Here is a 72,089-nt window from a genome sequence, read left to right on the forward strand (position 1 = left end):
CCAGGCAGTCCAGCGCAAAATCAACCGCACGACAGGGAAGCATCTTAGACAACTTGGCTGAGGCAGGCTATGCATTTTCGAGCATGATTATGTCACGGTCTTGTTTTCGTGGTTCCTCCTAATCATTATTTTTCACAACTCGCCTACCTTGCCTTTGGCACAGAACACGGCTCACATCCCCTGTCCGGTTGTCATAACTTTGTTATTATTTTGTGAGCCGTTGTGTACGCACGGGACGGCAATGACATTCCTGTCCCGCTTTGATTCCGCGAAAGCTAAATTAACTACCAAACTTTGTTTCCTTATGGTTGTTAGTCGGCGGCTGTGCATGTCTCCATATCCGTTTGGTCATTTGTTCGCTGCGCGGTTGATTTCCTTTAAAAGCAAAATATACCAACCAGCCAAAATTGTTTCCATCTTTCAATATGTTCCGCCCTGAAAAGTATGTAGCACAGTTTCAGGTGTTCTATATAGAGAGTGGTTCTTTATATTCGAGTTCATTGCAAACCACCCTTTGGTCCAAAACGTGCTATAAATTGTTGCGCACTCGCAATTGGCTCATGTTGTGTCTCTGGTGGTCATTTAGGCACCAGAAAAATTTAATTGAAAGCCTGCTAACTTGGATTTCACGGGGCCATGAAAATGAATGAACTAACTGAACATTGAATTATAGGGGAAACCGAAAGAAACCTCGCATAACAAAGCGTCCCACATAAAAATTTTCCTTGAGAAAATTTGTAACTGGTGACCTATTCGTGCCAGAAATTTGCATGGCTAGAACTATTTTCCGCAGCGTCGCGACAAATGATACTGTGAGTGCACGCTGTCGGATGAATGCGCACGACGTAACGTACAACAATTGCAGGTTCCGCAATAACACGGAGAGTGCTACGCACGTACGTGCACGCAACAAAAACAAACACTCAAATGGTGAAGCAACGCACAATACGTAAAAACACCCCGTCAAACATTTTCGAATGTTGATTACAGCGGTCAGTACAGCGCCTTTTGAGTTGAACGCCAGCGCCACTCAAGCTATATATACTCTGCTTGTCCGAATTAACCGAAGCACGGCCCATTTCCTCCAAATTATGTTTCACGTCACAGATTATAGATAGGCGTCACGGTGACCGAACGACCTGGCTGAATTATTCAGTGTTCTGAATTACCCGGAGTCTAATTAAGTAGACTTTACTGTACGCCTCATTCATTTTATTTCTTCCTTTCTCTTTCACTGGGAACTATGGCGCCAAGCGGTGCAATAACTTTCCTTAGTGAGACGGCGGTCATGTAACAAACACCTCTCTTTCCCCTGACACCGCAGACCAAGAGAAACATCAAAAACGCGTCCGGGCACTTCTGTACACAATTTTTCGAGCCGGTACATTAAAATTGCGTGCTTTTGCGCTTATTAAATCGCAATTAACCAGGAATCCTCCAATACGTTGTACCTTTCAGCATTCGCAGCTTCGGGCTACGATTCCCACGTAACGTGCCGTACCGTGCCGTGCCGTATCGTACAGTGCCGTACCACAGCATTCCACATACAATTCGAACTCGTTATAACGAAGTTGAAGGGGCTCGGCGATTACTTCGTTACAGCCCGTGTTACAACCCGTGTCAACCAAGATTCCAAGGGAAATCGTCATTCCTTCGTTGCATTCATTATTTCGTTATAAACTATTCATTATTTCTGTCGTGTTCGTCGACCAAGCGACGCAAGGCCGTTCCAGCAGCCCTTGTCTCCTTCGCGCATACAAGCCAGCCTCTTCCAAGAAACTAGCAGGGACGACACCCGACCCCTACAGCCTCGTCGACCGACGCATTTCCAATTCCCTTTGAATAGGCACCTTACTGTGACCGTCTGCACTCCCACAGCACAGGAAGTGCTTTCTTTTACACTCTCCCTCTCTCTATCTCTCCCCCTCTACTGCAATAAACCTTCTAGTCTCCACCCAGCAACTGTGTTGAGAGGTTCCTTGCATGCGGGGCTCCCACACGAACCTTTAACAATTTCGTTTTAAACCATTTCGTTATAACGAGGTTCGACACAATTCCATATATATCATTCTATACTTTCGTAATGAAAGTGCGCATTGCTGGCGAGAAGACATCACAATCGACGCAATCACTCTTTGAATGCGCTGCCGCGAGCCCATCGGCTTTGAAGATAGTCTGTTTTTGTTGTTGGAACCCTCGAAAAAAAAAAAATAATGTCCTCAGAACGGAATAATTTTTGTGGCTCCTGGACCACGACGACGCGAGCCATTAGGTCGGGTCATCAGTGGCTAAATCGAGAGTGCCGGGAACGCCTAAGCCTCGACTCAAGGTCTGCACCTCGGCCTTCCATGGTGGCCGGGTAAGGGTAGTTCTGCACGCAGTGTACGCTATGGTTGATAGGCGCTTAATGAATGCGGATGGCGGCGTTTTTTGCTTGATCAAGAGTAACTACCGCGCTTTATCTCGTATGCCCGGTAGGCCGCTTTACGCGCACGCTCGATGCCTGCCATTTACAGGCACGCGTCGGTAAAGAGGACGCGCGCATTATCGGCGTCTTCCCCTCTTTCTCCCCTCGCTCTTAACTACGCCCGCTATTGATTGTGCCGCAGCCGCTCTCGGCGCGGCCATCTCGAACGGCGTGCTCCTTAATAAGGAAGCGTTACCGCTGCATACTGTTCACGGGATTTTTATGTCTGCCCTGAAGCACCGAAGTTGCCTGCGGATTTATGACGCAGGCCGAGAAAGACGTGAAAACAACAACAACTAAAAAAAAAAATGGATGGAGCGCTTACATCGTTCTTCAGAAAACAGGGAAAAAAAACAAGCATTTTTTTTTCTGCCATCGTATTCAAAGCTGCAAGATCTTTGATTCCGATATATCATCTCTTTATTTTTGTTCTTCATTCCTTAATAAAAATAGTCGTTTATTTACTCTCAGGGTATGGCGATCGGTCAGAGCTAGCTAGTTCGCTAAATAATTAGCACATTGACGGCGCCATGCCGGGTCACGTACGGCCATAAAAACACAATAACCGCAGTAGCCTACATGCATAGGGTCTGCTGAATTGGTGGATGTGGGGAAGTATAATTTGATTAATGGTCTGGGTTAGGACTCGTCTTGGATACGGTTGCCCCAGCTTCGGCGAAGGGTGGATACCAGGGTAGAGTAATCGTTTCACTACGCCAGAAGCTTTGTACATATGTATACAGTTGTGCAAACAACGACGACGACTCGACTGGGGAGAATCCTTTTTTTTTTTTTTATCAGAGTTTTCTATACGCGACGACTACAAAGCGGGTTCTGGGAAACAAGGCTGATGCGCAGCTGGCGGTGAAAAGAACTTCAGCTTTCCCTGCCAGTATTAAATAGCAGTCACCTTCATGGTTCAGATCGATCCAGGGGATTAAAAACCATGCGTAGTTCTGTTGGGGAGGCGCCATTTTTGAGCGAATGTATGCCGTGGGGTACGAATAAGGTTTGCGTAAGTCTACCTGATTTAAGACTGCGACGCTTGGAAGCAGCATTGTTTAAAGCATCTTGGCGCACAGGGTCAGAAATACTGCGTTGAGTAATAATCGCTGTGGTTCTTCAAACACCGGTCAAGGCTGAGGCACAGGTGTCTCCAACCTGAACGACGCTGTTCGTTCGCCATCGAGAAACGTATAGGAGGACGCTGGCCGGAATACGGCCGGAACACTGGCCGGATACTGGCCAAGATACTGGGCCGAAGGAGGATACTGGAAACGACGCTCTTCCACTTTCCACGCACGGTGGCTCAGAGGCTGCGCTCTTGGACAGCTCACCTCGAGGTAGCAGGATCGAATCCAAGCCGCTCAACACGCACTTCGAAGAAGGTGAAACGCAAAGTGTGCCCGTATGCTCTGCCAAGTCACTGAACATTAAATAACCCCAAATAGTTGGTATTAACCCAGAGCATTCCCCTACGGGGACTCATCCACTCCCCCTTTTTTTCATACCTTCCTTCGTCACTTCCTCCATGGCCTGGATTAGGTGTCCAGACTGCGTCATCCTTGTGCAGAGCGTTCGAGCAGTGCACGTAGGATAATAAAAAAATGGCTGTGGCTTAGCTTGGTTAAGCCCGGTAATTGCGAAAGCAGTATCCGTACCTACGCCATGGTTCAGCTGGTAGTGTAGCTGGTGGTGGTGCTTGTGGTTAGACTTGTGGTGATGCATCGGTTATACAATCCAATCCAATCCAATCTCATCGAATGCAATCCAATTCAGTGTAATGCAATCCAATCCAATGCAATCCTATCCAATATGATAATATGGTAGCTACCGGCCTCGCTACGCGACGGGCTGAAAGTGCAACTAATATTGCTTTCGCAACAAAAGTGAGATTAGCCAGCCGTCCATGGTTTTCGGGCAAAGTATTCGCTCACACCTGGCTTGTATATATGCCTATGTGGTTCTACTTCCCTTCAACGTGTTCCTTTTTTGCAGGCAAGTGCGCCGCTCCAGTGTTGTATACAAGGGTGTTGCAGACTCCACTCCGTGAGTGACGCAGGTACTGCGCCCTTTATATTTGCAACCTTTTCTCCCTTCCACTTCCAGCTTCTGGAACATGGGGATTATTGCCATCGCTGTTAAGTGCAGACGTAATTATAGGTCTATTAATAACCGAGAGTTTAGGCTCAGCGGAAACATAGTAGCATTGGGGCCTTGGGGCAGTGGATCTGCAACGGCTGTCAAGCTGCGTTGAAACTTTACAATAGTCTCGTTTAAAAAACGACACTTCCCATTGAGAACGTGGAGTAACGCTACTTCTTTCGCCGTACGCACGACGTCTGCGTCGGTGCCCGGGCGGCGCCAGGAAGTCTCGAGCGCCGCGGAGAGCGCGTCGCTAATGCTCCCTAATGAGCCCGCGTCTAGTCGCCGTCCCACGCTCTCACCGTCGCCCCGCGCTCGGCCCACGGCGGTTCGAGTTGCTCCCGATTTGGACGTGCGGGACGCGCTACGTGAGCTGACCTCTTCCGGCCTCTCCCCCTCGCTGACGCGTTCGTCCGCACACAACACGCCCGAAGGTTTTTCTCCCTACAAACGCCCGTCTACGTATGTACATACACATCGGTCTTCGGCTCGGACAACTAATGAACGGTTTCCGCCAGACGCGTCAGACAGGCAGGTCAACTCGACGCGACCTGTCACTTGCAGCGGCGCGAGACACATGCGGTGCCGGAAGCCACGAACCCGACGAAAAAGCAGTGGAGTACCACGCAGTGGTCGTGCATTGCGAAAGCGGAAAGAAAGAAAAAAAGTGGGTCAGGCAAAACATGTCGAAAAACCGCTTACTGGATCAGAGAAGCAGAAAATATAGATTTGCTGACGGAGTTCACGAGCGGTACACAAGCGCTTGTGTGTTTTTCGTGCCCTGCGTGTGGGCTGCTTCGAAAGAACACAAAACATTAAAATACAGTGTGTGAGCATGTTAGTACTAACAAGCGGCTGGGCGAATGTCTCGAGCAGCATCGCATACAGTTCACCGCCTATCCGCGGCCGGCTGCAGAACTGGAGAAGGTTAGCAAGAAATTGTAAAGTTTTGATTTTAGCTCCTGGTAGTGCTACATTTACTGCACACTTATTCTGAATTCTAATTTTTATGCTGCGAGACAAAAAAAGTGCTTCACTCTGTTGCTCTACGGCCCGGAAGACGTGCGCAGTTGCTCCACATTGCAAAAACACCAATGTGCTGTTTGTGTTCATTCCTAAAATCCTGCAGAATAGCCGTAAAATTGTAATGCGAACCCGCGGCTTACATATTCCACTGACTGAACAGGAGGAGCATAAAAAAAGAACTGTTCCTCAGCCAAGCATATAAAACAAGTCATAGAACCGCACCGAGAGTAAATCCTGCGGGACGGAGACCATTGTGGTAGAGTTTCTGATAACGCCTGTGTTGAGTAATAAAGTTACCTTTTTCTCGTAACGACGACGCTCCGGATCCGGCAAGTGCCATCGTAGCGTCCGTGCTTTCTCATCCTTTCTTTTTTTTTTTTTGCTTGCCGCTCTTTCTTTGTGCGTTATGTATCTAACAGTCAATCCCTAGCTCTCCTCTGCTTTTCTGCCTCCTTTCTTCACTTTTATTTTTTGAACATTTCTTTTCCCCTTACTTCGGGGCTCCCAGCCTCCGCGCATGCGCCGTGACTTGCCTCCTCCCTCCCCGTTCTTCGTCCGTAATCGCGTATCAAGTAACACCGGCAGCTGAAAGCCTTCGGCCGTGCGTCCCGACCCTGACTCCGTGGGTCTTCGCCGCCGTGCCCGCTGCAACGAGCGCGTCCACTCTCTCCCTCCTTCTTTCGTCGGCGATGATGACTTCCCCCGCAGAGAGGATCGGATTTCCTGCCGCCGCGAGGACGGCGGCGACGAACGCGCAGCATCGACGGGCCCGCCCTAATCCAGCCTCCCCGAGGAGAGCGATGTTCACGCCCCGAGATCCCGCCGCCGTCGTTGTTCCCGGAGGCGCCGCGCGTCTCGAAGGAGCCGGCCCCGTGGCCGACGCTCTTGACTTGTTATCCGGGGAGAACATACTAGGTGCTTGTGTTTTTGAAAACGCAGAAATCCCTTGTGGGGCTTGCGCGCTAGGTTGATCCAGTTTTTCGTCCTCAGTGCAGAACCCACCTGTCAGCTGCGCATTCACCCTGCCATGACTCAGACTCTGAAGCTCTCGACTCTCTAAACCTCGGCATCACGCGAGCAACGAACGAGAAGAACGCCGCAACGCGGCCGCATACATGCGCACTGCGAAAATACCATGCTTCGAGCAAAGACATTACCAGAGAGACGATATGTAGTGCTCATTATACTGACATCTTGTTCTGATTTCTTGAACTGGAGCATCATGAGCTAATTCATTTTTCTTGTCTTTGTGCTTGCTGACTCTGTAGCTCGACTCATGCTATTGGCTATTGTAGTATGCTATAAATAATGTATACCACCTCATCCCTCTAGTGCTTAAGGGCCTTTATAAGGGCCAATAAATGATGATGATGATGACGACGACAACGACAACGACGAACGTGAGACGTGGCCGAACGAAGACGCGACAGTATTTCCGCACACGCTACACACAAAGTCCCAGAACAATGCATCGTAAAGTCTTAATAAACGAGTTTGCTTTATACTTGCATGCAACCTTCTTGCTGACATGGCGCAGGTGACACACCTGATAACAATCAAGATCCTAGCTCGGCAGGATATCAATGAAGAACATCCGTATCTTTAAAAACGTACACTGAATATGTGGCCACGTAGGTAGGAGAATAAGTCAGCCAAGGTATCCGTTTGCGCAAGGAAGAAGAGGAAAACGAAGAAGGAAAAGAAACAGTACAGGAAGACAGTCGCAACGGGAAGCATCTGTGCAGCCCACTCGCCCTAGAACGCAGTAAAAAGTACCAGCGTCTACATATGTGTGCACTGTGCATATTGTCATGTGTAGAGTATTCTGTGCATATAACAGCTCAGGTAGAAAAGCCTGGTTTTCCAGGCTAGCCTGGGCGAACGGGGAGTAGATGGTCTCGATAGAGGCGGGTACAACAACAACGTGCGCTTCTACAGAAGCTGCCGTATACGGCAACTCCCGTGCGAAGAAGAGCAGAAAAATATGCACGCTATTATATCGGTCACCAATCGCAGAGACAGCGGCTCAGGTGTCCGCCGGGATATGTGAGACAGATAGTACGCCATTTCCTTTCCTCAAAAACCAATTTACCAATTTATTTACGTGGGGATTCATTTTTACAGCATAAGTTCATCTTTCTTGGACATTACTTTTAATTATTTTAATTGGGAGATAATTGTGGAATATTAATTGTAAGATACTTTTATGAACATATATATGAGAGTGGTCTAACATTCTGAAGTTGTGCAAGAAACTATGAGAATATTGTTCAATAGGCGGAGGTGGCAATAAGGACAGCATTTACACAATGCAGGCGCAGATTCTGAAATGGTTCTTTACTAAAGGAGACACCACTTTTATCATGTACTTATTAGGTATTCGATCTTCCTTCTATCCTCCAGAATCCCTCGTTCTTTTCATAACAGCCCATGGCTATTATTTTCTTTGTTTTAGTCTTCGACCTGACCGTAAGTGTTCTTGCAGATGTGCGTGCGATTCTGTTTCTTATCATGTTGGTGACTGAGCTTTAACGTCACATATTACTAGTAAAATCCATTGCATCCCATCCACGTACTCTGGCGCATAAGATTTGCAACTCCTCAGTAATTCATGTGCATGCGCCATGATTGCGCCCTGACTAAACAAGCGGTTGCTATAATGAGTACCGCATTGCCCGACTGTCGCCTCACTGTCACTCATCCAGGTGACGTGTAGTTTGTTTCTTTTTTCCTTTTCTCTCTTCTCTATCTTGACTTCTGCCCTTATCACACCACACGTGAGGCTACTGGTCCTATGCTGCAGGGCCCACAGACACAGGTGAGGGTGTTAAACACGCTTTTTCGCGTAGTCTGCTGCCGCAATGCCTCCCTCCTTCCGACTTTTCCCCCTCTCCTTCCTTTAGTCCTTGCCCCCTTGCCTTCCTTCATCTGCCCTCTTTTGTTATATTGTTCTTCGCGTGGTTTTTAGGTGTCATTCCAATTGACAACACAACCTCTCTTTTCATTCTTTTTGTAGGTTCATGACGCTTTGTTTCGCCGTTTTTTTTTCCTAATTTCTTTTTTTTTGCACTGCACTATAGTGGGATAGAATTGAAGAGTGAAGTAAGTGGTTTTAATGACATACTGAATGGAAGGACAAAGATTTTTGCTTGCCGCGGCCTCTGCCATTGCTGCTGGAAGCACCTGGGGCAGTGTGTAAAAGTGAAATGAAAGGAGTGAGGGGATAGTAGAAAGGACAGGGGATAAAGCGAAGCGGCAAATGCCCCTCAAAGGAGCCCCTATACAGCCAGTGGCGTCTACCGATTCTCCCACTTCACCGATCATCCCCCTCTCCCCCTTAATCCATCCTTTTGGACCTGCTAGAGAGAAATCGCAGGGGTTTGCAGATGAATGGGGAATAACAGCGTCTTAATCGGGTTAACCGCGGCGTCGTGGAAATCGGTCGATGCCATTGCCTGGAGGGTCTCCTTTGAAGGGCATCTGCCGCTTAGTTCTTGATTTGTATCCGACCACGTTCGCCTGGCTTTAATTTTTTTCGCATCAGTTAACATCTTGTGCACGTCTCCTAGCCCTCGCTTTGTCTTTTGATTTGAAATTGCAGTTGGAGTTTGCTTTCTTTAGTCCATGTTCATTTATTCTGGCTGTTTTACGCCTGCAAAAGAGGTCCCACTGCACTGTCAAACTTTGGGATATCTTTTTGTAACCCTCTGTATAAACATAGCATTTGTAATTACTTCTGAATAAACTTTCAAACAAAAGCTGCGCTATGGCAGGGATTCCCTTTGTTTATTTATTCTTTTCTTTGGCTTTTGCTTATCAGATAGGCTACAAAGTGAGGAAATGAGGTACGACATAGATTAAAGTGAGGAAATGAGGTACGACATAGATTAAAGAAATCTAGCACACAGTTGATCCGCCCCAAGATACAAGAATAGTTATCCCGAGACTCTTTGCCGCGAACTGCATATGGGCTTGGTAGCGGGGAGCTTGCCGTTTAGTTCGATACATGCAGCACTTTTTTAGGAGGTGGTGCGGCAAAATTGCAACATTTTCTTTAGTGGAGCTTCTAAAAAATCATGCGACATTTCTTCCATGCTTGAGCTGTAGCCGTAGTAGCAGTTGTTTGGAGTGGGTGACTTCTTTTTTTTTTTTTTTGACGGGAGAGATATTTAAAAAAAAACTATCTGCTGCAAACGTACTGCATGCCTTCGCTACGTCTCTCAATTTCAGCGGACATTAAAGGGGCGCGAGCAACCGTCGCAGTGATATTGGTAATGAACTGAAATGTGATAACTGATATTTTAATCACGAGTTTCAAAGTCAGCGTTGCAATCACAGTTTTTAAAATAGTCGGCGTGGCAAGAGGTGAACGCAATTTTGAGAATTTAAAGAGCTCATGCCCCATCTTCGGAGTTTCTCCCTTCAAATTACGAAATTGGTCGCCGGGAGTCCTGACCACGTGTTAAGCGCAAAAATTACACTGTCGCAGCTTGAAACTCGACGTCAGCTTGCCGCTGCTTCAGATAACAAGCCTGAACAAGGCTGCGGAGTGGCATGTCTCGCGGAGTGAATCGCCACGAAGAGGATAGCGGTGATACCAGATCAAGAACGGCTCATTTCCCTGGCATTCCTTGGGCGAGCTTCGTTAGATCAGTTCAGGAACCGAACTATAGGCGGCGAAAAGCAAGAGATTGTGGGCAAGTATTTCAAGAACGGCTGGCTTTCTTCTAGTTACACACTGCAAGGGCCACTTTCTTTACAAACTTACTACATTGCAACCTTAACCCCTAAATTCGGTGCATTTAAAAAGCGAACTAGCAGATTTTTGTTAATGATGATTGCTAGCCGGTCTGACGATCAAGCATTTCAGCGAAGAAAACACAACGGCCGTTGTGGTTAGATGGACACCCAATCATTGTTCATAAAAAACTGGTTACCGTACTGTTCTGGGAATGTTAACATTTGTTTGGCAAAAAAAAAAAAGACGATTGATTTGCGTAATTGGGCCAAATTCGAATTAGGTGCACTAGCATGCCGGTTTTCACCTCTGTTCCGGTGTTCCGATTGATTGTTTACAGATGAAAGTTGTTCGGACCGAGGTAATAGGTTTGTGCCCATATGTGCGGAGTTGGCCATTCTCTACTACATATTCACAGACCCCCGGGAGTCCTCGTGCCACTCCTGGCTCAGTGGGGCAACAGTTAAGCGATGTGCCACTGCCCTGCAATGGCAGGTGCTCCCAGCGGTGGGGCTTGTGAGACCCAGGTTGCCCTTCCCGAGCTTCAACAGGCTTCAGCAAGGCTGATGCGCAGTGCCAGGGTGGGTAGGTGGCAATGACATTTATTTATTTGAATTAATTTTATTGCCGCCTGCCACGTGTGCAGAATGCTCACAACACGGTGAGCAGGTTGGCACCTTCCCACCGTGTCAGGGGGTCTCATCTGTTTTTCTCGAGAGGCCAACACCGTCGACCCCGGATTTTCCGCTATCTCGGCTTGAACTATCTCGCTATCTCGGCTTTCCGCTATCTCGGTTTGAAGGCTATCTCGTATTGAACAGCCCTGCATACCAATTCTTCATACAGGCTACCTTAACCTCTAGAGACAATGTCAGATCAGGTGTACCTTCCTTTACGGGTGTCCCTTTTTAATCCATTGTGGGGGTTGTCCATGGGAAGGCTACTGCTGGACCTTGGCGACTGCTGGATAGGTTTTTTTTTTAACTGGTTTCTTCGATTGAGAGAATAGAAAGGTTTAGCGTACCGAAGACGTACTACCGGAGACTCATCCTGGTTTTACGTAATTGAGCTGCGCATGAGCAGTGGCGAATGTGTAGCAGGGTAGGGCTACTGGGCGTGCGCAACAGGCGTACGTAAAACCGATACACGTCTCCGGCATGCTAAACCTCTCTAAATATACAGGCATGCAATCAGGATTCGCTAGGTCGCCTCTCTTTTGCTATGCTACGTTAATTACGCCACATGAGGTGGACATTCGCAAAAGCCTCTTTTTTTTCTATGAACACACTTACCATTTTTTTTACCGTGGAGCTCCTAGCATTCCTAGTCGTCTCAGTACGTAATGTAGTACCTTTTTCAACAATAAAAATGTCAACTGTTTCGCTACTGCGCCACACAAGGGGGCGCTTGTGGCATCTATCGCGTTCCTAAGGGAGGAATATGCACTATAGTGCATAAAGCTCACCTAACGTGTGTTGCGTATGGAGCCCTGGCGAGGCAAATCACGTTACACTGGGCGCACAAGAAGCAAGTCTTCTGGTCCGTGTACCTATGACAAAGGCTGTACGTTCTTGGCCGTCAGCTTTCTTTCACGTACATTTTAGCGACTTATAGAAAGAGCCTTCGTGCAGCAGAAGCTGGCATCACTACAAGAACACAAGAACGTCCTGCTACACTAATTGCTGCCTTGATTATATCGTAGACAAGCGAGGTGCCTGTAATTTAACTAGTCACGAGGACCGTGTGTGATATGAGCTGGTGATTTTATACTATCTTAAAAATGGCTGAAATTTTTTTGATCTTAGAACACGCCTGGGGAAGAACTGAGAGTTTGATTGGTTTTGCAAACTGTCTTGACTTGCGGCCACCGACGCAAAAAAAAAAAAACCTTGAAAAAGGGCGAATAGATTTTAGGGGTGGGGGTATAATCGGACCATGTGCGACACATACGTCCCCATGGATATATACAAGGAAAATACTAGGGGTATATATGTATACAACTGACACAATGCAATGTGAAGGCGGTCAAGTATGTCATGCAATCATATTGGGCATGTTAGTTCGCATCCAATCCTTGAGCTAGCAAGGTGAACGCGGTTGTCGGCATTCAAATGAAATGACACGTACACCTGTAATTTTCATTTGCACGTATAAAAATAGTACACTTTTATTCAACTTTTCGCGATGACATGAAAGGAAAACACGGGTATTCACGAACATGATTGTATGTACACAGTAACGCGATATTTCCCAGTCAAAGGCAGCATGGATGAACAAGACAAATGAAATAAAAGCTTGTCAGAGCGAAATATTTTTGACGCACGCAGTTCCCGCGTAAAAATGAAAGAAAAAATCTGAAGCGAAAACAAAGCATGTGGTATGTACACAATCCGTTGAAGTAATTCAGTATTTATACATTTCAAAGGCGACTACAAAAACTGTCTAGTTCATTCGTTTCATGCTGGCAGCTTTCTCACAAGCAACGAAAGTGAGGCAACAAAGCACGGGGAAATTGTCTCTTGTTTCATTAAATAGAAACATCGAACACCGATTATTTTCATGCACCGAATAAGTTGTACGGTGTCAGTACAGAAAAATGTAACTGCATTGACAAAACGCTTATTGAGAGCTAAAGAGAAACGAAAAAAAAAGAGGTAAAAGCTGACTAATATTGCACATTAGGAGAATTTGCCTGAAGCGCAAGGCTCCTAAGCAACGGTAGAAAAAGTACCTATTGCACTTCAAACTAGGGCAGTATCACAACGTCTTTGGTGGTCAACACAACAGTTCTATCCTCTTTGGTGTTTCTTTGGTACTTTAGAAACTGGCACTCGCTACATAGTATACAATCATGTTTCGTGTGAACATTCGCTAAAGGGGCTGTCGCCTATTGCCGCATGTATTGTGCATTATTATAATTGACTAAATACCCTGTTTTTCTTCATATTGCACATGTTACCAAACGCCTTCTGTTTTGCGTGCGTATCATCAGTCGATAGATGTTACTGAGACCATTTCTTATACCTGTCTCTAGGGCTACCTGTTCAGATCGCTTAGGACAATGAGTGAGCTCCAATGCAGCAATAGGCATGAATGACATCTCTTGGGGCCTACAAAACGAACTCACTGAAGGCAGCTACAGTCGAAAACAACTCTAGAACGAAGCGACTTTTCCCTGCCAAAGGACCCCTTTCCGGACAGTGATGTCCGCCAATTCTCCTGACCCATGCTATTGACAATGCAGGGAGAGGCAGGACAATTTAAGGAGGGGACTATCCTTGACCATGGGGGGAAGGGACGATCTCATTATAGAATAGATGCCATTCGCTGGAAGGTGGCTCTTTGACAAGGAAAAGCCGCTTCGGTCTTGAGTTGTAGCCGGCTACAGTTACTTTTGTTTCTTTCAGTAGATAAGATTCGGTGGTCGATGTACATGAAGAAAATGTATTTTAGTTTGCACCTGGGGAATTTCAAAATGGAATGACTGCAGGATAACGGCATGTGCTGGTCTTGGTTACACATCTTAATTTAAATCAAGGCTGATCGAAGGGCAGTTCTTTTGTAAACGCAGGTAACACTTTTGTGACCCACTTGCATATCTGTCATGAGAGAGGACACTTGTTAAGGCACTATGTTCAGAACACCGAGAAAAAGTGAAAAAAAGTCATGCCGGGACCAGTAGAAAGCATTTCACGTTTCCACTTTCTGGAAGTCGCATAAGAGAAGGCCACACTAGGCGATGGAGAACAACAAACATGGGGCATCGATGGGCTCTCGAAGGAAGGACAGGGGTCATCATTGTAGGCACGTGCTCTTTGGTCCATTGTTGGCTTGCGCGCTGGATGAGTTTGGCTCGCCGACGCACTGGTCAGCAGTGTCCGCTCGCTGCTTGGAATTACGGAGTGTCAAAAGATGGGTTGTGCGGTCGGTGAAGCTCCTGCGCAGAAAAGCAAACGACACACAAGGTTTAGTACATTGAGGGAAGAATCTTGTGTAACGCGTCTAAAATAATTTATGATTTGTAATAAATTGCATTTTCTTCAATAATACGTTGATTACTTTTTGCAAGATGTTGCGTCCTTGGTAATGAACTTTTTTGTTTTAGTAATCATTTACTGGTAATTTGTTACATTTGTATCCCCCCCCCCCCCCCCCCCCTCAGAAAAAAAATAACCAGTGGTATAATTTGAAGAACCTCAAATCAGTGGCAAACGCTGTGTAGCCCCAGTGGTGGTCATAGGGAGGGGTGTGCTGAGGGGGGCAGTCGACGCCCTAAAAAGACGTAGTCGACGACCAAAAAAAAAAAAGACGTAGAACTCAAAAGATTTTCAGTCTGCGATGCGTCCAGTAGTCCCCTATTTTGTACGTTCAACCGTATTATCGGCTGTCTAATTTCAAACAATTCTCCATTCTACTGGTTGGTAGTTGTACGAGTGCAATTCGTAGGGATTGTCCAGGTATCGCGGTCCTGCCGTGCCCCCACCGTTGTCTTGCCTTGGCGCCGGCGCGGCGACGACGGCAGCGGCAGTGCTATTCACTTGAGGTTAGCTGTGACCAGCAACCTCGTCGGGGCGACAAGGAGCCACCCATTCATGACTTTATCCCACCGTGGGACACAGCGACGCCAGCGAGTGGATCATCCCTTCTGTTGGCTTGACAAGGAGCGTCGACCAGCTAGCTCCCTTTCGGAGCGGACCGAGGCCGGAACAAAGTTCCTTCCCCGAACTGAGTAATGAAGACTGCTAGCCCCACTCGCCAAATGCCCGGGCAGGTGCTTTGAACTTGCTGAACACGCCGCGTCGGGATATCTCAGCCATCGGCCTGTTTTTCCCTACTATCGAAATGTATATTGCTCACTTAACCGTTGACATTCGAACCATGAGTTATAGTATAGTGTCTATATCGTTCTCCATTTATTTTTCAACAATGAAGCACACAAAAATTTTTCGCTTTACTCGCTTTATCTCGTTGTAGATGGGGCAGTCCGGGAGAAGGGCGGAAAATTTACTTTTCACTTGTAATTTGCATTGTTACAAATTGAGTATGACCACAGTATGACCACAAATTGAGGAAGACCACAGGAAAGAAGCCCTCCAAGAAGAAGAGAGCGAATGGATCTCGTTAATCACGAAGTACCTCTAAACAAAGCCTTGAAAAGAAGTTCGAATTGGAGCAGGAATTGACTCCTGGATAGCAGCGGATCGCGCGCATATCGAAGCACCCGGAGGATCTCGAAGGCGACCCCAAAGGCAATTGGCGGCAGGTTTCTCATGGCATTGGAGTTACTAGAACTTTCGAAAGGCTGCAAACAGTCCGTTATAACTCATGGTAGTCCATAGAACCGGCAGTGGTTTCCATTTTTTTGTTTGTGCGGGCAACTTTTTTGTAGCCGCATGCCATAACTCGGTACCCTACGGTAGCATGTGACGGAGGAATTGCAGAGAAGCCCGCGGCAGTTACCCACGTTTCTTATTTGAACCCAAATCCAAACTATTCGTCTGTGTTGAAATGCGATGTAAGACAATAATAACAAATAATTAGAATGGAATGCCCCAAAATCGAAGCGAGCCATGCATGGCGACTAAGCATGCTCAATATTCCCTGTGCACCCTGCAGTGTGTTATAGGCACTTAACCGCGCACGCGCTACGGTTCATGAGCATAGGTGCGGCCTCTTTCCTACGCGTCAGACCAAACAATTTCGCCGCCGTCCACAAGTCCGCACCCCGGGAGTCGACAGCGCGAAAGCGATACATTCCCATTCGCGACAATAAAGCCTCCTCATCCCTGGACCTCTCTTCACGCGTCCGATGCGTCTGAGACTCGTACACGGACACGTACTGCGTACAAGCCCGCGGCTCACACACTCGCGCCACTGCTGCGGGGGGAGTAGCGGTGATTCGTATGTGGCGTTCTCGCTATCAACGCACTCCATCTTTCCGAGCGAACGGGATTGATGAGAAGGACGCGTATCACGCGCAGCCCGCTCCTGCGGCGGCCCTGCCCGAGCCGTGGACTAAGATGAATGGGCCCGTTTGCGGCTTGGCGGCCCACGGGGAGGGTGGCGCAGGCTTCTTGAGAAAGCACCGCTGAGCCAACCCCCCTCCCCGCAACACTCCCTAGCTGTTATTTTTTTCTGCTCCTTCTTGATGATGCCCCCGGGTGCGCTGGCGCCGACAGCGTCGGCGGTGACGATGCGGCATCCTCGCTCGCACGGTCGCACCCTCCGCTTTTACGCCGCTACTTTTGGTCGTTCCGCACTTGAAGCGAGATAGCAGGAACGTTGCTGACACTGCACCGTTGACTGTTGAGCTTGCGCCCCGATGAAATATAGCTTCCGGCTGACCTGCGCGGTGCTCGCAGCGTAAAGCACTTCACCTCAAGAGCGTTTTGGCTTTCCAGCCGTTTGAAACGCGTATAAAACATACGTGAGCTCAAGCATTGATCCCGAAATGCGGTCGTTGGACCACAGCCGCGTGGCATTCAGTTGGCTCAGTAACCTGACACAGAAAGATCGACGCGTAATGTTTGAGAAAAGACGGCCGTTGAAGTCACCCAGATAATAGTGAAATGAAAATGAATGGAAGTTTGGCTGGTTTAACGTGCTATGAAAAACTTGATGGAATAGGTCGTCCATTTCACCTACGCTCCTTGGAAGTTCACAGCGTGCATCGGGACGTCCGTATGCCTCTGCCAGAAGATGTATGGCGACTACGGCAAGTAAGTAGCCTATTCCGAAAGCGCTTAAGTAGGCCAGTCGAGAAACAGCGGCGGCTTTACACAGCCAGCTGTCGGAGGGGGATGGAGGAGATGATGTGGCTTCAAAGAGGCAGGTTATAATCTTATATCTTGACGATACTTCGCTGGAAAACATGGGGGACAATGTGGTTTTTACATAGAAATCTTCTTGCTCGGAGGAAGAGCATGGCCGTTTGCCCCCCTCACGTCTCCACCGTCTGCCCGCCCGTGAAACTGGAAACTGAATCTGGAGAGGTCGGCTGGTGGTAACATAGCCCTGGCCTGCTACTCACACAGAGGAAAGGGAAGGGGAGGAAAAGAAAAGTGCAAATGCAGGTTGATGATGGCATAATACATTGAGTTTCACAGGTGATGTCGACGCGCACACACGCACACGCACGCACGCACAGGCTGGCACGCACACGCACGCACGCACACACACACAGGCTGGCACTCGCATCGCGGTGAGTAGACGCACATAAAACTGGTGTCTGCAACACAAACACCGACACATGTCATTAACCATGTAGGTAGTGCACAGGCGGTCACAGACGGGCATCCAGGCCTGTTTCACACAAAAATTTGAGCACGGCCTTTGTCACACGCCACCAATCAGAACGTCTCGCCCTGGCGCCCAGAAGTGTTTCCTTAGAGAGAGGGCGAGAGTCCAGTTGTTTCACGGTCGCCTCTAATGTCCTTCCTTCAGCAGTATAGTTAAGGCCCTCGCAAAGAAGGTGTCCAATAGTCTCTGGAGTGTGGCACTGTACGCAATTTGGGTTACTTTCGATGCCGATCTTGTGAAGATAGTGTCTGGTGTAGGCAACGCCAAGCCGTAACCGGTGGAATAAAGTCCCATGACGTCGCACCACCATAGATGGCAGATGAAATCGTGAGCCAGCGTCAAGCTTAGAGACGCGGTCCTGAGATTAATGAAACATGCAGCGCCTAGCCAGTTGCATGTGCACTTCTCGCAAAAAAGCCTGAGCAGCCTTGCCAACCACAACTGCAGACTAAACGTGCCTACTGCGACCTTCTGAAATATGTGCTCAGAGACTCAGCACGTTCACAGAATCAAATTGGACACAGGTCATTCGCAGGCAGCTTCGCAGGCAGGTATCCCGCCGCGGCGTGTCCAGGAAGGTCAAAGCACTTGTCCGGGTATTTCACGAGCGGGATTAGCGGCCTTCATTGCTCAGTTCGGGGAAGGGGCTTTGTTCCGCCCTTGGTCCCCCTCCGACAAGGCGGCTGCTCGGCGCTCTTTGTCAAGTCAACAAAAGGGATGATCCCCTCGCCGGCGTCGCTGTGTCCCATGGTGGGATAAAGACATGAATGGGTGGCTCCTTGTCGCCCCGACGAGGTTGCTGGCCACCGCCAACCACAGGTGAATGGCACTGCCTCCGCCGTCGTCGCGCGTCGGCGCCAAGGGAAGACAACGGTAGGGGTACAATCGCTACGATTTGTAATCGTACAACTACCAACCTGTAGAGCGTAGAATAGTATGAAATAAGACAGCGGCTAACACGGTGAACGTACAAGGTACTACTCGACGCATCAGAGACGAAAAAGTTTTTCCAGTTCTACGTCAAAAATCAGGTCTTGCCCTATGAGAGCCCGAAAATGGACGTTCGGGAAGATGTGCAAAGGCTTTATCTTTATTTTTATTTGGGGGGGGGGGGGGAGGGGGGGGGGCGACCAACCCCTCCGCGCCCCGTCCCCCTCCCTTAGGACTGCCACTGGCACACACACACAGACACACGTCGCCGGATTTTCTCTCAATGGGACTACTAATGCTTTCGCATAAAAAAAAAAAGTTATGATGGTAAATACTTGTCTGAATTGAGTAGCCTGATATCCTCACCGTAGCGGCTGAAAAATGATGGCAGTAAACAGCAGAACAACCCGTGTACAAATATTCCGGTGTACGTTAAGGAACAGGCGGTTAAAGCAATCGAAATCCGGCTATAGCTTAAAAAGCAGCTATACACTCATTAATTATCTTTTCATACATTATAAACGGTTAATCAGATAGCAGCGACATGATCTCTCCGAGCACCGAAGCGTCCATATTTATTCGACGATCTACGAACTCTTGGCCGCGTTCTTCGAAGCAAGAGCAGCCTAGCATGACCTCTTTATCGATGCACAATATTTCAGTGCGTTATGCAGCACGTATAACCAGTATATATACGTGTCAGTCAACATATATCCCGAAAGCTTCAAAGATACGGCTTTGAAATGGCGTCTTGGAATCACAGAAGACGCTATTAATTTCGCAAAGATGTTCACGACAGGAAGATTTTAGTGGCAGTGAGTTCTATACGTGTGACCTTTATTCTTAAGCGTGTTACCGAACCGCGAAGCACGCCATGACACTCTGCAGAACTCTGCAAGTATATAAGACAAGGCATATCTTTGCATATCAAGCACTCTTCCAAACAAAAATTATAAACAACACAGACACTCGAGTGTGTGTGTGTGTGTGTGTGTGTGTGTGTGTGTGTGTGTGTGTGTGTGTGTGTGTGTGTGTGTGTGTGTGTGTGTGTGTGTGTGTGTGTGTGTGTGTGTGTGTGTGTGTGTGTGTGTGTGTGTGTGTGTGTGTGTGTGTGTGTGTGTGTGTGTGTGTGTGTGTGTGTGTGTGTGTGTGTGTGAAAGAGAGAGAGCGATATTGGGATCCGCATCAGATTTGGCGCCATATTCGTCGAGCGTTCTTCCATTTGCCCCGCTACTCCACTGGGCAATATACACGCAGTAGCAGGAGCGTCGGCCGTCTTCGGCGGCGCCTTTCTCAGACGAGCCTCATGCAGAATAGTCTGCGTCTGGACGCCTCGCGCTGTGCTCTCGGCTCGGATGAGCGTGCGTCATTAGGGGCTTGCTCGAGCCGGGTGGGCAGCCGGGCGCCGAGATCGGAGGACGCCGCCGCCGGTCGTCGGCGAACGACGGCGACGGGTGACGACTACGACGACACCCGATACAGCGTACGCTGGGAGCCAGTCCCCATCAGAACCGCGACCGCAGCCGGGCCCTCCCGTTTACGCCCGCGCCGAGGGAGGCTTCCGCGCTCCCGGCTGTCCTCGCATTTCTTCGGTTGAAAGGCGCTCGCTTACTTTTTTTTTGCGACTATTGTTTTTATTAGGCTTTGCCCTTTCTAGTCGTGCGTTTCGTTAGCCTTCTTTATTTAACGTAGGTTAAATATGTTTTTTTTTTCAATGCGCCCTAAGCTAGGGAGCGGAGCTTCACTACTATGGCTTTTACAGAGCAACGACTTAACGTTCCTCGTCATCATCAAGGGACCCTCTTGTTTTTCTTTGGTTCCTGTCAGTCTCGCGTCAAATTTCCTTTTCTTTCTTCTTTCTATATTTTCTTTTCCGCTCCTTCCAACTTCGACTTCGCGCAGAATGACTACGCGTCGTGACATCGTAGCACTACACGGACGGCTGACGATCGTGCTGGGTTGTGTGACGCTTTGCAAGCGCTCTGTTTAGCAGCTGTGTGTAACTGACCGCTTTGCTGTGTGCTCTCAGCTGATGAGTCGTGCTCGCAGTCGCCGCATTGCCCGTCGAGGCGTCCCTCCTCCTTTCTCAGCCTTTCGGCACCTCCCTGTATGACTGTGCAGCAAAGACAACCGCGTAGAGATTTTCATTTTGTTTCAACGAGGGAGTTGGGTGCGGTCGCTTCGGTGGCGGGCGCGTTGATTTGATGGCGACAGACGGTCTCCGTCACGATTCTTCATCCGGATACGATTTCCAACTCCCGCCTCTCTGCGGGACTGCGTACGCGTCTACGCAAGCGACGGGTTCATGTCTGCGTAGCCGAGGAGGTCAAAAGTTCTGGCTTAATTAAAAAAAATAATTTATATTTTTTTAGACATACGAATGAAGCCAACAGTCATACGAATCAAAAGTTTTTTTTTATTACTGCCACTAATTTGTAGGATACAAGCAATTCACAAATCTAGAATATATTTGCTTGAGAGTATTCGTTATTCGTTGCAAAAGGCTCTCCGTTTCATGCCCTCAGCACACAATGTTTTCCACTTGTAGTATATACGATGCCGCACGTGGTTCCGATTAACTGAAGGGACAAGTCAGCGCATAATATTCCAGGAACGTATTTCATATGCAACAAAGAGTACAAGTATTCTAGTTATTTGTATAGGATGCTAAGCTGCGGACAAAAGTAGCTCAGACATAAACGGGTGGCAGCCAACAGTACACTAACTCGATTTCCTCTATGAACGCTAGCTCGGCTGCATGGAGCATTGAGTAGATTGCATCGGTTTGTGCCCGTCGCACTGAACAAACAGAAAAAGAAGCACATATAATAATAAAGGCTCCCCGACAGCGGAGCTAATGACTGGCCCGTGCTCCATATCAACTGCGTCTGTGGCCATGCGTTCGGCTCCAGAGCAAGAAATCGAGAGAACTGTGGCCATGGCGGTCGCAAACCGATTGAGGTGGAATGCCAAGACACTCGTTTGAGATCTCAGCGTATATCAAAGATTCCTGGTCGGTCTAAATTAATCTACCACTCTACAAAACAGCGTGCTTCGTAGCTTGTGCACAGATCTAAGACAATTAAAAAAAAAAAAGAACATCTGCGCTGTTCAGACGATAAGTTCACTCGATTTGCTGCAACAATAGATTGCGACTTCTACACGAGAGTTATTCTGACAAGACTGCCTGATTTGACTAACAGTGCTTTAATGGATTAACAGGTTAAACGTTATTTGCTATTAACCATTAACCGACCTGAAGTATCCGAAAGTTTATCCGTCCAAAACCGCACAACCTAAAGTATAGACGCGGTGTAGCTTGACCGGAAAGTTGATTTTTCCGCAACAACAGCCGACTGCTGTCTCTGGAAGACATCGCAGCTGCTCCGCTTTCGTCGCGACGCTCGAGTGCTCGCAGCGACTCAATACAGGCAGCCCTCGTCTTATTTACGCCGTCGCCAGGGTTTAGGGATTTGGGTGCTCACGAATATCCGCGAGCGCCTGGCTTCGCGTAATCCCGCACGCCACTCGAACGTCGCTGTCAAAACACGCGTCTCCACTGGTTTGTTTTCCTTGCGGTGTGCCCTCCTCTCCACAGGCCTCGCTCCCCTTCGCTACTCTCTTTCCCTTTCTCGTAGAATGACGCGATTGAGAGGGTGGTCACTCCACTCCCATTCCCTGGCACGTCCCATATATTATTAATATAAACACAGTTATACGATGTGGCCACTATACACACTTCAGTGTACGTATAATCCCATGGTTACGAAAACCGAGGGTCCAGCTCAGCTTCCGAAGCGAATGCCTCATGGTGTGCACAGTCGGTACAAAAGTATCTGGACCGCGTACTGCGTAAACGAATCTGATAACTCTGTTGCTAGTCGCAGGCTGGAGACCACACTTGTGGAGGTGGAAGAAGACCTCCACAAGTGTGGTCTCCAGCAGGCGGCTGATAATAAAGCTATCGGCTTCGCCTGCGGAGCACGCGGTCCGGATACTTTTGTCCCTGACTGCACGTATGGAAAACTTCGCTTCATAAGTACCGGGAATGCAAGAAAAATAAAACAAATAAGAAATAAAATCATGGGAACAAAGGTGTACGCTACATCAAGCCAGACTGCTAATTTTGACGCAGTGGCTTTAGGTAGTTTATTTTATATTAACTGAACATTTTAAATCGGCGTGATATATTTAGAATCTCAATGAAATATTTCACTCTTCGCAACGAATATTGTGGTTGGGTTGATTTTGTTCAAACAGTATAGTTACAAAAGTGGTATTAAAAAGGCGTAAGGGAGAGGTACACAGGACAAGCGCTGCGTATTTGTGCAACCGGTTGGTGTATAAAACGTGTAACCAGTAAATACACTGACGGCTTTTGAGCAGTAATACGCGACGAAATCAGCTAGCACGCTACTGCGTTCTGAAATAGAGGAATAGGTGCTTTTTTCAGAAGTAAACAGTGCGCGCTGGCGCTTTGTATCCTATATTGCGTGTATAGCCTACACGGAAATTCAGAAGTCTGGCATGAGCATGCTTATAGTGACTTCTGGTAGTTTCTCATGGACGCAGTGTTTCTAGGTTCCTTCCACCTATAGACAGGCGTGCTAGCACTCCGAGCACAATAGCGCTTGCCACCTTCGCACTTGTTCGCAGTTATGACCGCACCTGTTCATGCGATGCCACTTTCATTTCATGAAATTTTATAATCCTCAAGCGCATAAAACCATTACAGAGCTAGGGGAGCGGCACGTAATACGTAACGAGAATAAATTAAACGCGATATGCTTAATAAGCCAAACAAAACGCAATACAGAACATCATGTAGAAGCGCAAAACAAATAACCAAATACGCGTGTAAAAGCAGACGAAACAGAAAAAGAGAATGAACTGCTATAAAAGACACCGTTACAAAGCTGCTCGAACAACAACCACAAGGGGGGCAAACGTATACATATCGAAACGCGAGAAACTGAAACGTGACAAGTGGTTAGAAGAAAAAGTGCCAGGGATCAGCTTCGAGTTGTCTTACGAGTGATGAGCGAAATAAGTTGTGATCTGGTAGGACGAAAAGAACGAAGAATTTAATTACTTTACGTGCTGTCATTTACATTCTTTTTTTGGTGGATGCGGGGGGAGCTATATAGGATGGCTTCATAATTAAAGCCTGCTTGAATTGGTAATGACGATAAGTTCTGTGAAAATGGCTAAGGCGCCACACTTTCGTGCAGAGTTAAAGAGGTTAAAACCATAGATTTATTTTTATCTACACACATCCCGAAATATGCGAAAATAACTTTTGATATAGAAGGAAAGAGGATGGGATTTGAGGAAGAGGGAGAGGGACGCGCTGTATACCCTAGGAAGAGAAAGTTGCTGGCGACATGTAGTAGCTTTGATTGGCACGGCCACAATTGCTTCTCCGTATCGCTCTAACCTCATTTCCTGTTCCGTTCTTTCCTGTACCCCGAAATTCTGCGCTTACGTCCGGCGCTCAACAAAGCTGTACTGCATTGGCGTTCCAGGCAAAGCCGTCCACCATGGCTTCTATGAACTCGCACATAAGCATGTTGTAAGTAACGCATCGGTCCACTCTCCTGTCGCCGGGGACGCGCGCTCCTGTTTTCTCCCATCCGGCGCGTCCGTGTTCCCATCACTTCGCATCGTCCCGTGCGTGAGAGCGTGTTTGCTTTGACGCGTGCGCGCGCGGAGCTGGCAGGGACAGCTCCCCTGCAGCCTTTTTGTCTCCGTTCGCGAAGCGCTAATGGGACGACCTGTCAAACGGTCCGCGATGGCCCTTGGAACTTTTCCAGGAAAGCAGAGTCGCCGACGTACACCGGATTCTCCTCTTCTCTTTCCTTTTATTTTTATATATTTTTGCCGCCATGTGCTCTCTATGCTTTGTCACCCGTTCTTCTGCGGAAAAGGGGGCGAACTGCGATTGATATAGGCAAAGTAAAAGGCGAAAAAAAAAAGGCCTCCTTGTACGACGGTTCGCGTTTTGCTTTGTTCTCCAGAAGAGAAGGAGCCACGCCGCATTTGAAGTTCGGACCGATTTTTCGCGGGACGTCTGTTTGTGAGTAGAAATCGCGCGGCAATAACGGGAACGAGGAACAGACGCGCTTCAGCGTATAATACAACTACACGTGTGCACTATACACCAGCACTGACGACGGCTGGTGGGCCATTTTCAGTGGAGAGATGAAAAAAAGAATAAGAGGGAGCAGGAGTTGGAGGCGGGGGATGCCAGTAGTGTCACGTCCTCGTTTCCTCAGTCAAAACAACAAGGCGTTGGGAAAGCAGCCCAAGGCGTGTATAAAGCCCGTCGCTGACACGACAAGCTGTCGCCTGCAGACTACGCTCCTCCGTCTATTGTTTTTTTTTTCGCCCTTCCGATGTAAGCAAGCTATATTTGCTTCGCCCTACCACTCAGATAGACGTGTGTCCGCTTGACTTCTGCGCTGATGTCAGTTGTCGCTCTTCCTGACAAGTCGGGAGTGTTGTTCTAACAATATTCTGCCGGATATTGATTGAACTATAACTTCCTCGTTTCATCGGGGCGAAGTAAAGCTCCTGAATTTGTGCGCCAATGGCGCACGTGGGAGTTCATTTGACTTGCTTCTGTTTCCAATGAGAACTCCGCTTCCATTTTTTTCTGTTTGTTTTGTTTTTCTTAAAGACATTAGGTAAAAAAAAAAGTCGCAATGCCCGTGTCGGGCACCTCTACCTCGTGGCTTGACATTTTACGTTTGATGACTTCTCGTCCGGCCGTGATAGCACGAACATAGTTATAATAATAGGCATTTGTAAAATGAGCTGAGGAAAGTTCACTTTTTTGGCATTGTTGATTCTCTTGCCGCTCTTTTCGCAATCACAAAATAATGCATAGCTACTCAAAGCCTCCAAAACATGGTTGAAGTTTTTTGCTCTTCCCTCATCAAAGCAATGAAATTACGCGTATAAAATCATTAAGCTTCACTGATGTCCTGTGTGTTGGGAAATATCAGGAAATTGAGCGCACATTAATTCACGAGCGGGGAACGTTGTTAAATGGAGTCTGAGAACAGCTTCATCTGATTATTGTTCTCAGTATAAAAGACCTGATGCTCTTGCTCTTTCTCGCTATGTTGACGTCTGGCCGGCAGCAAAAGACGAGTTTATTGGCGAGAAAATTGAATTTAAACATCTTCCCGCTAGTCGATTCAAACTCGTAGCGTCCTTACCGAAAACGGTGGGCTGCCACCGGGTTGAAGTGAATGGCAGTGTGCGTAGCCTCTGAGATCCGGGAAAAATATCAGTGTCGACGCATGCATTCTACTTGTGAATTTGGAGTCACTGATGGCAACACCGGTATTTCGTTTTCGTTCTTTTTTTTAGCTTATAAAAGCTCTATTTACGGCTCTATTTAAAAGCTCTCTTTGTGACTTGAAAACAGTACCCTACCGACACAGGCCAATTACAGTCTGTTCTGTGTTCCTTTTACCTGGTCCTTGTTTTCTTTTTGCATCAAACGCCGTATCAGGTGCGGTTTTGGTGCGTTCAGGGAACTGTAGACTTGTGTCAACAGAAGGCATTAATGACGTCACCCCTCCTAGATCTCGTGACCACCTTCCGACCAATGATAATCGGGCACAGCCGTGTTTACATGCTTGTTTAACAAATGATAATATGCATCAGGACTGATTACCTCCAAATAAAAGGAGAACAATAACAAAACACGCCACAAAGCAATTCAGTAAGCAGCGTAGTCAAGAAGAACTAAAGGAACACTGAGACCAATTGAAGTTTGCCTTTAACGAAAGAGTACTCCGTTACGTGAAAAATGAGCTGGTTAAACCGGAAACAGTGCTTTTATAAACTAGAAAATACGAAAAAATAAACCACAGGTGTCGCCATCACCAATCGATTTCGAAAGCAAAATGCGGTGCGTCGACAAATATTTGTCGCGGATCCCAGATCGTACGCTACACCGCCATTATTCACTTCAAAACGGTGTCAGAAACACTGCCAGAATCAACAGTGCCAGAAATAGCCAAAGACTCAATTTTCAGCGAGAACAATAATTGGATGGAGGCGCCCCACAGTGTCATGAACGAATTTTGAAACTGCGAGAGCACAGGAAAAAAAAAAAAGCCCGTTTATCGCTACGTGAAGTTCAAGATCGGAGTTTCGAGACTGCATTGTTTCGTACGCCCCATCCCCCTGGCTTCTCGTTGCAAAGTAGCCCTGCAGCCTCCCCCAAAACACTCGCGATCGATTCCTCTCGGTCTGCGCTGTCTCCCAGGAACCAGCCGCTCTGCGGCGTGGCAGTTGTTCGACCGGGCTTTCTACAAGTGCGCAGCCCGTAAATGTGTCCGTGCGCGTGGCCCCTCGTCGCGCAGTGTCGGGCTCTGTTGTTTATGGGCTGTCCGAAACGATCCCCCGTCCCGTGTCCCCGGCCACACGCGTTTGCGCGCCTGCGCGATCCTGGTTACGGCACCGCTGACACGCGAACTGCAGGGGTCCCCCTCCAGTGTTGTCCGCTGCCTCAACGGGCGCTGCTTACTGTTCAGAGCTGCAGGAACACTTCGAGGGATCGCCAACGCTCCCCCCCCCTTCCCCCCCTTCCCCCCCCACCCCCTTCCTCCTCCGTCCTGCTTTCTTTTCTCGCTCCGTCAAGGGCCTCTTTCCGATTCCGTTTTCCCGGCTCTAATGAAGCAAAGGGAAGAGAATAAAGGAATAAAAGGGAGAGTGTGGGGAGGGGGGGAAGCTTTCGCCCCTGCCCTACCGATCGTGCACGAAGCGAAGACGTGCACTTCCCGCGTTTTTGTGGAGAAGCGGCGCTTTCAAGCGGGGCTTCCAGTTCGGTGCCTTATCGTGCGGACATGTGTCTTCCGCGGACGAGCGGTGGTAGACAACGGAAACTGCCCTGTTGACGGCTTTGGTACCGTGTTTAGAGGGTCGTTTCCTCGAATCGCGTGAGGCGGGTAGCTGAGAGCGTGGCGTTGCGGTGTCGGGCCTGTGGGAAGCCTCCGATGCGGCCGGCATTCGTTGGACAGGAAGAACGCGTCCGGGATTTTGTCAACACGCGTTCCTTTAGTTTGTTTCTTGGCGAAGTGGCAGCACAACGAGCAAACCACAGCCGAAGTCGTCTCAGTCTGGACAGTCTGCAGAGTTCGTTGGACAGGAAGAAGTGGTGAAGTGTGCTGAGCGCCAAAATCCACCCAGCCTTTAAAAGGATATTCTACCGGACTTTTCCGAGCAACTGGCACTATATAGCATACCAGTGTGGAAGAATGGCTGCATTGTGGAAAGGGAGCGCTCCAGAGAGGTGCATGTTTCTCATTGGACAAAAGAAACTTCGGAGCTCGTAGCTCAAATACATCATCGATGGGTTCTTGTCTGTGTTAGGCAAAATTATTGCAATGATGCAAATTTTAGTGAAACTCTTGATTTTAGTATATGCAGTACATACGGAGCCGACGAATGTCGAAATTTTTATCCGGAGCCTTCCACTGCGGCGCTCTCTCTCTTCCCTTCCCTCAAGACGTGTTTCAGGTGTCTACTTACAGTGAGACAATTGCTGCGCATTTTCACTCATCGAAACCGCTTACCATGAAACCGAGACATCATAAGGCCACGTCTGGGTTAGCTGTCATGTGTGCACATGCACTTTGTGTACCTACTTCTTTCATGGTTGCCCCAAGTACTTACATCGCTTTGTTTCCCTGAGTCCATTATATGTTTACGGATAAGTAAATAAAACTATCGCTTCGTTTATCACTTTTCAGTCAGTGCGGCAGAACGACGCTACATCGGCTTTGGGTTCCACGTAGGCGGTCGTCACAATGTTCACCAGGATCATAAATTGAGGCTACGTTTACACTTTTTTTTTATTGCGGCAGTATGTTTACTATAGTGCTCTTTGCAAAAAAAAAAATCAAGCCTTGCGCTCTAATTTAGGAGGGCATCAAATTTAATTACTTAAACTCTAATTCTGCACTAAACAGCCAAGATGTATTACGCCAGTCATTGGCGTGCGAGCAGCTGGCGTTGACAGCCGCTTTTCCTTTTCGTTGTGGGCGCAGATAACCTTAACCGCGTGGCTAAGCTCTGTGAGGGCTGGCGTCGAAGACCGATCGAGTTCCACGCATAATTGCCCAGATTCTATCCGTCGAGCAGGTTTGTGAATCGGCATGTAGTACTGGCATCAAAAGATGCCACTCACGATATTATTCATGACAGAATCAAGTTTGTTCTTGGCCATGCGCACACCTCTAAATCAACGTGTATGATGCCTATCCCCTTTGGCATTTGCTGCTCTATGCATTCAATCAAAACAAATATCGGTAAGTTTTCAGCAAGGGCACAACAGAAATATTGTCTTCATACTGTGTCTTACATGACATGTCGCGCAAAACTTTGAACTGTGCGGTTAAATTACAGTGCGCTGTGATCGGGTAGATCGGGTAGGGTGCGGTAGATTATTGTTTACGACGGACGACCTAATGCAGCCCTATTGATGAGATTTTAAAGGAAAAATAACAAATTGCGCATTCATGTACTTGTGCTGCGCTTTACAACCACTTAGAAGTGTTTGCCAACGAACAAATTGACGGTGTATGTGGCCGCATCACCCGGCAGCTTTTTTATTACCAATTTTTGGTTGCATGAACGCTGCAAATGCTGTGTCAGCCCCTGCATTCACGCTCATCGCGGACAGCGCAGTAAAAAGTGAACATGTGAACATGGAGGCCTTCGACGTGTCGAGACTGTGCGCTCATCCCATTTGTATATGCGCAGAACGAGAGAGCTAAAGTGAACAAAATTCAAGAATAGTGCTCTTTTCTTTCCCGGCGTGAAGGCGTATCCGTAGCAACGTGGCGTTACTAAAAGTCGGTACCCATTGTGACATTTTCTCATAGCGAATTTGTCGCCTCGGAACGTTTAATCCTTGCCACTTTTCAATGGTCGAATACAGCGGGTCACTTCGCGTCGCTTTAGCTGTGGAGCTGGAAAACCGTACACGTGAAGTACTTGTCAGTGTTCAGGACAGCTCTTGACGAAAGGGGATGACCGTCGGCAGCGGGCATTGATTCCATGCTTAGCGAAGCTGGCAGACTAGGTCGTATATCAGAATCCATGCACGTACTCCCATTTGCCTTTTTTTGCGCGTAACTGCGGCAGCCCATATTATCGGTGTCCTCTGTTGTGATTTCGCTGAATGGGACAGCGACGTCTTATACCAGCTTGCTGCACAGCACGCGGTGACCTATCGGTGGTTGTGTACAGTGGCACATGATCGTCCGTTACTCCAAACCGCCAACATGCGGCAGTGAGCGTAGAAGTGCAAATTACGTTTTATATACAAGTCCGGCGTGCTATATTGTTCGTAAATAATTTTTAAACCTGGGGTACTAAAAGGGATGCGTATATCAGTGCCCTTCTGAAACGTGAATTTCTGACTATTTTATATGTGACGAAGATGTATATCGGAGTGCTTTTATATCTGCACGAATGAATTTTAAACATATGTATGTGCGTAAGATGTTCTGTAACCATTTCTTGTGCAATTTGCTTTTGCCCTTCCTGCTTGGACCAAAAAGGTCTGCAGTATCATGTAAATAAAAGACGCGGTGCCTTGCTAAGGAACCTGCAATCTGGCATAAATTCATGTCAAGCTCTTAGCAACACACGGGTTAATCATATCGAGTGCTGAATGGAGCAGGAGATGGCTGCTATAGCCGTGGTAGAACAACATACCCAACAATTCTGGACAAAAGCATTTTTGAATGGGAAATAATCTATGAACGCAATTTTTTCATTTATTGGAAGATTTCACTCTAACAATGAATATACCCGACTCTCTTTTCCACAGGCCTGCATTTTTTTTTTTGCTATTTACGTTTTTGCGATCGTCGAAACCGTTCCCCATTGGTTTTCTATGGCAGTCTTAACTGCATGCTCCATGTTAGCGATGGAAAAACTTTAAAAGAAAGATTTTGCTACACGTTTGAAGAAGGAACCATTACTCTCAGTATTTTTATAACGGTTCCTTACAATTTTCCAGTATTTAAAATTTCTGTTCAAAAATGTTGGACATGCGCTGAAATAAAGAGCACCATGCCTGATATACTAGCCTTTAGCGCGAACAACACCACCCACCCTAACAGAATTCAGTTACAGTATTTTGGGCCGCTTGTAACGCTGATCTCTTCTACGCCATGTTCGTGCTGGTGTCAGCGATGAATCCGTGCATCAGAGAATCCTTGGTTCAGACAATCACACCTCGACCAAGTGAAATGATCCGTGCTGTTCCTACGCTACCGCGTGAACTCGCCATCACTGGAAGCCACAGGATGAACTCCATTGCGCTGTATGCAGGAGGTGACGTCGCATGATGCATTTCTTAGCGAACAGGGGTGCACAAGCCCCCATCTCACGGCCTTCAATCCGTTCCGAAGGATCCGTAGCGAATTGCGTAGCATCGCATCCAATGCTTATTTCTCGCAAAGGCCTCATGTTCTTCCAGCTATTCAAGACGAACATTGAACAAGCTGAAGAGACGTACTATAGTCGAGCCCGACCATAATGGCTATATCGAACACAGAGATGATCCCTTGAAAATCATGTGTAAAAGTGTAGAAAAGTGGTGCTGTATATCGAACTGCAACTGCGCTATCATTCGATATATCGAACTGCGCGCAGCGCCCCTGAAAGTGGCGCGCTTTTCCTGGCGGAACTGTTCGATCTCTTGCCGCGTGCACAGACATGTCGCCTGCGCGGTCTTGGGCGCCTCCATGCTAATAGCGCTGGTGCTGTGAAACGAGGTGAATATGGGGTGTTCTTGAGGGTGACCTGCAGTGTCCTGTACTCATTATCCGCGCCACATCTCTGTCATGTGGCAAAGCCAACGTAACTACCAAAAGTTTAGCGTAGGCCCTCCCGTGGCGTGCTTCGGTGCTGAAGGCGTTGCGGAAACCTTTACAGTGTTGTTCCTCCTTTTTCCACTGGCCCTGCCGCACTGCATGACAGGCGCTTGCATGGACCAAACTCCGTCGCTAGGGACGTATCACCTTTATCGCTGTTCACCGGGATGATTGTTCATCACCCATTATCTTCAAATATGTCAAAACTTAGTGCCATTAACAACGGAGAAAAACGACTGGCGTGTAGAATTAAACTTCAGAAAAAGTTAACCCAGTGCAGGACACGTGTCGTCTATCAACTTCCCCTAAGTTCTGGTCTCATTTCAATCTGGCGAACAAATCGAATTGTCTCAACGAAGGCGCAGGAGGCGATCACAGCCAAAATCCACGCAACAATCAAAGATGCTCCCTTGTTGATTATTGCAACAATTACAAATTTGCCGTCACGAATTCAAATAAACTAAATTTTTGAAGAGTGCAAAATACATAAATGAGCAACAGATTGCGGAAGCCCATTTTACCAAGAAAGCGAGAAACAAATGCGTTAACAGGACATCCATTTCGCGTAGCAAGGCGGATACCGCTTTTCTAGAAGGATTCGTTTTGGTCCCAATTTTCTCTCCGTTTCCTGTCGTTTTTTCGTCCTTCCCTTTCGTCGTTTTAGACGCAGCTCTTTTAGAATACCTAACGCTGAAACGGTCGTTCTTATAGAATTTACCTTCGCCCCGCTTCCTTGACGCTAGACGCTGTTCCTCAGATCTCGTCTTCATTTGGTCGTCTGCTATCACTTTTTCTGCGGTTGCATATCATCATAGTCTTATTCTTTAGGTTTTTTTGGTTTTGTCTTGGTCATGTGTGCTCATATGCTCTGCTGTTGTAGCGTAGCTATTCCAATGTATTTTTTGTTTTGTTTGTAAGCTAACTGTCTTAGAAAATGGCTGGCGTGCCGCAATATACTACGTTGCAAGTTGGCACTGGTCTTGTCGTTTATGTGCAATCTCTCTCCTCGTTGGCCGAGGCGTCCTCGTTACAACATTGGGAAATAAACTCAAACTCAGCTTTACCTTAATTTTAATGATCGATTATTCAATTTATAGTGTACTGATAACAGGATTAGACATCTTATGATAGGCAGTTGCTAGCTCCAAAGCACCGTTTTCATTGGCTTCGATGCTAAGCACGTTGCGCTGCGAGCACGCCGGCGGCCAGCAGGTATCAGCAAGAGGCGCGTCATTAGCGTTGGTGCAGTGTATTCTCGCTTCTATGTGGCCGATAAGCTCATCTAAAGCCATTTTTGTATATCGAGCTACCGATACATCGAGCTATTTCGCGAGCCCCTTCAAGTTCGTTAAGTCCGGGTTCGACTGTATATGAACTCAAGCGGTTGACGTGCGATCGCAGTGTTTTCTTATAGGAAGGAAATTAAGCTGGCCCCTCACTTTGGGCCTCCTCAGGCACTGATTAAACAAGGCCAACTCACTCGAAAAGTGCTCATGGACAAAAAACTCACCTCGATAATAAGTTACGTTGCCGTAGCGCCTTGCGGGGCTGGCCACGATCACTCGCCCGACCACTCACCCATCCTCCAGACGGAGAAGGCGTAGCTCAGGTGTTCGTTGGCGATGAAGCTGCACTGGCTGCTCAGCTTGCTCTCGGGCTCGTCGCTGTTGAGCACCTCGAAGAGGAAGGAGATGTACATGGAGGCCAGCTTGAGCGTCTGGATCTTGCTCAGCTTGTCCGACGGCATCGTGGGGATGATCTTGCGCAGGGACGCGAACGCCTCGTTCAGCGACTGCGTGCGCTGCCGCTCGCGCACGTTGGCCATCATCCGCTGGTTCTGCAGCTCCTCGAAGCTCTGGCAGGGCCGCTTGCGCAACCGCGAGCCGTCCGACGACTCGCCGTCCGAGTCGCTCCTCTTCAGCGCGCCCGTGGAAGGCTGCTGAGGCCTGCGCCGCTTGACGACCGCGTGGAGGTCGACGCACAGCGACGACTCGCCGGGACTGCTCGGAGACGACACCTGCCTGTGGTGGTGGGTCGCGTCGCCGTTGGTCAGCAGCTGTGGAGGCACCGGGTGCTGGATGATGATATGCGGCGGAAGGCCGCGCTGCTGGAGGTGGTGGTGTTGCTGATGGGACAGGCTCTGGTAGGGCCCCTGCAGTGCGGCGTAGTGACTATCCGGCGGCGACGGGAGACCGCATTCCTCCTGCACGTTGGAAGGAAACGCGCTCGGAGTGTGCTGTGGCATCGCGCGGGAGATAGCGTGGATAAGCTTGAGGCGCGCTGGTGCCTGCGAGGCTTGCGGCAGGAGGAAATGACAAGCAGCTGACGGACTGCCGTCGCCTTTTTATAGACGCGAGGGTCCCCTTGGGAAGAGAAGCGGATTTCGAGGGGGGCTGGGCTTGGTTGGAGGTCCAAGACCAATGGGGTTCCTCGGGGCGCGGCAAACGCGAGGCTGGGCCCGCTCCCCGAAAGGCTCACCCTCGCCCTCTTCCTCAGTGTCCTCCCCCTCGAACTCACTGCCGGCCCGCGCGATTGCGCTGGTTCGCGCGCGCGTGTACTCGGCGGCGGTTGCGGTTTCAACGCTAGTTTCTTGCAACTGGCCGTGGAAGCGCTCAGAGTGGAGCTAAGGCGATACGCGCTCTGTGTACACCGATTTCGGGGCTGGTTTTGGCAGCGGCTTGTGGCAAAGTAAGCGCTTAAAGTGCCCGATAAAGGGTACTCGTGATAAGGAATGACAAGACGCTGTTGTATTAGGGTGTGTTTTAACACTTCTTCTAGAGTAAACGAGAGGAGGAGTTTGCAGGCGAGAGTAATAAAACGCATGAGGGCACTGACCGACCCTCCGCTGATTCGACTCGTCTAATCTCGCAGTTTCGCAGCGTGAAAGCAATCGAGGAGGCACATTGGAAGGAGGCGGAAAAAGAAGAAATGCCTTCTTGACGGAATCGATGTCTGATCAGAAATGGTTAGTCATTAGCAATGAACATTATTTAATGAATGCAAGTTTAATTTCAACCTTGATCCCTGTGAGGACATTTACAGCAGTCTTTATTCGAGGACGAACGCAGTCATTCTTTAATATTAACAACGGTTACTGCGCACGTTATATCATCCTACGGGTGAAGTAGTGCTGTAGTGTAGTAGTAGTAGCACCCAATATCTCCGTGGTGTTCAAGCGCCTATGCTGCTGGGTATTGGGCTGCTTTCTACTTTAGCAGGGACACTAAAGAATAAGAGAATGAAAAAGAATCTAAATTTATTATTGCTGAATATTTTGCCTGGTTATCATCTATTAGCTAGAAGCATACAACACCCTCAACTGATTTTTTTAGGCCTCCGTAACAACTCGTGTAGTCAGGTAATGTTATTCTCCTGGTCTAGTCACCGATAAGGCCTGCAACTCAGAAAATTGGCGGTCATCTTCAATATATCAAAATCATTTTGCATGAATCGATTTCTTTCGGGCCACTACCATTTCTCTCTGTAACACACAAAATATATGGTCATTAGTTAGCGGTTTTCGAGGAAAGAAAACGGCGCAGTACCTGTCTCCCTTCTCGGCATTCACCTCAACCACGTCGTGAGGGGAAAGGAGATCATGTTCGAGATCGCTGTATACTACTAGTACGTGAGATCACTGTAATATGCTACATTTTTTTAAGCAGTGCGCCCCCTGTACCATAATGTGCGAGCAAATAAGAAAAAAATCTGAAGTCGTTCAGAGGGAAAGCAGCTAGCTATATCCAAACGACCATGTAAGCCTTTAATTAACGACTTACCCTATTCGTCCCGGTGCTTAAATGTTGCGCACAAGCATGCAAGTAAAAATAAACAAAAACCTTTCTTGCTGGTCGCAGTGCACGTGCTGAGCAAAGGCGCTCTCTGTCGGTACATAAAAGCACAGGCAGAGTAAAAAAAAAATCTGGTGCCGTACTAGTCAGTCAGGAGCACAAACCTGGTCAGCGCGCCATTTCTAAAGGCAGCGTTAGGGGCTCTTCGGCCTGTGCCGAGAGGCATTCTGCGGTCAATGAGTCGACCTTTACAAAATGGTATTGCTTTATCACTCCGAGCCCAGATCGAAGCGCCTCAGGCACCTGTTTATGGTCAGACAGGGAGAGTAATATAAAGAGGTACAGTCTCTTGTAATCTTAACATATCGTCGTCTGTGAAATGGGCCACCGCTTCTATCGATCCTAGCGGTAAGAGTTCTAACAGCAGCTCGCGGGTTTTGAGAGATAAGGACAGGGAATTCAGGAATATATAGCCCAGAAGATGAAATGGTATAACGCACAGACTGCACGGGAATATTTTTCCGGCAGAAAGAGATGGGACCAGAACAACGGCTTAAATCGACTCTCAGCCGTGTTCCAGTTCTGTGACAAGCTTGAAAGATAGCTTTCACGCACTGGTGCTCATTTACATGCGAATGCGAGGCTCAGAAATAGACACGGCAGGAAACTTGCTCAGAAGCATCCTGGCGCTATTACTCTGAGTTTCCCAGAAGTTGCCTCTTCAGTAGGATAAGCATGCTCAAGGAGTTAGCCGTGAAGAAAATATTCGATTGGACGCATTATATACTCAGTGAAAGGAATAATAAAATACTGAGCCGTGGTTAGAATCACGTGTGTTTTTGTTTTTTGCCCCCCCCCCCCCCCCCCCCCCCCCCCCGCTCACGAGCGGGAAGTGAGAAGTGAGGTGAATAGCGTGACCCTGCAGCCCGTATGGAAGGATGAGCATGCGATATAATTTTGCTCAAGTGGAAAACAGCACTCGCTGATTGATAACGCCCGTGAAGAAAGGAGCATTCCTCTACTGCAAGTGAATGCACTGGCGACAACCGGGTTAACGCTTCTGACATTGCTTATAATGTGCATGCCCACGCACGCATATGCGGGTGTGCGTGGGTGTGGGGGGGTTGGGGTGGGGGTGCTCCGGGGGATGTCGCATAGCGGAGAGTTCCGGAGTAATTTAGACCACCCGGAGATTTTTACATACACTCACATCGCACAGCACACGGGAGCATTTTGCGTTTCGCTTCTATTGAAGCCCAGATGCCGCCGCAGGGTTTAAACCCATGTTTACCGGCTCACTAGTCGAACACACTAACCACCTAGCCAGCGGGGCAATAGGGGCTGTGTGCGTGTGCATGATTGTTTGTGTTTTTATGGTTTATGGTTAAGGGGCTACGTCCCAAAGCGACATTAGCTATGAGGGACCCCGTAGTGAAGGGCTCCGGAAATTTCGACCACCTGGCGTTCTTCAACATGCAATGACATCGCACAGTACACGGGCCTGTAGAATTTCGCCTCCATCGAAATTCAACCGCCGCGGCCGGGATCGAACCTGCGTCTTTCGGGACAGCAGCCGAGCGCCATAACCACTAAGCCACCGCGGCTGCTTTGTTTATGTTTTTGCGTGCTTGCCGGATACAACATTGAGAGCGGTTTGAGCACTGCTGCGCATCACTTCTGCTAGCAAGAATGCATGCTTCTCTCCTCCTAATCTCCTCCTCCTCCTTGCAGCGCAACCGAGCTCGAGTGCCCAAGTGTAACACGCCTTTCCTCTGCTCTCATAACCTCCTCACAGCGCGCCTTTCCTCGCCTCTAGAAAACCATGTAATCTGTCACTCGCCCCCATGTCCCAGTGGCGGCGGCGCCTAGCTGCTGAGCCCGAAGTCGTCGGACTGAATACTGCAAGCCGCGTTTCGATGGAGGCGAAATACGAATGACGCCCGTGTTCTGTGCGATATCAGCGCACGTTAAAGATCCCCGGGAGGTCGAAATTGGTGGACCTTTCTTGGGTTTAAACAACGTGGCTTCAAAGAGGCGTGGCCTGGTGGGCAAAATCATCCGCTTTTGCTTCTTTAAAGGATTTGCTGCATGTGTCCAGCGTCACACCCGCCTCTCGTCTTCAGATTAGAAACGGCTGAGTACGCCTCGTAGCTTTTCTTCTCCCCATTACAGCCGCCACGGTGGTCGTCGCTTCTGCTGGATCACCCTATAGCAGAAGTCGCATGTTTTACCCACCAGACCAGAAACATGTGCACTGATGACATAGGCCGGGAGAGGTCTATTCGCACGCACATCGACTAAGGAGGCTCCTGCTCTCTTCTTTCATTCCTGTCTTCATCCTTCCACGCACTGCGGGGTTGAGACAATTAGAATGCTTTTTCTTCCTTCATAACCATTTCTTTCTCGAACGGCGATAAAAATGACAGACTTCCCCGCTTCAATTGAAGTACATATACCGGGTATCCCAACCTAAAGTACCCCATAATCTAAAAACGCCTGTCTGTAGATGAGTGAAATCAACTGAGTGGTGTTTAGAGTCGCAAGACCTATTCAGCAGTGTATTTCGTTCCGGAAAATTACATAATTAATAAGGACTAATTAGCTAACTTTCTAGATTTTGGTGTCCGGAAGCAAGTGTCAGTGCGGCAATTCAAAAACGGCCGCTTTAGCTGCTTGCACCAAGTTACCATTTACGTAGGCTTTTTCAACAGCCTTAAAAAGAAAGCCCACAAAATGTTCGATATATACATGGTTAAAGTGAGCTCCCCACCTCCATATGCCACAAATACGCCTCCGGGGCAAGTGATGTGCATCAGCAGATGACAGGTAATATAACCTGTATTTCGCGGGCTTTCTTTCAAGGCCTTTGAGCAAAGCTGAGTAAATGACACTATGTTGGGGCCATTTCAGCCAGCTGATTATCACGAGGATCTGCAACTTCTTAATTTGACTCTTTGTCCAGGAAGCCAATGTTTAAAATGCTAGTTAATTAGCCTTTGCTGACTGATTACCTTTGGACAACAACCAAAAATACTGCAGGTTAGGTAACGCGTCTCTCAACTGTACTTCGTGTGGTTCCGTTCGGCTGGGGCACTTGTAGCTGGGACGTCACGCTGAACTGATCATCTCCAGTAACAAACTTTTTGCAACTGTCACTTCGGGTTTGCACTTTTCTTTAGAAACGAAGGAAAATGGCTTGGGACACTGAATGTATACATCCATATCTGAACATATCCCTTATGGCGCGGTTGTCGCGTCCACCGAGGTATGTGAGACGGTTACTGCGCCATTTCGTTTCCTAAAAAAAAACACACCAATTAAACAGCGCGCGCGGGCCGTGCATCTCGCATACTCAGTCGCAAAGCTGGCTCGGAACCCTTTCACAGCCAACAACACAGTTGTCCCAAATGCGTTCAAGAAAAGTCCGCAGAAGACATAGCTGGAACGGGGAGTTCTGAGTGGCCTTTGCGACTCGTGTACGGCGACCGAGGTGATTTCTCAGCGGGTGGTCTGTGCTGCAGACGCGTTGACGCCGCGCATGGCTCATCGATCGTGGCCTGTGGCCGCCTCATCGGCCGTCTTTGCAGCTCGAGGCAGCGGGCTCCGTGAACCCGCCACTCGCTTGTCCTAAGGCTGGTCAGGGTCGAAGTCACCCCCGGGGCCAGCGTGTCGGCGGCGAAGAGAAACCATTCTGAGAAAGGCGCATCTATTGTTTCGCGCCTCTTTGCCGTCCTTCTTCGGGAGGACATGCGTTAGAGAGGGCTAAAATAAAATAACGACAAAAGTGCAGGGAGCGAAGAAAGGGAAAAAAAGGAAAGGGGGGTGGGGAAGGAAAGAAAAGATAAGAGAGCGGCTCGTGGTTTCCCGCCCGTTGAGGCCCTGCCACCCTGAGGCCCTGCCTCGGCGATGCTTTGGGTAGTGTTGGCCGTTAGCCGTTCTCGGTGGCCGATGGCTGCGCTCGTCAAGCAGGCAGGAGAGAAAAGGGGCGGTCGTCCGAAGGTGTCGTGTTTCCTGCCCCCGCCGCCTCGGCAAAAGCGGTCCCCCCCCCCCCCCCCCCCCCCCTTACTCCCACGCTGCTGCCGTCGTCGTGGATTATCTGCTGAACCAAGAACTGAACTTGACTCGAGTAAAAAAGAAAGGACCACAAGAAAGGAGGTGGAGAAGGACAGCTCAGCTCCGTAGCTTCACTTTTGGCTGAGCGCATTTGTCCTTCGTTGACTCGGTAGAGATGGAACTGCTACCCAGCAGCAAAGGCTGTGAAAAGAATAAAGTCGAATGACGCATGAAAACATCGAAGCCAAAGGCCATTAACATGTTTGCTCCATTTGTTAATTACCAACGCATATACGCAGTTTCCAGCCTACGTTAAAAAAAAAAAGAGGTTATTTTGGATGAAAGATCACAAGCAACTACAAAGCTACATGGAAGCCATGCCAAATGATCGAACACACATCACACACTTGAATATGGTGCGTTCTATATATCTCAATCTCCGGCTACATCTCTCCTCGGGCAGGCAGAGATTGCTCCCAACTGTAATCAGAGAAGATAACTACAATTCATCTCAACGGAGGCCTCTTTGACCCTGCCTCTCTCTCTCTTGCACATTCATAAGGAGTACAGCACTGCCTTTAGGAGAGGCGAAAAACTTTTGAAGAATAACTTTTTTGTTTGTTTTAGCTCTCTCGCACTGCACGTTGCGAAACGCAGGGCGTAGACGAATTCTGTTTATAATAGGATGATGCGCCATACGAGCTGTTCGCGCGCCCCACCCTACATCGCGAGCACATCGTGACCCACCGGGCCATGGCCAATATTGATCACCACCTCTGTATTATACCTTTAAATAATGGAATCGCCGAGTATACACACCTTAGTGCACGCGCGCCGTGGCACATGGGCTCTCACCGTGGCTTGTGTGTGGTCCGTAGCGCTTGCATGCTACAACACTCCATTCCCTGCCCTCCCATGCAACACGACATTATTGCATGACGCTCCTGTACGCGACTGCAGGCGTTGTATGCGATATGTATACATACACACAGGGCACGCGCGCGTACACCGCCCCTGTGCGCCAGCCCTTGGTGGCGCTGGTGGTGGTGGTGCTGGTGGTGATGGGTGGCGCGTGTATACGGCCAGGCGAGCGAAAACGAGCAGAGCAGGCCCGCGCACCCCCGAGCCACGCGGTGTCAGTGGTCTGGACTGCGTCGCCGAGAGCGCTCGCACGCGCGCGCGGGTTTACGGCTTGCAGGCACCGATGACGAGGAAGCCCGGAGGCCAGCCATGCACGCCGGGCCGCGTGCCTCGCCCGCCGTAAACACAGCGCAGCCTCCATCGTCGACAAAACGATGCCTTCGCTTCAAGTCACGGCCTCTCCCCCTGCCTCGCATTCGCGGCCGTTACGTGTTGGCCCGGGATGCTACAACGCTCCGTGTTGTGGACGATTAACACTACACTCCAAAGAGAAGGGAGTAAAAAAGGGATTAAACTCTCATATAGCGCACTCCCTTTTACAAAAGCGATTGTCTCTTTTACAACCATTATACTCCCATACAGGCGTATATTCCTGTATAGAGACGCAGATTTGAGCTGTGGATTTGAGACGCAGGACACCGGCGGTGCCCGAGGCGGTCTCAGCTATTCATCGCTTTCGTATGATAAAGTTCGTTGATACACTTAGACGTATAAATGACCCCTTTCGCAAACACCTAATAAGCGATCGCTTTTTTTGGGGGGGCCAACTTAGCATTTATTGGGTGCCGTGCGGTGTCAGTTCCGTCGCTGCACGGGGTGACTTGTATCTGCGCATTATTAGGGAGTTTTTTAATAGGATTGTTTCTAGATTAGTAGTTCAGCGCTGCTTATTTCACATGTAACAAGGTAGCCATGTGGGCTAGTTGGTGTACATCAGACATAACTTCACCAGCGAAAGAACGAGACACGAGGGGAAGAAGAACACAGGACAACGCTGGACTAACAACTGAAATTTACTCGAGAAACGGCCAACCTATAGGTCACCAGAAGACGCATGCGCATGCATCAGTGCACCGTCCTTGCATCTCACTAGCAAGGAAGTTAATTTCCTTAGCAGAAGTGTGCGCGTGCAAGATTGATAGACATGTTATCTGTATTTTGTTGTTTGCCAGTGTTGGAGCGTGTATCTACTCCTCGGTGATCTGCCACTTATGTATCTGTTTGTTTTGTTTGGTGTGTCTGATACGCATGCGTCTTCTGGTGACCTAGGTTGGCCGTTTCTCGAGTAAACTTCAGTTGTTAGTCCAGCGTTGTCCTGTGTTCTTCTTCCCCTCGTGTCTCGTTCTTTCGCTGGTGAAGTTATGTCTTATTTCACATGAACACAGAGACATGACAAGACAACTTGCTGAAATAAGTAGCGCCGGATTACTATTCCAGAAACTATGCCTCGCCAACTGGTCCCGCATTGTGTTTTATTATTAGAATAGGATGGCTATATCGGTTGGGAGAATACAGAAATGGGGGTGGCAGTGGTCATGCGCACTGGCGCCTCGCTATTCCTTTATCCCCTAACCGTTAGGGTACTGTGTTCTAACTGCAGTGTTCTAACACTGCAGTTAGGGTCTCTATTCTAAAACTCACCATCGAGCGTTGGGTGCCGCTCATGGAGAAAGGAAAGCTCAGGAGAAGCCCTCGCTATCCGAGCTACACGCCGAAAAGTGTGCCGAAAGTGATGCACTTTCGTAAGGACTGCTGGGAGTCTTTGGCCGACGGCGCAGCGGCGTCGTGCCCTGCATTGTGTGCTGTGCTTGCGCAAGCGGGTTGAGCGGCAGCCAAGTAGGGGGGGAGCCTTCAAATCGGGTTCGAAAAAATGTGACGTAACCACCTCTGCTGAATTTTTTCCTTCCTCCATGGTGCTGTTGAAACGACCAGGAAGTATTACTGTATTGGAGACTGCCGGAGTAATATCTTCCGAACAAAGCGTTGTACTCCCGCGAAAAGTCTCACAAGGAGAAAGCAAAACTTGTTTCCGTGCCGGCTCGGTTTCTTCTTCAGGGGTGTCGAGATGGGGTCACGAGACGCGCTTTTTTTTAAGCCTTCGTGCGGTCAACTGCCGCATCACCAGAAAAGGGGTCGTCGCCCTGTACCGGCGCCTGGTTGTCGCCTGAGGGCAAGTGAGAGTCCTGTGCGCAAAAGGCTTGCTCGAGGGACGACGCGAAGGGAGCCAGGCCGCGTTGCGGAGGCCGGGCATGCGCTCCGTGTCTGGTCCGCCTGCCTACCAGACAGATTTCTGTTAGCGTGGACATTAAGATAGACACTGAAAACATCAATAAGGCGCCTACTGTTGCACCGAGTGTACCGATTACATATGGAATCATTAATGAAGCAAGGACTGCAACATTTAGAAACTTAGTAGCAGAAACAAGCTGGGCAGAGGTTTCTCAACTGTCTGACCCCGTTACAGCATATGACGTGTTTATTAAAAGATTTACCGAGCTCTATAATCAAGCCTTACCTACAGTGCAATTTGAAGAGTGTAAGAAAGCCAGAAAACCATGGATAAATGCTGAGCTTCTGAAAAGAATTAGAAATCGTGACAGACTATTTGCCTCTTTTATCAGAAGAAAAATATAGACAGTTTGACTGAGTATAAACGAATTCGTAACAAGTTAAGCTCTGATATTAAAAAAGCCAGGACTAGTTATTACGGACATAAGTTTACTGATATCTGCAACAACCATAAACAAGTATGGAATACAGTAAACAAGCTAATGTCCACAAATGAAAGAGGCGGCATCTCTGAACTCGTTATAAATGGTGTACCTTACACAGGGGCGTCGTTTGCTGACAAACTTAATGAGCGTTTTCTCATTACAGGGGCTTCAAGTAAATCTCAGGCAAGTAACTGTGATTTTACATCATATCTCACAGCCAACATCGAAAGCTCAATGTTCATGTTTCCAACTACAGAATTAGAAATCTGCACAGTAATCAAAAACTTAAAACGTAGCAGTGCATGTGGTGCTGATGATATTAAAGTTCAACCTATAAAATCCATTAGTCACATGATTAGTCAGCCACTTACACATATATGCAACCTGATTTTGAGTGCCGGAATATTATCAGATAAATTAAAAATTGCAAAAGTCTCCGTCATACACAAGGGAGGCGATAGAAATGATATAAATAACTATAGACCAATTTCGGTACTACTAGTCCTCTCGAAAGTAGTTGAACAGGTTATAAACATCAGACTACTAAACTTCTGCAAGCGAAACGATATCGCTGAGCAGCCGTATGGATTTCAGAAAGAGAAATGTACTGAAATGACGCTAATAAAAATTAAGGATAAGATAATCGACAATATTGAGCAGAAAATATATAGCAGTCCCGACGGCATTGCAGCATCCGGCAGCGCAGTTAAACTTAATGAGATTAAGTGCCCCTACAGTTTACGAAATAAGTGTCTGATTGACCCGGATAATTAAATTAGCTGCGTACCTTACATCCACTATGTGAATGGTCAGTTAGAATAGAGAAAAACGCATGTTTGCTACAAACAGATGATAATGTTTTCGTCCTGAGTATAGAGACAAACGAAAGGAGAACTGTTGAAATACAATGTAAAGAGAATAACAATATTAACACAGTAAAATACAACACAATGCAATGCAAAAAAAAAACTGGAAAACAGTGTGAAATGTTAAGATGCAGTTCTAATCAATACATGGTGGCGATAGGCTAAAGGACGCAATACTAACAAGAAAAATAAATGGTAAAAATCAGAGCATTAGGTTCATTTTTCATTTGCTGTAAAGTTCGATTAGTGCGCCTCTAAATTTAGTAGCGTCACGCTTGTTTACTATGTGGTCTGGTACGTGGTTCCAATTTACTATTGCTGTAGGTAGAAATGGTTTATTGAAGGCTATTGTAGAACCATGTAAACGCTGAACACTCAGGGAACTAAAGAGGCGACGAGATGTGTTGATGGGAGGTAGAAGTAATGAGTCGCGGAGGTCAGGAAAGTTGTAGCACAATTTATGAAAAAGGCAAAGTCGTGAGATTTTTCGACGGTTCTCAAGTGGTGGAAGGTTGAGTGTTGATTTAATCCTGGCGATGCTGTAGTATCTATCATAATTTGAGGTGATGTAACGTGCGGCGCGGTTCTGAATAGCTTCTAGGGTGTTAATTAAGTACGCTTGATGAGGGTCCCATATAGAAAATGCATATTGAAGTTTACTACGGATGAAGGTTTCATATGCTAATTTACGGACAGAAGGAGAGGCCAAGTGTAACGATCTTCTGATAAAGCCGAGTTATTTGGATGAATTGTCTGCTAATTTGAAGATGTGTTCGGACCAGGTTAAATTGCTGGAAATGGTGACTCCGAGGTATCGGTTGGGTTGCACGTGTGTTAATGTGTTCGAAAGCAATGAATAAGCGTAAGTGAGGTTGAAATGTTTGCGAGATACTTGCATGTATTGGCATTTTGAGATGTTTAGAGACATAAGACAATCAGAGCACCATCGTTCAATTATGTTTAAGTCATTCTGGAGTTATAATTGGTCCCTGTTAGTAGCAATGCGGCGATAAAGGATGCAATCATCTGCAAAGACGCGAAAAGTGGAAGAAATACCAGAGGGAAGGTCATTAATGAAGATGAGAAAAAGAAGAGTGCCGAGGACCGACCCTTGTGGTGCATCAGACAGTACTTTAGTAGGACCTGAACAATTATTGTCTATTATTGTGTACTGAGAACGATCTATTAGAAAACAGTGTATCCATGCTAAAATTCGAGGAATGGACATACCGGAAAGTTTAGACATGAGACGATGGTGGAGTACGCGATCGAAAGCCTTAGAAAAGTCTAAAAAAATGACGTCAGTTTGGAATGAAGAGTCCAGATTTAAGTGAAGATCAGTAGTTAATTCAAAAAGCTGAGTTTCGCAGGAGAGACCGGAGCGGAAACCGTGTTGCTTAGTGAAAAAGAAAGTGTTATGACCGAGATGCGATGCGACTTGTGAGTATATTACGTGTTCCAGAAGTTTGCAGGCAATGCATGCAAAGGAAATGGGGCGATAATTGGATGGGTCTGATCGGTTACTAGCCTTAAACACCGGCACAACTTTACCTATTTTCCAATCTTTAGGTAGTTCACCCGTTGATATAGACTGTTCGAAGATTACTTTCAGGAATTGACTGGAAATGTCTTTAGTACTTTTAAGTAATTTTGCAGGTATTTCATCAGGCCCATGTGCGCTCGATATTTTAAGATTATCAATTATTTTTGTAATACCATCTGTTGTTATGCAAACTGGAGGCCTCTGAGAAAAATTTCTTCGTTGCTTTATGTGCATTCCACTGAGAGAAGTATAGCTCTAAGCGTTCAAAAAGACGATGCGTTTCTTGCTGAATATGTTCTAAAGATAGAGGAGTATTATTGTTGATGTTTCATGAAGGCACCAATTAAATGAATTTCCAATGACATGTGCCCTAACCTAAGATTTTGGTTGTATTTTTCCGTTTTTGATAAATGCTGTAACTCCAGTAAGGGTTTTGCAATGTTCTGAAACGCCAAGAAATAAGAATAGAAGGTGGTTTAAATTTTTGTACATTTATTTTCATTTACCGAGAAAAGGGTTCTAGATGTTTGAATACAAAAATTAAATATTCAAAAAATTTAAAGAACTGTGGAGAATAAAATGATACAAATACATAAACATTTACGGGAAATAACGTGCAAAACAAGATAAGCGTCGCTCCTAAAGCGCACACACACGCACGCACTCAAGAATAGAACATCGAAATGAACGCCTTGAACCACAGAGAAGCATAACAAACGAAGATTGGCACTTCAGATGCTAGCTCCAATATATCCATCATAAACCATTGCCTGTGACCCACTTAGCGCGTTCCTTTCCTCTACAGAAAGACACAAAGCAATTTACTGACTCCTACCAGTCATGATACATCCAGGACACCCCAGACAAAGTGAAGCACTTTCCAGTTCACACTCACGAATTTAGTTCTACAATGGACTCTTTTCCAGTAGACCCTCTGTGCATGAGCAAGCATGTACGGTCTCTGAGCAAATCGATAAAATTATATCTTCGGGACCTTGCCTGCAGTGTTTTCATAGCTGTTATGTCATTGATGAACACAGCAGGAGGCTGAGCAACCCATAATTAGCGAAGTTTGTTTTCGCCTTCGGAGGAAACATCTTGCCACTCGCTTCGCTGACGCAAAGTGAACGAAAGAGCGGCGTCCACCTTTTGCAGCTGCTGTTAACCAAATGGCGCCACTCGCGCTCACCAAACTGCAGCGTACGGAGACTATAGTAAGCGCCAGAAATTTGGGGTTTCCGAGTACTAAGGTATCAGCGTTTTTTTTTGCCCTGTGGATGCTTCCCTCATATAGAGCTGTAGTGCAGAAAAGAAACACGGAAACGAGAGATATAGACAAGCCTAATTATGTACTTCAGAGATATAGAGAAACGGCGGTATGTAGTAGATGTGAAGAAATGGACAAGCGGAGATACGATAAAAAATTGGCAATGTCGAGATATAGATTAACGGAGATATCGATATACCAAGGATATTGAGTAATAGAGATATGGAGAAAACCAAAAGATCTTTAGATCTGATCCTTCTGGACGAAGTGGTGGTAGTGAAGCCACCGAAGGACCTTTTCTTTGTTGGCTGCACAAGAATATTGGCCTAACTGAAGGGCTGGATTCACACAGATCCCTGTCTGGCCTGTTCACATTTGCTATAATTCCAAGCGCCCATCGACTCTTTATCGCCTCTTGCCTTGTGAGCGTTTGCAAACGCTCAAACTACAAGCACTTGTTTGTGTCTGAAATCCGTACTTTCACACAGTTGCGAAGAAAATGCTCGACTCAGGCTAGCTACCCCCCCCCCCCCCCCCCCCCCTCTTTTATCTTCTACCCCTCACTGTATGCTCACACCGCCTGAAATGTCAGTGTAAAAAGAGAGTTTGGTTCTCCGAGATTCACAAAGCACCGTGTTCCGCGTCATTTAACGCATTAGCAACCACTGCGCTTCACTCATTGTCAGGTGCCATCCAGCTTGAAGACGGGCAAAGACTTCTACGCTTGCTACTATTTGGTTAAGATGCACAACGGCAGATGTAGTTTCTTTAAACAAAAGAAAGCAATCTTTTTATAAACTACGCTGTAGTTGTACGCTCGGGAACTTGCTAACCAAAATGCTCCCTAAATTTTATTTTAATCCACCATGTTATAACAAAAAACAAATTCTTGCGCTTAGCAACTGGTAACACTGCTGCTTAAATTTTATTTTAGTAACATGAAAACACGTCGCTGTCTTTACTTCTTTTACATTTTTCCTCCATTTTTCCTTGGCTCGCGTTACCAAGGATGCGTTGTAATAAACGCGACAAGTTATCTGATCGATCCCCTTCGTCCCAAAACAAGTTTTCTCATTTTCTCATTTTTATCAGAATTCTGCGCGCTGCCAGAAACTTCGCTAGCCTAACCTACGAACTGATAATCGGGTGAAAACCAAGTCAGCTCCAGCGCCTTGATATGTCGCTCGTCTGAAAATAACCCCACCCCCCTTTTCCACCGCCTCCCATTCTCTTCTCATGCTCGCACAAAAACGTCCTCGCACCGTGGAAAATGTCGAATTTCTCTTGTATTTCTATGGAAGTTTGGGAAGTTTCAGATGGCCTGACCAGCAGCCGAATAAATAAAGCAACTTCTTTTGGTGTATAAACCTTTCCAGTAGCCGCTCTATGAGGGCTTTCTCATTGTCCGCTGGGAGCCCTTCACAGTTGTCTACAGCACAATGGCTACCCGCGCGGAAAAAAAGTCAGAGGCTTCATGCCTTCTTTTAAAGCACCTGCAGTACTTAGATTTGGACTAAGAGGAAGACCGCAGGAGTTGACTGCAGTGTTGACTATTATGGGTGATTGTGTGTATAGCTATGTCGATCAGCCAAGTCTCAGGTATATGCCTGATTAATAGACCTTATTTAATATTTAAGTGTCGCTACACTGGGGCAATAACCGGCAGAATCCGGAAGGCTAACCCAAGCTGTAGCTTTCAACAATGTCAACCTCTTTACGTGTGCGGCTGGCGCCAGTGTGGTGGAAGTGGTAGCTTTCTGCACTAGTCCAAAGAGCAGGTGTTTTGACATCTGAGTGTGTACACGATGAAAAGGTGAGATGTTGAGCTTCTTGTGAGGTCTAGGTTAGACTCATCGTCATCATAATAATCATCAGCCTGATTTCGCCTTCTGCACGGCAAAGGCCTCTCCAATATCTCTTTCATTAACCCTGTCCTTAGATGGGAATAGCTTTGTGTAATGCTGCCCGTGATTTATTTTGCTCTAGCGCACCGATGCTTGATTAATAATTACCGCTTGGGACACAGTTTTGCTGGCTGCACGTGTTCATCGCTTTAAAAAAGGTAATGCGTCGTACTTTACGGGGCGCCACTCAAGGAACATAGTGCAGAAGGAACTACTCCAAGAAAAAAAAAGATACAAAAAAAGAAGAAAGTAAAGGACGGCTGCAAGCAGGTCGTACAAAATGGAATTCAGAAAGAAATGAACGTGAGGAAAAATAGAAATATTTGAGGGAAGGCAAAAAACGGCAGAGAGAAAACTCTCAGATTTTTCACCCTATCCGGGACGATGTGGCGGAAACGGTTATGCCTCGAATATACCCACTCTTTTTACCCTCCTACTCCAACCTACGCTTCGCCTGCCCCTCTCTCTCTATTAACGTATGCGCGACCCGCGATACGAACCCCCAGCAATACAGACATCCTGTCACAAGTCGTCCTGAACACACCCCACAAGAAATTTTTCTCACAGCGCATCGCCATCACCGCGCATGCGCAAATCGTCTTGAGGGCTCAGGCCAGCCGCGCGCACGGCGGCCGAGTCGGGGTCAGTGCTGTGTTCTTCGTCTTTTGACTGGTTTGTTTATTCAATCAGCGCATACGCACTGACGGCGCCCAATACGCGATAGTGGTGGCGGCTTGTGCTATGCTAAATGTGTCTAATCCCTCCCAATAATTCGAATTCGGTCATCAAACTCCCTTTCGCCTCTTGGCCTCCAAAATCCGCTCCCCTGATCACCATCGTGGTGAGCGTATAAGACGTCGCAGCCATCGAGCCAAACCCTTTGTGCAAAGATTCAATGGCAGGCATAAGAGTGGTCCAGAACGGGCTCATGCTTTCCAACTTCGAGACGACTTCCACACCACGCTTGGAAACCTACGACCTCGCACCGTCGTGCTCCGGTGGGCCCCTGGCCCCCCTGAAATTACAAGAAACAAGTTTGTACACCGGCTCACCTGCGACATCATGCACCGGGAACCTGCAGTCCCCTGGCAGGCCTTTCCCACCGATATGGATAGACACACTTCAGGACAAACGCAACATCAGTGATCACTATGGCAACTTCAGGGAAAGGTCACCAAGCAAAGCGGAAAGTTGGGCAAGTTGGATAACGTTCATGATGTAAAAAAAAGCGCACAGGGAACACAAGGGACGGAAAGTAAACGACGCAGACAAGCGCTAACTCGCAACTGAGGTTTATTGCTGACGCGCGCAATATAAGGAAGTCACTTATATTGCGCGCGTCAGCAATAAACCTCAGTTGCGAGTTAGCGCTTGTCTGCGTCGTTTACTTTCCGTCCTTTGTGTTCCCTGTGCGCTTTTTTTACATCATGAAAGGTCACCAACACTGCCCTCCCCGCCGCCAGCGCTGGCAAACTCCATGCAACACTCTGCCTACTTGCCAAAATATAATGAATCATATTATGCACCCCTGCCTTGTCCTCCCAACTACCACGGGCTGTCCTAGTCCTCCCTACCCTCCAATTCAACGCAAGCCGTGAACATTTACTCTGCGCATGCCCTGCTGCCTTGCAATCACCCCACTTCCCTTACTCGCCCCTTCCTTTCTAAATTGCCTGTTGGACCTTGAACTAATTAGATCAACTGGTGGAACAAGCACGTTCCTTTTTTGGTGACTAAAACAAAGTTTTCAAATACAGTGTCGTCTCCCTCTCTCTCTTCCAGGCTCTCTGAGATAACGAGAACAGGCATCTGGCGCCTGGCGCATTCTCAGAGTGCCGGCGTCTATCCGGTTGCACTAAATAGCAGGCCCTTGGGCCGACGCGTGATCGCGAGTTTTTTTTTCATCGTTGTTACAACGTACGACGTAAGGGGAAATCCTTTATGCAGCCTTCGTTGTGAGCTAAAACACAGAGCAGGGAAGGAACAAAATGTTATTCACCGGCGGCACCCCGAAGAACTCAGTCAAAGTCAAAGTCAAAGTGTTTATTTAGACAACTCAATGGTACAGTTGCCTAGGGCAAAAGGATGCCTGACAAAGAGTCCACGCCCTTCTTGATCCCATTCGAGAGCACAAGACATTCAGCGAGTAAAATAGACACAAAAACGAAATGGAAATACAGAAAGGATTGGTTAACAGTGAACTGCAGTAATTTCATCTTGAACATTTATCTACAGTTGGAGAAATACTATGAGAGACAACAGAATAAAATAAAGAAAAAAAAGAGTGGTTATGCCTGGAGTGACAACAGATGCATGGTGATGCAATTTTTGAAAGCTTTCAATGATTTGCTTTCTTGAATAATGTTTACAGCAGGATGGTGATCGTTTAAAAAACTGGAAATTCTGTAGCTAAGTTTCTGGGCGCCGTAGTTAGTACGTATTTTTTCCTTATTATAACTTATGTGCCGTATGTTGTAGCTGTGTGGTTTCGTGAAATACTTATGACAAAAGGCGGCAGGATCAGAATGCATTTGTTGGTAAGTGGCTAACGCTATCTTTTTGTTTATAACACTCCACAGTGTAAGCAATTGGTGTTTCCTACTCAACATCTGAAAGCCATGCCCTGCACAGTCCTGCATGACATTGCGCGCACTGCATCACTGTAGCCCAGCGACGGTTTCTTACACGGCACTCTCCCTATCGGCAGCTTAGCTTGAGGAATATTGTGTAGTAAAAAAATAATGCAATCCCTTAAGCGTTGCAGCGCTGAGGTAGCTGTGTATCAACCAACGTCCAGCCATCGGCAGACGCACGCGTGCACGCAAACGCAACAAACAGACGATGTAGTACGCGGCGGCAGTCGTCCCCATTCATAACTGCGCATATCCCAAATCTCATCATCATCATCATCATCAGCCTGACTACACCCACTGCAGGGCAAAGGCCTCCCCCATGTCTCTCCAGTTAACCCTGTCCTTTGTCAGTTGCCGCCACTGTATCCCCGCAAACGTCTTAATCTCATCCGCCCACCTAACTTTCTGCCGTCCCCTGCTACGTTTGCTTTCTCAGAATCCACTCCGTTACCCTTAGGGACTAGGGACCAGCGGTTATCTTGCCTTCGCATTACATGCCCTGCCCAAGCCCATTTCTTCCTCTTGATTTCAACTAAGATGTCATTAACCCGCGTTTGTTCCCTCACCCATTCCGCCCTCTTCAGATCTCTTAACGTTACCCCTATCATTTCCCAAATCTGTACAAGAACTACTAACGATGCGGCGCGTTTTTAAAGTTGTGGCTATTCTAAGAAAGCGCGCTGTCTGGCTCTGGAGCCGCTTTCCCAAACACGTCGCTACACTGTCGTTAACGTGACAACCTCGGGTAGGCAAAGCTCCGTCCGCCTCGTCGCCACCCACTCGTTTAAAGAAAGGGTGAGGAGGGGTCAGTCCATATCTCACGACGCGATCAGCGCTACGGAGGCCAAAAGTAAGCCGGTTAAGTCTGTCCCTTTTCTACAGAACGCAGTGCGTAAACGATCGGCTGATGACCACCACAGCTTAGCCGCGTTGGTTTCCCTAAGCAGTAGACGTTTCAAGCCCAGACAGCCAGTTCCCTCGTTACAGTGGGACAGACGCGTCTCTCCACCTTCGCCCTAAGCCCTCGTTACTTACTGAGACCCCTTCCCTCTTTTACCTGACCGCAACCTCCAGCCTCCCTATGCTTGGCTCGCACAATTTCTTTGCCTCCTTTTTGAAAAGTGAAGAAGAGGTGTTGGCGCCTAGGATGGGAGCCGTTTTTCCCGCGCCTAGTAAACGGTCGACCTTTAGGAAACAAATAAATGGCCATATCCACTTGAAAGGCGCACACTGCGCTTGCAAGTTCGCTTGAGACGGCAGTGCCGCGCTCTGCGCAGGTCGGATGCGTTCGCTTTGCAATGGACGTGGCAAGAGCCAAGGAATTACTGGCGCGGCCGTGGTACTTGTTTCTCTAACCGAAATGAGCTTTTATACCCGAGCATAGCGTCGAAGCTAACGCGCTGATTTTGTGAGACGGAAAATATTCACACTATTTTTCAATATATGTTACTATTGACAGGATATACACCCTTGTAAGTGGGGAATAATTAAAGCTCAACATATAAAGCCCCCCTTTTGTGTATCGCAAAGGCGGGGCCACTCCTTCAAAGTTCGTGATGTTCCGTTTAGAAGCGACGTCTTGAGTTATTTATTTATTTTTTTGCGCGGACTGTAAGGGAATGGAATGTTTTGCCACCAAATATTTCAGTAGCAGCAAAGTTACTTCTAGGTATATTTTTTTTTGTTACAAAGATCTATTCACCCCCCCCCCCCCCCCACCCCTCACCGCAATATGTCTGGAACAAACAGGCGATGCAGGTGCCAAATGAATGAATGAATCTAATGGCGTATTCCGAACAGCGATAGAGCCAGTTTTCTTGCTTTGTATTTTAATGAAGAATTTGGATTAAGATCCGGAGTTCTGATTGGACCGCAACGACATGGTTCCCAGACATCCTTGACGTTTTGATCCTTCGTAGATTCGGAGGGCTGCTCCTTTTGCCACAGTCGTGGCTAACAGACTGCTGCAATTATTTTGTCCGTTAAGCCACTCAGACATGGTAGCAGTATACCAGTGCGCGTAAGTGTGCATGTCCGCCTCCTCGTGGCCAAGATTTTATGAAGTCGAAGATTTCTTTCCAGCCCTGTTTTAATTATAGTCCTGAAGGAATGGCATAAATATATTAGGTAAATCAAAGATGTCGACCAGCGACCCTTTATATCATGTAATAAGAAATCACCCCGCAGGTAATATTTTTCTGAGGGAAGGGTATAGAAATGTAAAAATACGTCAGTCATGTTCAGTTCATTATAGCAGAATCTTGATTTCTTTTCCGACTGTGCCTCAAAGCCATGCCAAGAAGCGCGGCAGGCGTCGCTGTAGGGCGATTGTTTTAAAGCTGCACTAAACAGGAATCTGAAGTTCTGAATTCATCTTTTTGACACGGGAACTCAATCTACACGTTCCGAGCATTCTTAGAAAATTCGAATTATTATCCTGTGCAGCCGATTTCAGCAACTTAAATTGGATTAAACATCCCGGCTTCCAGCTTTTTTTTTTTTTCAACTCACCTCTGATAGTAGGAGGAGTCAGCTAACGCATGGAGTGCCTTTCAGGCAGTGGCGTGGCGACTTCGCTTTCACTTTTACTTTGTTTTTTAGGTTTCTGTGAATAAATAGACCCAGTCAGAAACAACATAACTGCTAATTAGGCCCACGGAAATAAAAATACGCGTGGACTTTTTGCTTTCGCCGATCGCTACGTATCACTCCACCGATGGCAAAGCGGCAAGCCGACATGGGGCTGGCTGAAAGGTACTTCACACGTTGGTTGGCTCTATACCGTCAACGGTGAGCCCCCCAAAAAAATGGCGGGAGCCGGGACGTTTAATCCTATTCAAATTAGGGAAATCGGCCGCACAGGATAATAATTCGAAGTTTCTAAGGATGCTCGGAACGTGTAGTTTGAGTTCTCACGGTAGAAAGACGAGTTCACATTCTTCTTTAGTGCACGTTTAAGTCACGCTCAACCTAAGCGCTCCGTTCGGAATGCTGCGTGCTCTTTTTGCATGAAGCATGAGTGTTGTATGCCAAATCCATGGATTTCTACGAGCTGCAACCCGACATGCAGCAATGCAGACAAGAGAACTCTGCTCATTTTTCATTATCAAAACTGTCGTCCAGCCGATGGGGCCCGAACGAATCTTCTCAACGAGCGCCAGGGGCGATGTGCGCTCGTTCGGTTCCTTAATTCTCACTCCTGCTTATAGCTAGGACCATCGAAATAGGTCGCTTAGATCTCCTCTTAAGTACGCAGGCCATCAGCGGGATTTGCGGCTCGAGCGACTCTGCACCGACCCCTTGAGCGCCCTTAGAAGCACAACACACACCTCGCTCCGCAGAGCGCATGCACTCATTCAGTGAAATGACGTAGGCCTGCAAAGCCGAGCGTCTGCTCTACCCTCCACCCTATCCCTCCCTCGACAATTACCATCAGACACTTCGGAGGCGACTCCGCACTTTACCCTCCCCTTATACACGCTCGAACTATCACCAAGTCCACGCAAACCCCTCCTGTACCCTCTGCCACTCCCCCCAAAGCCACTCTCGACCATATCCTTTTCCTCTGCCCGGCGTACCCTCCCCCGCGGGGCCTGAACAACACCCTCTAAAGAGGCACCTTACCATTTGGGAGGCATGGGAGACCCTACTGCGCTCCAAGGGCCCGGCCATGCAAGCCATCGCCGTAGGCCGGGCTGCCAGCGTCATGAGTCTCCGGGATATGAACGTTTGAGTGCAGTGAGGCCGTGCGGGGGCCCACAGATCTGTGTGTGCCAAACTCCCCAGTCTCAAATAAAGTTTTCACCACCACCACCACCCGCAGTATATAACATCTAGGAATCCGTACGAAGTGTTTACGTTAACCGTTCTTTGCCAGAAAAAAAATGGTTTTCTTATCATTTTTAGACTATCTCTGGGCCACAACAAAAGAAATTTTTCCCCTTATTTGTTTCAGCCACGGTATAGTACAACAGCGAACGGCGCACCTGGCTGGGCGAAGGTCATAGCGAAGACGTACGCCACTTCAGGGCGAAAAGCCGTGTTTTGGAAGCCCCAGCTGGAGTGCAGCCGAGCAACGAGGCTGGACTCGGGCAAAACTGTTCTTTCGAGGCCACAGCTCGTCGCCTGGTAGTTCAGTGAAAGTAATGGTTTATGGTTTATGGGGGTTTAACGTCCCAAAGCGACTCAGCCTATGAGTAACGCCGTAGGGAATGGCTCCGGAAATTTCGACCACCTGGGGTTCTTTAACGTGCACTGACATCGCACAGCACACGGGCCTCTAGAATTTCGCCTCCATCGAAATTCGACCACCGTGGCCCGGACCGAACCCGCCTGTTTCGTGTCAGCAATCGAGGACCGTAACCACTGAACCACTGCGGAGGCCCGTATGTTTGTTTTTAAGTGCACGTTCCCAGGCTTCCTGATGTCCTTTCATACAATGCGGCATTGCCTTCTGCGTTATTATAAAATGTTTCCTTTTCAGTTTACCTTCCGCTCTTTGTGTACAGGTTCATGGTCGGCTTGTTTTCCATCGAATTAATCCAGTTTACATAGTTTGCCTCTTTAACCCTGAATTGAATTCCCTTTATTACGTCGTTCTTGTTTCGTGCATGCCTGCCGTTAGTTTTCTAGTCCTTTTCCTCCACTGAGTCAACGACCTTTCTGCGAAAAATACTTTAATACCTTAAACTTTTTCCGGCACTCTGTGCCAACATTCCTGTAAAAGCACTTTAATACCTTCGCTTCCCACCTGCCCCCGCCGATCTTCCGCAGTCTTTCGTATCAATACAAGATTTTACTCTCATCTTCCCGCACTTCAGACGATGCCCAGCATGCAAGTATCTAGCCTCTTTTGTGGTTTTGTCGTAAGCGCCTAAAAAGTGGTCGGGTTTTAGCGTAATTAAATCGAGTAGACGTGCGTAAGCATGTGTTCATTCTTCTCTTCTTGTCCTCCCATTGGCTGCAGCTTGCACGTCGCTCCTCCGAAGTATCCACAGCTTACCCGACAAGACAATACAAGACAGGATTCTTGCTCAGGGTTCGTACGTCTGAAGTAGTGCTTTCGCATTAATACCAATCTCCCAGCGGCTCTATCGTTTGTTTCTTGCCCGAATGCAAATCTGTCCTGTCGGCACAATTCCATGAGAGTGGATAATAACGCCGTAAATAGTAAATTTGTTTCTCGGGCTAGCTTAAGGACGGACACAAAGAAGACGACGATGCACAATACTATTTCGCCCGCTGCGGCACGCACCTCGAGCACAGGCTCGGCTACGTGCATCCATTACGCCAGAAAAAAAAAAAACACGACCGTTGTTCTCGTAGCTTTCGGCCGCCCAAACATAAAGACCCCGTCCGGCAGGGAGAAGATGGAGACTGATGCACAACGGCAGCTGCCTCTCGGGGACCCGCAACGCATCGACTGTACCTTCGCACCACCGTTCCAAAACCCTGCTGATGTGTTCCCGCCTGGCTTAGCGGCACCAATGGTGAGCCAGGAGCCCTTGGCCAACTATCCTTTGGCCAACAACAACCAGTTGGCTTACAACCAGTTCGCTCAGCTGGAGGCAAGCGGTCCAGCGGCGCCTCTTAGAGGACAGCAACCAACCTTCTACCCTGACCAGCAGTCGCCCTCCGCCTGGCCGTCCTCTTTTCGAGAGTACGTGGATAAGACCGGCCGCCGACGGCGCAGCTCCGAGGAAGAAGGAACCGCGGGCGATGCTGAGTCGGGCAGCACGTCAAGGGAGCCCGGAAGAAAAAAGTTGTCACAGCGTATGGACAACGTCATCTTGAAACTCATCGCCATGACGCTGGTTGCACTCCTGGCGGTGACCCTGCTCATTTCTCTCGCTTTGCGCGAGACCAGCCGTGACCAAGGCGCAGACGACCGCACTGATAAGGGACTCGCACTCATCGACACGACGACTGTTATTCCGCAGGACATCGAAGTCATCTTCAAGGCCCGGACCCGGTCCTTCCCAACAAAACCCCCCGAGACGTCACTGGAGACAGATTATCCCGATTACACCGAAACCTTTCGTCCGGACAGGGGCACAATTTACCCGCGGCCTCCGCGGACCGAAGAAGACAGCACCAGTTTGATGACCGAAGAAGGCACGGAAAACAGCTGGACCACCCTCGTTGCAAGCGACGCACCGATTTCGCCCGGTGGCAGTGATGACGGCTCTTCCAGTGCTTCTGTTTCTCAAGACGCTGACACCTCCACACGTGAAACCACTGCTGTTAGCGACGTTCAAGAGGTCGACGCCACACCGAGCGGAACCGCACCGTTGGCTGGGTAGCGTGAGGGTCTCCCATGAGCAGCCGCATGCCGGCGTTCGTGTTTCACTGCAGAAATAAATTACAGAAACGTCACTGTGTATACTGTGTGCGGTTACGAGATATAAAATCATCTCAGGAGTGGAGCGCTGTCTCACTCCCTGCAGAGCGCTTCATGCGACATGGAGAGCACAAGAGTTCCCCATTCGAAGCTGCATTCAAAGCTTCGAATGCGGCTGCCCGAGCACTTATCCTCCGGGCACCTACTTCCACGTCCTCCGCAACCAATGAGCCTAGTCGACCGCTTCTGCGGTTTCGAAAAAGTATCGACGATTACAAAAGCAGGCATCGCCAGTTCCCTCCACGGGCTAAGGGCCTGCCGAAGGCAGACGAACACATCTGCGACAGCTGCAGTCGAACACCTACTGGTGTCCCGCAATGGCTGCTCGCTATGAGCCGAAAAATGAATCCTTTGTGCCCGCACTGTCACGGACTGGGGACGCGGACCAAGAAGATGCCGGCACTCACCTAGCTGCGCCGGCTCATCCCCTATATTTGATTATCAAAGGTTCGCTCTCTCTCTTTTATGAGTTCGGCTGACACAAGTGACGTACGGTATTTCATCTGCCTTTTGTGAAATTACACCGTACGAATCTAAAAAGTTTCCATCTGGAAGCTGAACATTTCGACGGAATACACTGTTCGGGTGCGAGGTGTAATTTTTAACCAGGATATTGATTGAAATCTCGATTTTTCGGAAACTATTCAGTTCTTCCTGCGGGGATGACAGCGGACAGTTCGGTGTGCAGCTCTGAATAGTTGGAAAAGGTCAGGAGTGGAACTACCCGAGCTCGTTCCGAAACAGTTTTTTGCCTAGGCTCGCTCGAAGACTGTATCTGCCCCTCTTTTGGTGAAAATTTTATTCTCTGAACAGTAACTTTATCTTATTCTTATATTTTATTCAGTTACCCTAAAGGCCCGTGTGGGCATTACATAGGGGGGGGGGGGGGGGGGGGTACAATAAAAGTTTAGAATACGGAGAAAATACACAAACAGGCGAGTGCACACAAAATTCGAACATGAAGCAAAGAGGTAGATGTATGCGGCTCATACAACATTCACAGCCCCAGGAAGCACTTCAGATTGTCGACAAATGTGACGTGGTCAGTGATGGATGCCACGTTTTCCGGGAGCTGATTCCAGTTGCGAATGGCAACAAGGACTTCAAAGCCCTTAGGACGAGACTACATCTCATACTTTTTCCTATGATACGCTTGCAACCCTAAGAGATGACAGCATTTGTGACAGGGAATTTCGGCGGAAGCTGTTGTGAAACACTCGCAGGATTATAATCGAGACCGGGCTAGATGACATGCTTCCGGTTCCATGAGGTTGCATCGTATTGCTTGATGTACAATCTCCGCCTGAGGATCAACTTATGAGCAGTGTCATACCGGGTCATGTGCCTGCTTTTAATAACGCTATGATCGACAGTTTTAGTTGTGCGTCCCCAACGGCTTAGAGTGCGCAAGGAGCATGAGGGGACGGCAGTGCGCATGCGCAAAACGCAAGCGCGAGCCTTGCGTACGTACGCAAGCCAGCGGACTTTGCATTGCGGTGCTTGCGTGGCTTGCGTGGTTAACATTGACAGCATGACGGCGCAGTGCCCTCCCACTTCGAACCAAATGCAGCGTTGCCGCTGCATTTTTCGACGCGATAACTCGTTCTAAACGGTTGTATTCGCTTTTATTTTGCGCATTCTCACCCCTCCGTAATGATATAGTGATATAGGTGAGAAATAGTTACCGTTTTTTTAGATAAACTGACGAAGTTCTTGATGTTAAGCCGAACTATGTACGGCGTAAGCTGCCGTCATAGCAACGCCAGCAGTGTATCAGTCATAGGGACTGACCAAGTGATGTACGCCAGTACGTCTCGAGGGAACGCAAGATCTGCAAAGGACGCAAAGAACGCATGTCTAGGGCTCTTTCTCCGACATAACGCGCGCGCGCGATCGCGCGGCACTGCCACGTCACGCTGGCCAAAGCGAGACCCTCTATACTCTGACGCCGCTTGACCAGCGACGTCTTCGTCGGCTTCGGCGCGCTCTGGCGGTGCTTTATGTTGAGTGGACAAGCGCGCCTATCGCAGACACAGGCCAAGAGCAGTACGCAAGGGCTACCTCGGAAATTGGAATGAGTAGAGGAATACAACCAGAGGAAAATATTTTTTTACGACCTGCTTCACCGCAATGCTTGGCATGGCTTCGTACATCGCTTAAGCAAGTTAGGTGATGAAGCCAAGGTAATTCCGAGTGTGCTTGGCGCTTTCACCACTACGCGCAAGTTATGTCATTGGTTATTTTCGAATACCCATTGTTCATCAAAGTTCATCGAAAGCGACAGTCTCAACAACGACCTCTACCGGGAATGTGCACCCGGTAGAGTCTGTCGCCGAGCGTGGTGGCAACTCGCCGAGGATGGTGGCAACTGCCACCACCCCGTTTCAAAGGGGACGCTACTATCTTCCATCCATCCACCTGTCGTCATGTGACACAATATGATCGAAAAGAGAGAACTTTTTTAAAAAGTTTGGTTTGGTTTGGTTTATGGGGTTTAACGTCCCAAAGCGACTGAGGCTATGAGAGACGCCGTAGTGAAGGGCTCCGGAAATTTCGACCACCTGGGGTTCTTTAACGTGCACTGGCATCGCACAGTGCACGGGCCTCTAGAATTTCTCCTCCAAAGAAATTCCAGCCGCTGCGGCCGGGATCGAACCCGCGTCTTTCGGGTCAGCAGCCGAGCACCATAGCCACTTAGCCACCGCGGCGGCTTTTTAAAAAGTGAGGTGCATATTTTTCCTCCTCCCGGGAGTTTGACTAAATTCTAAATCGTTTTGTTTTTGCGTCTAGCGCAAAGAATTTTTCTGCTGAAACTTCGTCACTTCAACACATTCAAATATATGTGACACTTGTATTGCTTCGTATTATCAGAGTTTGCGCAACACGGGGAGTTCTTGAGTTTATACACTAGGACTTACGGGCTCAAGAAATCGCCGCTCTCACGGCTATACCGCACAAAATGAATATTTCTGCGAGTTATCATTTTTTCATAAACGTTTCAAACACTGACGAGCGCGCGCACATATGTCGGCTACGCATGAAAATAAACGAGAACAAATGCACGCGGTCACTACAGGCGAAATCCGCTATCCAGAAGCGCCAACAGCGCATGCGAAGTGAAGAGAGGCGGAATTTATTGTACTCGGATGGCTCGAGGTGTGCGGTTGTCGCCAACATAAGTTACGGGTGCGTGCGACAAACTGGCGGTTTGTTCGCAACCGGTGGAGCTGGGGAGAAAGCAGGGGAGGAGAGGCACGAATACGCAAGTTGAGTGGTTGAAAAAGGGAATTCAGCGCTAGGACATGTACTGTCAAGGTATTAGGTGAGGCTGACAATTATAATGCTTCCAAACTGTCTTAGTTTCATGCGTGTGCGTGCGCGAATGAGTCCACTATAAGAGATCCTTATTCTGAACCACGTAAGAATTGCAGGGCGTGCCTACGGATGTATTTTCATTTGTCGAGAATGGGGAGCAAGGGTCATTGCTTTTTAACATGATAGCGTTAAGGGCCCCGTGTCGCAGAAAAGCCGATGTCGTCGTCGGTGTCGGCGACGACATTAGTCTACAAGGGTTTAACTGATCTAGTGTATTGACTACCAGTACGTCCTGTCGCGAACAGAACTTGTCATGCAGGCTTTCGTCGGTACGAAAATGCGGCTACCGCGTTCGCCGGGTGCCTCTGCAAGTTTCTAAGCATACACATAAAGGGAAGAGAGAAAATAAAAATTGCCGGCGATTACGTTACTTCTTGAAGGGAAATTTGAGCGCAGCTCATCAGCTGTTTCAGCTTTTCGATAGATTGAGGCAAAGAATTCGAGCCAGACATGTATGTACAATCACAGACAACTTGTTATTTTTCACACGTATTACTTCTTCAAGAAACACTCCACTAACAGTTCTTAATTGTCATGAAGGAAGATTTGTGGACGGAGAAATAGATGGATATATGCTCGACTTGCTGCGGGGACCCTGGGGCGTGCCCCGAATTCCTCTTACAATAAAGTTTCTCTCTCTCTCTCTCTCTCTGCACCAATGCCTGGTTCTCAAAGGCGAGGTCCGCGCAAGTATTTCGCGAGGTTGTCACAGCTGTGGGAGCCGTTAAGAGCGAGAGGAACGGGATGTTCTCCCGCATAAGTGGTAATAAATTTACCACATATCTACATTAAAGTCCCCACCCACCCTGCCACCCTTGCAGGTGACAGGGTGGCAGAGCGGACTCATCAGGCCGCTCCCGAGGAATACGCACCCGTCCCACCATGAGCAGCGCCACAGAGCCCGTGCGAAGGCTCTCCATCGAGCGTACGGCTCCGAGCCGGACGCCGTATGGGTGGACGCTGCCTGCACGGGTGATGAAGCGACAGCAGCTGTGATGGACTCCTCTTTATCCGCCCTCCTCACACTACCTCTCCCTCCAGACACCTCCCCAGACGCTGCAGAGGAAGCCGCCATTGCACTGGCTATCACCCGCACGGAAACCCGGTACGTTTTAAGTGACTCTAAAACTGCGATTCTAAATGTTGCTCGAGGCCGACTCCATGTCCCTGCTTTTGGCATACTGGAGTCATCCCCATGCACCGCCACCCTGCCAAGTGGAGCTGATATGGGTGCCTGCGCACTCCGGGAATCCCGGAAACGAGGCCGCCAACCTTTTAGCCCGAGGTTCCTTAAACCGGGCTCAGGTGACTTCGGATCGGGGATTCACGAAGGAACGCATGCACTCATTCAGCGAGCTGACGCAGGGCTACAGAGCCCCACGCCAGCTGTACCCCCGCCCCACTCCTCCCAGATAACAAACAAGCAACACTCTGGCGCAGACTACAGACACACTCTCTCCCCTCACACCTTACCCTAGCCCACTATCATCCCTCCTTACCCACTCCGGCATGCGTCCTATGCCCAGACCCCTTCGCTTCTTCCCACCACATTCTTTCCCTCTGCCCGGCGGGCCCTCCCGCCGGGCAATGTGGAGGCCTTTAATGCCTCATCGTTGTAAGCAGGAGTTATCGACAGAAATGTCACGCTTTTCAATTTGTCGAGATGGTAGTGACGTCACAGTGTGCGAATTTCAAATGGGGGCAATTGTAGGTTGGCTAGTAACCATGCAACCAATTAATGGATGGTATAGTGATGCTTCAAGTAGAACAAATAAATGAATAAAACCGAGTAGGAAATTGTTCGAGTTGGGGAAAGTAACCAGGGTCTCCAAAGTGCGAGACGTGCACGCTAATCATTCCGCCACGCCAGCTCGATGGTTTGAAATGAACAAAGGCGCGTCTAGTGAATACGGCGTCTTCGTTCACTGCCATTTTCGGCCGCGGCGGTTGAATTTCTTTGGAGGAAAAATTCTAGAGGCCCGTGTACTGTGCGATGTCAGTGCACGTTAAAGAACCCCAGGTGGTCTAAATTTCCGGAGCCCTCCACTACGGCGTCTCTCATAGCCTTAGTTGCTATGGGACGTTAAATCCCATAAACCAACCAACTCCCTTTCCTTCGGGAGAGGTTCAGCTGTGCACCGAGATATGCGAGACAGATACATTTCCTTTCCTCAAAAACCAACTTACCGACGTGCAAGGCGTACAGCCGATGATGATGATGAAAACTTTATTTGTAACAAGGGAGTTTTGGACACGTCGGTCCTTGGGCCCCCGCACGGCCCCACTGCACTCAAACGTTCATGTCCCGGAGGCTCATGACGCTGGCAGCCCGGCCGGTGGCGATGGCTTGCTTGGCCGGGTCCTCGGAGCGCAGTAGGGTCTCCCAAGCCTCCCAAGATGTAGTAGTAGTAGTAAAAACATTTATTTTTTTTTTTCAAAAGGAAGAGTTAGGGAGTAGGGGGATGGGGATAGATAGATGTGGAGCTACAGTGGTCGGTCTTCCCTAGTCCAGGATACCGTTGGCCTCCGCCGCTGCCTTGGCCCTCGTCACCAGCATAAGCTGAGTGCTCGGGTCGGAGTCAGCCAGGAGGGCCTCCCACAGCTCTAGACTAGGGCTATTTACCTTTGGTAGTAAAGGGCTTTTTTCGCAGCCCCAGGTGGCGTGGTACGTTGTGGCGTAGCCCCCACACCACACGCACTCTTTCGCGTATCTGTTCGGCCACATTTTGTGATACATGGCTCTGCTTGGGTAGGTGTCTGTTTGTAGTCGTCTGAGCGTGGTGGCCTGCTCTCTGTCGAGGATATCCGCCGGAGCCGAGTACTTCTTGCGCGCTCCCAACAACGCCTTCATTGCCTCCCCGTAAGATTCTGGCGTGCTGAAGGGTTCCACCGGCAAACCCGCCCTCCGGTTCGTGAACCCTCGGACAACGGTGTCTGCCATGAGATTTCCCTCAACCCCAGTGTCAGGGACCCAAATGATGGTGTGTTGAATGTTTGTGTTGTTTGATCCATGTATGTGTTGTTTTTGTTCGAAGAGGATACTCGCGGCTTTTCGGCCGATCCTTCCATCTCTGTACGCCCTTGCTGCAGCCTGAGAATCCGTGGCTATCCAGTAACTCAGTCCCTGCCGATTGGCTTCAGTCAGGGCTAGAGCTATGGCGATCTCTTCCGCTGCTTGTGTTGTCCTTGTGCGCACTGATGCACCAGTAACTATATTCCCATTGGCGTTCACTACTGCTACCGCCCTAGCGTTTTCCTTCGTTCTGTACTTGGACGCGTCAACATACAGAACCATCTGTTTCTTCTTTAGGAACCTGTCCAACTCCAATGATCTCGCCGCCCGTCTTCCTTCGTGGTTCTTCGGGTCCATGTTTCTGGGCACTGGTTTAACCAAGAAAGTGCTCCTAATTTGGCTGTCAATGTCTGTATTGTCTTCGCCCTCGTCTTCTGCCGGGTATCCTAGCTTGATCAGTAGTGCGCGGCCAGCGGCTGTTCTTTTAAGTCTTTCCATTTGAAATCTGAGCATGGTTTCGCTGTGCTCCTCATAGGTGCCGTACACCCCCATGTTCATCAGCTTCTCTGTCGAGGCGCAGGTCATGACGCCTAACCCAAGAGGTAAGGTGCTCCAGGCCCCGCAGGGGAGGATCCGCCGGGCAGAGGAAAAGAATATGGTCGAGGGTGGCTTTGGGGTGGTGGCAGAGGGTACAGTAAGGGTTCGTGTGGACTGGGTGATATCGCGAGCGTATATAAGGGGAGGGCAAAGTGCGTGTTTGGAGCCGCCTCCAAAGTGTCTGATGGTAATTGTCGAGGGAAGGATGAGGTGGGGGGTAGAGCCGACGCTCGGCTTTGTAGGCGTGCGTCATTTCACTGAATGAGTGCATGCGCTCCCGCGAGAACCCCAGGTCGGAGGCCGCCGGTGCCCGGTTGAGAGAAGCTCGGGCTAAAGCGTTGGCGGCCTCGTTTCCGGGATTCCCGGAGTGGGCAGGCACCCATATCAGCTCCACATGGCGGGGCGGGTGCGCGGCGAGGGAGTCCAGTATGCGAAATGCAGGGACGTGAACTCTCCCGCGAGCAAAATTTAGTATGGCAGTTTTGGAATCTGACAGTATATATCGCGCCTCCGTGCGGGTGATCGCCAGGGCAATGGCGGCCTCTTCGGCCTCCTCCGAAGTGGCAGTAGGGGTTATGCGAAGTGTGGAAATGGGTTGGAGGGAGGGGTTCGTGATGGCGACAACCGCGTCCTCGCCCGTGCATGCGGCATCCACCCAAACGGCATACGGTTCCGTGCCATAGTATTTGTGGAGTGCCCGTGCGCGAGCTCTGCGGCGGGGTTCGTGGTAGGTGGGATGCATGTTTTTGGGGGGAGGTTTAATAAATAAATCGCGGTGAATGAGGCGGGGGACCTGGAGCTGTGTGGGATCGGTAACTGGTAGGCGTATACCGAGGGTGTGTAGGATGTGTCTCCCGGTGGTGGTTCTCGCGAGACGTATGTATTGTGTCTGTCGGTGGGCCTCACTAAGCTCCCTTATCGTATTGTGCAGTCCTAGTTGAAATAGTTTTTCGGTTGAGGTATTTTGGGGTAGGTGTAATGCTGTCTTAAATGCTGTTCGAATCATGGCATCCAGGGTGGAGATTTCCCCGGCCTGGAGTTTCAGGTAGGGGAGCGTGAAGATAAAGCGGCTGAGGACGAAGGCATGAATGAGACGACATAGGTCATGCTCCTTCATGCCCCGGTGGTGTGCAGAAACGCGGCGGATTAGGTGTGATATCGACACAGTTGTCTGCTTGAGTTTCGAAAGGGCGATGGCGTTCTGTGGACTCCCTGGCAGCGTTGCAAGACGCTGTCGCGTTCCACTCTTAGAGGCGAAGCTTGAAATCTTAACCACACATCAGTGACACAAGTTAAGCCTTTCGCCTCACCGCACTTTAAGTCAACAAAGTGCCCCCCGAATTTTTTTGGAATTTATATTTTTAAAATTTAAGATTTTCATCTTGCCCATCTGGTGCAGTTACGATAGATCACTACTGCCAAAGACAGATGAACTGGCCCGCACATGGCAACTCCGGGACAGACAGTGGAACATCGGCGCTCACTGGCAATGGTTTTCCAAGCCGACGGCTGGTGGTGGTGAAAACTTTTAATTGATGAAATAGAGTTCGGGAGCCACAGAGTGGCCCCGCTACATGGTCGGCGTCCTAGTCTGGGACACCGCATGACGAAGCCTCGTCTCTCGCCCGTTTCGCCTGAGCCCTTTGGGACTCAAGCGAGGAGCAGTTGAGGAGGGCAGTCTCCCATGCCTCTCTGGAAGGGGTAGGGGAAGGGGGAGGTGGGGATTTTGAGTACATGCCCACACCATGTGGAAGATATCACAGGTCTCCCCACAGTGCGGGCATCGACCATCCGTCTTAGGATCGTAATGTTTTATGATTGCAGGACAGAGTAGAGTACCTGTCTGCAGGCGCCTTAAAATTCGCTCCTCCGTCTTACTCAGCCCCTTTGCAGGGGCCGGGAAAAGGCGGTTGTTGTCGCTATAATGCGTTATTATATCTTTGAATCGCAGCAGCGGCTGGTTACTCTCCGAGCCAGAATAGCTGGGATGAGGAGCCCGGTGAATAAGCGCTCGGGCAGCCGCGTCAGCGGCCTCATTACCTCGTAAGCCCTGGTGGCCAGGAGCCCAAATGATTCTTTTCGGTGTTGGATCAATGGCAGTCCGTCTTAGAATGCAAGCAGCTAAGGGGGAGATCTCCCCTGCCAAGTAATGATCACATGCTTTTCGGGAGTCCGTGATGATGATTCTCGAATTGGCGTGGGCGGCAGCAAGCGCTATCGCTACTTCCTCGACTCGCATTGAATTCGGGGCTCGGCCCTAGCAGATATGCAACTTTGAGGCGTCCCCAGAGAAGTGCTGTGTCCATCAGTCATAGCATAGGTGGAGACACGAGGTTCCTTGCTGCGATGGACGCGCCTCAGCAGTCGGGAAGCGCGGACGTGTCTCACGTCGGCTCCGCCGAATTTATGCTCCTTTCCCGAAGCATTTGCCGAAGCGCTACACCACTATCTGGTACACTTCCGGAACAACGAGGAGACCACCCACCCTTGTTTAGCTGGAACCGTTTCCTCAAATCCTTCGAGTATTTGAAGTTAAGCGGATCGTGCGAGTAGCTAAGCCTAACAGTTAGGCTTCGACTCAGCTGCCCGCCGAGGCTCCGCGGGCAAACTCTGCCGCAAACCATGACGACCCTGATGGGATACGACCCGGAGGGGATGCATCGTCACCATGCCACAGGCGAAAGCGCCAGTTTTCGACAAGGTTACGGAGGCGATTATCCAACGCAAGATAGAAGAGTGGGAACGCGCATCAGCCCGTGCCAACCCCTCGGCACGGCAGAAACGTCAAACGCCAGATGGCCGTGTCACTGCGTCAGGGGATACGCCGCTGCAGCAGACGCCCCGCTCGCAAGTGAAGCGTTGGAAGTCGCCTCCGCAGCCGCGTCTGGACAAGCAAGAGGCAGTCATCATAACCAAGCCGAAAGGAACGCTGGATCTCAGCAAGTTCAGAAACGCGGTCTCAAACGCCTTGCACATGGCAGCTGGCGTGGACAATGGCTCCGCCGAGCTCAGCGTTTGGCCCGTATGGGAACAGAACATCGTCGTCGTCGGGGTGCGAGACGCCCAAATAATCAGAAAGATCCTGATAATTCAAGCACTTCAACTTGGGGACAAGGCACATGATGTGTACTCCTACCTCCGCCCCGCCGATGACACGTGCAAAGGAGTAATACAAGTGGACCCGAGGGTTTCCGACGAAGACATCACGAAAGCGCTTCGATCCCCGGACGCACCAGTGGAGAGCGTGAGGAAATTAGGTTCCTGCAACGTGGCGGCCATCACGTTTGAAGAAAGAAAGGTACCGTTTCACGTCTTCTACTACGGAGAAGCGGTTCCCGTACGCCTCTACAAGAAAACAACGCCAGCGTGCGCACTGTGCGGGAAACTTGGACACCGGCCGGATGTTTGCCCTTGCCCTGCAAAATCAAGATGTCTGCAGCGCCGTCAGCAAGATATTCCAAAATCTCACTACTGCCAACCCAAGTGCACGGTCTGCGAAGGTCCACACACCATGGGGGTTGAACCGAGCATCACAACCAATCAAGCCCAAGGCAGGAGAGGTCAACCACCAGTCCAGGGCCAGGGTGCGCAACCGGTCCAGCAGCAGAGGCCCATCGAGCAACGGCGACCGACTGACTAACCAGGCCCAGTCCTCCAGCAGCCACTCAGCACAACCCGACTCACGCTCTTCAAGCAAAGCACCTGGCACTACCGATAATGTGTCGCACCACATCGGGAGCCGTCGAGCGGAGAACACAACAGGACCCCATTATAAGGAGCAGAGCACCGGCAGCAAGGTGAGCTGGGCATATGTAGCTGCCTCCTCCCTCGAAGCGCTGGCTTTCAAACAGAGATTTAACAACTAAAATCAGATAATAGCCCATTAAAACAGCAACTAGCCATCGCAGCAAATCCAAACATTGCATTACCTTCATCGACGCAACAGGCATGTCTGAAGGAAGAAGATAAGGCAGAGCTACCACCTCCGTTCCCACAGCAGTTAGACACTAGCATCCCCGAGAGGCAACCAACTCCACCAGAAACACCATAACAGGCACCAACTCCGCAGACACCACTACCGCAGGCACCAAAGCCGCAATATACAGAGCTCCCCCGAACAGGAACGCATCACCCGCTTGGAAAACACATTCGAAACTTCATTGAGAATAAATTACAAATTATGATCAAGACGACAATCAACAGCGTGTACGAATCAGTAATTAAACTCATTATAGAAAACCTAGAACATGTTCTAATCAGGATGCAAGCGCAGGAGATTAGAATTGACCGCCAACTTCAGAAATTATGAGATGTTTCTCACAACAAGGGCACAAAGCTACAGGGTAAAATGAGAACTCGTCGCATACTAAGCACTCAACTAGATCAAGAACCTGAAAGCGCACCACATGATCACACCCACGTTTCTAATCCTCAGCATGGCGCCACAACTCAGACCTAAACTCATCATCCTACAATGGAACTGCAGAGGACTAAAACGGAAGAGGCAAACATTACAACAATACATAGACTCTCCTTCCCATGCGCCGCAAATAATCGCTCTGCGAGAAGTGAATATGGAGGCTAAGATCAGAGGGTACTCAACACATCAAACAAACACCTCGACAAGCATCTTGGTCCACAAATCATGCACGGCAACCACTGAAGACCTTAATCTATAGTCGGATACAACTTAAGTCTGCAGTGAAGCTCCGCCCACATTCAGCCTTCGCGCACAGAATTCCTCCACGACGAAAAACTAGTCCGCTGCTTAAACGCTTCTTGTTACGTAAACAAGAAGCCTATCACAAGAAAACAATTATGAGTTCTAGAATTTTGATACATGGATTGTTTGATACAGTCAAACATTAATAAGCTGGTTTCGTTTACAGTTGCGATTGGCCAGTGGAGTAATACAGGACGCCGCGGACCGCGACCCAGTGTTAGCAACTGCTGTTTTTTTTAAGTTGTATCCTACTATAGACAGCGACATTGAATATACCTTCACAAAGCTACCGTAGCACAGAAACAGCAAGGGCACCTATATACTCAATATACCGCATGTCCCAGCTAAATGTAACCAACCTTTTAAAAAAAACGAAGTGTCCTAGTGCAGTGATACCAACTGAAGGTTGTTCAGAGTCGCATGGCCTAGTCTTGAGTATTTTTTTCATTCTTCAATGTTCACTAACTAGTTAAGTTTAATTAGCTAACTTTTTAATTATTGACTTCAGGAAAAAAGTGTCAATGAGAATGTTTTAGATTGCCTCGAAAAACCGCTAGTAGGGCTGTTTTTATCACGGTACGATTTACGTCGCTTTATTTATCGGCCGTAAAAGAAAGTTATCACGTGACCAGCTGCTCGCTCGCATCTCTGTTCCAATGTGCACCCGAAGTCTCATCGAGGAGAGGACTTCAGGAAAAATAGGATTTTATTCTCTAAGGCGCATCTTGGGACGTTTAGTGGCACCGTTGTCACGTGGAAACTTTTTCTTGTTGTCCGGATTACGGTTAAAGGCCGGTAAAAAACTACGTTACGTAAATAGTACGTTGCTGCAAATGTTTCAGTTAGCCGTTTTTTAAAGCGATCTACAAATTTTCATTGACACTTTGTTCATCAAGTCAATAATTAAAAAGTTAGTTAATTAATATTAACTAATTACTTACTCTTGAAGAACGAAAAAATACTGCAGACTAGGTCACGCTACTTTAAAGAACCCTCAGTTGGTTTCAGGCGGCTAGGGCATCCCGTGTTTTTTAAAAGCTTGGTTACATTTAGCTGGGACACCTGGTATATATCGCCCTAAACGGCACCGCGTAGCCTTCGACGCGATCTTTCTTGCAGCACTAAGAGAAGCCCAAAAAGCTCCCCTAGCTGTACTTGGCGCCTTTAATGCTTCTAGCCCCCTATGGGGATACCCGAGGCGGGAACGCGGGGGGTTACGAAGAAGGATGCCTTTCGGCTGGCAAACGCCTTCGTAACTAGTCGAATTCTCTGTTCGACTCCTTATCTCCACCTACGGAAACAAGACTAGGACGCCCTTGAGGTCATCCCTCGCAAAATTGTTAAACGTGCCCTTGACCTCCCCATCACTACTTCAAACAGCCGGCTTATGGCCCTTGGGGTGGTCAATACTTTCCGGGAGCTCCGGGAGGCGCACCTTACAAACCAGTACACATGCTTGTCGCTAATGGAGTCGGGTCGCCGCCTTCTTGCTCGAGTACTCCATATTCAACACACCACTTCCATGGAAGACAGGTTTCGCATCCCAGAACTGTGGAGACGTGAGAAAAAGAGGGAGAGAAAAAAACTGTATTGTAAGAGGAATTCGGGGCACGACCCCACTGCACTCAAATGCTTATATTCCTAAGGTCCGTAACACTGGCAGCCTGGCCGGTGGCGATGGTCTGTACGGCCGGGTCCTCCGAGCGCAGCAAGGTCTCCCAGTCCTCCCAGTCTTGAGGTTCTCTAGGTCCCGCGGGGGAGGGTCCGCAGGGCAGAGGGAAAGGATGTGGAGGGAAGAAGCGAAGGGTTCTGGCATAGGGCGCAAGCAGGAGGGGGGAAGGAGGGATGAAAGTGGGCTAGGGTAAGGGGTGAGGGGAAAGTGTGCGTCTGTAGTCTGCGCCAGAGCGTTGTGTGTTTGTTATCTAGGGAGGGGTAGGGCGGGGGGTAAAGCTGGCGTGAGGCTCTGTATGCCTGCGTGCCCTCCACGTGCGGCCTCTTTCAGCCAGCATGTCACACGAAGACCATAATGGTCGGCGCCTGGCACGAGTGCAAGCCCTAGCCCGACATTATGGCAACAAAACAGGTTTATACTACGTGGACGCCTCCGGCCCTCTCCACGGGGGATGGTGCACGGCCGCGGTAGTTCATAACAGCAACAGTCAACGGCCTCACCTTCAGAGCCCGCTGTGCAACACAAGCAGAAGAGGTCGCGATTGCTCTCGCGGCCTCACATTACGATTCAAAATACGTAATCGCCGACTTACGAGGGGCCTGTCGGAACGCCGAACAAGGCTGCGCTCCCTTCCTAGCCTATCGAATCCACCAAAATTGCATACGGGATACGGACCCCGCACACCGTTACCTCAATATGGGCCCCTGCTCATCAGGGGTTGGCAGGAAACGAGGCAGCAGACGCAGCCGCCCGCGCGCTCTCTCACCCGCCTGTTTTCTCCTCCCCACCTGATCAGGAACCCGATTTTAATCCGGTCTATACATTCAAAGATATTACAACCTACTATCAAGATAGCCATCGCCTTTACCCTAGCCCATGTAAAGGCCTCAAGCAGGCTTATGAGCGTCTCCTTCTTCGCCTTCTCACCAACACATTGCTGTGCCAGGCAGCACTAAAACATTTTGACCCCTCCTTTAGCGGCAGCTGCCCGCACAGTAGTGTAGAGTCATCGGACACACATCACATGCTGTGGGCCTACCGCTCGAACCCGGCCATTCCACCATCCCCAACCCAACCCTGGAGGACTGGGAAGCGACCCTGCTC

General features: G+C 48.7%; 1 protein-coding gene across 4 annotated transcripts; it reads right to left on the reverse strand.

Moving 5' to 3' along the window:
• Positions 1-12,517: 12,517 nt before the first annotated feature.
• Positions 12,518-57,701, reverse strand: LOC149343327 (twist-related protein 2-like). Of its 4 annotated transcripts, none has more exons than XM_089545834.1 (3): positions 57,268-57,701; positions 33,092-33,716; positions 12,518-14,313 (listed from the first exon to the last, which is right to left on the reverse strand). In XM_089545834.1, the coding sequence occupies exons 1-3, from the start codon at positions 57,616-57,618 to the stop codon at positions 14,282-14,284; spliced, it is 1,008 nt and encodes a 335-aa protein (XP_089401960.1). In that variant the 5' UTR covers positions 57,619-57,701; the 3' UTR covers positions 12,518-14,281. The 4 variants fall into 4 exon arrangements, with proteins under 4 accessions (XP_089401960.1, XP_089401961.1, XP_089401962.1 ...); XM_089545835.1 differs by having other exon boundaries at positions 33,024-33,716; positions 57,268-57,698; XM_089545836.1 differs by lacking the exon at positions 57,268-57,701 and having other exon boundaries at positions 33,092-35,054.
• Positions 57,702-72,089: the final 14,388 nt, after the last annotated feature.

The sequence above is a fragment of the Amblyomma mixtum genome, chromosome 5, assembly GCF_055824585.1.
Source record: "Amblyomma mixtum isolate Tamu chromosome 5, ASM5582458v1, whole genome shotgun sequence".
In the NCBI taxonomy this organism is placed as follows: Eukaryota; Metazoa; Arthropoda; class Arachnida; order Ixodida; family Ixodidae; genus Amblyomma; species Amblyomma mixtum.

Excerpts from the sequence above, each read along its gene's own strand:
- LOC149343327 (XM_089545834.1), bottom strand. The coding sequence starts at position 57,618 with ATGATTTTATATCTCGTAACCGCACACAGTATACACAGTGACGTTTCT. Across the intron at positions 33,717-57,267 it reads TCGGTCCGCGGAGGCCGCGG|GAGGAATGCGGTCTCCCGTC; the intron begins GTAAATTGTGCC and ends TCCAACGTGCAG. Across the intron at positions 14,314-33,091 it reads CTTCTCCGTCTGGAGGATGG|GAGCTTCACCGACCGCACAA; the intron begins GTGAGTGGTCGG and ends TTTTCTGCGCAG.